The sequence below is a fragment of the Nelumbo nucifera genome, chromosome 1 (assembly GCF_055504915.1).
Source record: "Nelumbo nucifera cultivar China Antique chromosome 1, China Antique-T2T, whole genome shotgun sequence".
NCBI lineage: Eukaryota > Viridiplantae > Streptophyta > Magnoliopsida > Proteales > Nelumbonaceae > Nelumbo > Nelumbo nucifera.
The window spans coordinates 127,872,398-127,944,486 of NC_142649.1; the positions used below are offsets into that span (position 1 = coordinate 127,872,398).

At 40.9% G+C, this 72,089-nt stretch overlaps 2 protein-coding genes and 1 pseudogene across 2 annotated transcripts; 2 read left to right on the forward strand and 1 right to left on the reverse strand.

Moving 5' to 3' along the window:
• Window positions 1-10,461: 10,461 nt before the first annotated feature.
• LOC148803808 (ethylene-responsive transcription factor ERF069-like) lies at window positions 10,462-12,576 on the reverse strand (annotated as a pseudogene).
• A 2,729-nt stretch (window positions 12,577-15,305) lies between these two features.
• LOC104613078 (uncharacterized) lies at window positions 15,306-15,941 on the forward strand. The gene is made up of 3 exons (XM_010280770.2): window positions 15,306-15,463; window positions 15,599-15,667; window positions 15,774-15,941. The coding sequence occupies exons 1-3, from the start codon at window positions 15,404-15,406 to the stop codon at window positions 15,846-15,848; spliced, it is 204 nt and encodes a 67-aa protein (XP_010279072.1). The 5' UTR covers window positions 15,306-15,403; the 3' UTR covers window positions 15,849-15,941.
• A 25,799-nt stretch (window positions 15,942-41,740) lies between these two features.
• Window positions 41,741-42,429, forward strand: LOC104613077 (stress-induced protein KIN2-like). The gene is made up of 3 exons (XM_010280769.2): window positions 41,741-41,899; window positions 42,091-42,159; window positions 42,265-42,429. The coding sequence occupies exons 1-3, from the start codon at window positions 41,840-41,842 to the stop codon at window positions 42,337-42,339; spliced, it is 204 nt and encodes a 67-aa protein (XP_010279071.1). The 5' UTR covers window positions 41,741-41,839; the 3' UTR covers window positions 42,340-42,429.
• Window positions 42,430-72,089: the final 29,660 nt, after the last annotated feature.

Sequence of the window (72,089 nt, forward strand, 5' to 3'; positions counted from 1 at the left end):
GACTTAAGTCCAAATTGGCGGGCTAGAAAAAGCACACTCTATTCCATGCTGGTAGGTCTGTTCTCATTAAGTTTTCTCTCCAAGCTATTCCTTTGTACATCATGCAGACTTACCTCCTTCCTATGCAGACGTGCACTGAGCTTAATAACATTTGCTGTAATTTCTGGTCGTCTGAATCTGAATTGAACGGTTTGCATCTTAGAAAGTGGTCCTTGTTTTGTCAGCCTAAAGCTTATGGTGGGTTGGGTTTTCGTGACATGGAGGTGACTAATAGAGCCCATATCATTAAGCTGGGTTGGAGGTTACTCAAGTTCCCTTCATCCCTATGGGTGAAGGCTCTTCGTGTAAAATACTTCAGAAATTCCAACTTCTGGAAGTCAAAACCAAAACTGGGAGACTCATATATTTGGCAAGGTATCCTTGCTTGCAAATCTCACCTTCGCAAAGGCTATCGCTAGATTATTGGCATTGGGTGGAGTATTGATGCTATATCAGACCCTTGGTTGTCACATGATGTGGATCTTTCTCTTTCAGCATCATAGAAATAACTCATTGAAAGTGGCGGAACTCATCAACCAACACTCAATGACTTGGAACAATGGATTGGTGAATCAATTATTTTCACCTCAATCAGCTCAAGAAATTCTTTCATTAGATCTCCCACTACACAGTAATGTTATGGAGGACCACCTTGTTTGGACCCTTACTCCTCACGGGCAATTCACCACCTCATCTTCCCATCGGCTCCTGTATTCGGAACTCCCTATTTCTTCAAAGGCGACTTCCTTGTTTGGGGATTGCGATTGGTCCATGTTTTGGAAACTCAAGTGGACTTGTCCCAAAATTATGATTTTTCTTTGGAGGGCTTTAAATGATGCTCTTCCCACAAAGAATAGACTCAATGTGTGGAAGTACAATCTTGAGTCTTGTTGCCCTCTTTGTATGAATGAGGAGGAATCTATTGACTATTTATTCCTCAAGTGCCCTATTGCAAAATTGGTCTAGTTTGGATCCAAACTAGGTGTCCGAACTGAGCTCTTTCAGTATCTACCAGAATTGCTATGTTTTTGGATCTCCCCAGGGACTCCCTCTATTTCCTCCCCACATCCTCCTTACCTATTGGTCTTCTCCATCATTTGGTACCTTTGGCTGGCTCGAAATGCGATTAATTTTCGAGGGGAAGTTTAGTCTCCTGATCTGATAATTGGTAAGGCCCGAGACTTTATTGCTCGATCTTTGGTTGGTGTTCTTCCTAATTATCAAGATCCGCCCATTGCTTTAGTTCTACCTCCCCCTAGTAGATGGTGTAAGCCACCTGCTGAACTGGTTAAGATTAACTTCGATGGTGCCACTTCTCTAGTTCGAGTAGATGCTGGTTGTATCATTAAGGATCAACATGGAACCTTGATCTATGCTCGAGTTGTACCTCTTTGTACGTGCTCTGCCTTCGAATCTGATACCCGTGTTGTACCTGAAAGTCTTTAGTTTGCATTATCTTGTGGTATTTCCATGGCAATTTTTGAAGGTGACTATGCTACTTTGATTAAATTCTTATTGGAAGATTCTAGTTATCCTCCATGGAGTGTATTTACACTCTTTCACAACTGCAAGAATATTCTAAATCATCATCCTGATTTTTCAGTAGTGTTTTCGTCGAGATCAACAAACAAGGCGGCTCATTCCTTAGCTCATTTTGGATTGACTTGTAACTCTTCTTGTACTTGGTCATCTGTTCTAGTGTTCTTGAAGAAAATTGTAAAAGAAGAGTCTATTGAGATATCTAATGAAAGCTAGGCTATTGGGCCATTTCCTCAAAAAAAAAAAAAAACCACCTTAGCTTTCCCTACCATCGTCCTAATGTTCAATCTATCAAATCTGATCATCAAGTCAAATACTTTTTTTTTGAAGTGCATCAAGTCAAATACTAAAAAATTAATTGATTAGATGGTTTACATTTCCATCATACAAGTCTACTAAATGAATTTGTGTTTCACAAGGGTCAATTCATATGGTTCATGGTAATATGCTCAAATGTAGTAGCTATGATAAAACATAATGGCTAGAAGGTTAGATGTGGCTAAAGCAAAACTTGTTGATGTTAATGCTAAGCTTTCCATGTATAAATTCTAAGCCAATGTTCCCTGTGTTGTAAAGGCATAGACCATAATTTGAACTACTACTTTAAGTTCATTTCGTTCCTTCTTATTAAATTTCATATTTAGGGTTTGATTATGATACCAGAAAAAATTGTGACCAATCAACTGGTATCATAAAAGATGTAACCAAAATCCTGTGTTGTAAAGGCATAGAGCCACTTTTTAATTTTGTTTGCTTTTAGTTATGAGGGTATAATTGTGTAAACATAATTTGAACTACTACTTCCCCTACCTATAATCCTATCATTGAGTCATGTATTTGAGGTGTTAACCCACATTCTCATTTATTAAACCTATATTAAAGTATTTTCATTTCTCACCAATTTAGAAATGAAAATACCTTCTTGTTTAGATGGTAGGTCAATGGTTTGACCTTTTAGGGCAAATGAGCCAGCATATGGCATCATATATTTAAATGATAGTAATAAAAATTAAAAAAGATAGAAAGACAAAAAAAAGTTAAAAATGCAAAAATTGTGTAGAAAACATTTGGGTATATCTATATTGAATATTGATAATATAAATAAAAATAAGGTGATAAATAAGAGTTCTTTTTAATAATGATAGAAATGGAATACAAAATTAAAACTAACTTGAAAACAAATTTGTGTTTCCATCTAGGTGCTTGGTCAATAGTTCGTGTATTTGGATAAAATGGGTCAACCAATGATGTCATAATTAATAATAAAAGTTAACAAATATATAAAAAATAAAAATAATAAGAAAAATGTTGGCACTTCTCTTATGTTGTACATTTATGACACTATGCAAAGGTAAATATGATCCATAAGAGTTATTTTTATTAATTATGTAAATGGAATAGAAAGTTTAAAGCCACTCAAAAATTGATAAAAACCAAAATTATAGAATATACAAAATGTTTGTAAAAACAAATTGTACATAAATCTCTAATATCATATATTATCATATTTGTAAAAAAATAAGTATGATAAATAAGAAATATTTTTATTGATGATGGAAATAAAGCAAATGGAATATAAAATTTAAATCCACGAACACACCATGCCTCAATTATTTATCTTTGTTCATAGGTTCTGATATGTACATTCTTATTATTATTATTATTAGTAGTAGTAGTAGTAGTAGTAGTATTTTCACATGCAACGCATGTACACATTTACTAGTAAGCTTAAAAGGGTGTTTGATCTTATTGATTCCAACTTTATGTCTTGGAACATGGATACTCTTAGGGAGCATTTTAACCCTCTTGCAATTCAAAAAATTGTTGACATTAAGCTAGCTCATATAAATTGGGATTAAGGGTGTCGGGAGACTAGTTTTGGATTGGACCCCATCCAGTCCAAAATCAAATTGGACAGATTGGACAGACCAACAAGACATATTGGATTTGACCAATCCGGTCCAAAATATTTATTAGATTGGATCAGATTTGGTCCGTCTGTAATAAATTTACATTGGATTGGGTTGGATTAAGCCAAAATGGTCCAAAATATTCATTGGATTGGATTAAACTTGGTCCATTTATAATGGACTCAATTGGACTAGATTGGATTAGACCAAATCCACTCCACTTGACACCCCCTTACTTGGGATGATAAACATGTTTGAGGCCTAGATCCAAAGGATGTTTTTATTGTAAAATATACCTATCATGTGGCCCTTACATCTAACAACCAACTAATATACAATAACTAGGGGTGTTCATTATACAACAACTAGGGGTGTTTATTTAAAAGAAAACAAATAAAACAATTGATAATATGAAAACTATTTGAAAAAAAAAGACCCCTCCTAAGTATTAGAAACCTTGCGGAATCAGGGTACATCTGTGAGAGCCGAGTCAAGGTAAATCTACGAAAACTGAATCAGGGTAAATTTGCAAAAACTGGATCAAAGTAAATCTGTGACAACTGGATCAGGGTAAATCTACAAAAACTGGGTCAAAGTAGATTTGCGAAAACTAGATCAAAGTAAATCTGCGAAACTGGATCAAAGTAAATCTACAAAAACTAGATCAAAGTAAATCTGTGAAAACTAGATCAAAGTAAACCTGTGAAAACTATATCAAAGTAAATCAACGAAAACTGGATCAAAGTAAATCTACGAAAACTAGATCGGAGTAAATCTGCGAAAACTAGATAAGAGTAAATCTATGAAAAGTGGATCAAGGTAAATCTATGAAAACTGGATCAAGGTAAATCTGTGAAAACTGGATCAAAATAAATCTACAAAAACTAGATCAAAGTAAATATGCAAAAACTGGACTAGAGTAAATTTGCGAAAACTAGACTAGAGTAAATCTGTGAAAACTATATCAGAGTAAATATATGAAAAACTGGATTAGGGTAAATCTACGAAAACTGGATCAAATTAAATCTGCGAAAACTGGATCAAATTAAATCTGCGAAAACTGGATCAAAGTAAATATGCGAAAACTAGGTTAAGGTAAATCTGCGAAAATTGGATCAAAGTAAATCTGCAAAAAATTGGATCAAAGTAAATATGCAAAAATTGGATCAAAGTAAATGTACGAAAAACTGGATCATGGTAAATCTGCAAAAACTGGATCAAGGTAAATCTGCAAAAACTGGATCAACATAAAACTGCAAAAATTGAATCAAAAAATCTGCGAAAACTGGATTAGGGTAAATCTGCAAAAAACTAGATTAAGGTAAATTTATCACTAAGAAAATCATTTTAGAGACAAGCAAATCAACCATTAAGACAAAGGTTCAAAATTCTTGCAAAGCACAATCACAAAACACCAAAAAATATTCTTTAGTTTTTTTTAGAACATTTTGAAAGATTTTAATAACTACTTTTTACATAACATAATGTGAAATAATTGTTAAAGAGTTTTAGACATTATTTATCCTTCATTCTATCATTCTTTCTTTTCTCTTTTTTTTTTCTTTTCTAGTTTGTTTTTTTTTTTCCTTTCTCTTTTGTCTAAATTTTTATTATCATTTATATCATCTCAATTTACTCAATTAAAATACTAGTGCAGGTCAAAGAAAGGAGACTTACAAACATGATTTTTGACGCGGGTCAAAGCCTAGAGGCTAATATAACCAACGAGATTTTCTGACATGGGTCAAAGCATAGAGGTTGTCATGACCAATGAAAGATAGACATAGGTCAATGCATAGAGACTGACATGACCAGCGGAATACATAAGCAAGCAAAAGGATATGATGTGATGGTAAAGCCAAGATATAAGCTGGGTATGCACTGAAAAGGTCAAAACATCTCCTCAAATTGTGGTACATGGAAGTATTCAATTATTAGGCAATGTACAAGGACATGAAATATTGGAATGGTAAGATGGAAAATTTTCAAAACTAAAGGGCAAAAGTGCCTTCAACCTCAACTCATATGAAATTGATTAGGCCTAAATAGGTTACTTCTAGTTCGCATCAGATGAGAGTGTGTAACCTCTCTTTAGGATCGCCACTTAAAACTCATTGAGTTAAAAAACATGTGCAATGGAATTGTAAATTGTTGATCAAGGGATTCACTATAAGAAAAGCCTTTATCATAAGGGGTCTGCCCTAGTTTTTTTTCTTTCTTTTCTTCTTTTCTTTTTCTTTTTGTTAACAAAAATGGTGGCTATAAAGTTGATACTTTAATGGAGCAAGTGACAACTTTGATCCTACATCGCCGGGTAAATAGGTTTGTCTAGTGCTGATTTACCAATTTTTCAAAGATCGAGGAGGTCTTGCTCATTAGGACGAAACATGGCATGGGACAGATGTTACAAATGATGGGTTAAAAGGCTCAAATAACAATTAATATAGGCATCCGATGCTTAAATCACCACCTTAGGGATTTAATTCAGGGTCAACTCTCACCATCATATTTTCGTCTTCTCTCTCTTTTTTTTTCTTATCCATTTTTTTTATTTATTTTTTATCAAGGCTCTCTTCATAGCCATATGGATGGAGGTTGCTCTTCATATTCTTCATCAACATGAATCGTACCTTCTTATTAATTAATGAGGACTTTATTTTGGAACAAAATGTAAATGGGTAGGGAAAATTAGAACTAACATGCAGGTGTCATCATGAAAGATCCCATAGTGATAAAATCATCTTAGCTGCCCTAGTTTCTTTTAACTATTTCTTGATTCTTCATTTGACAATTCACTTTTGCATTGATCTTCCTTAATAACTACCCCACTTTACTTGAGTAGTTCATTCTCAGCAAAGCTACCAACTATTCATTCATTTTTCCTTGTTTTTTTTTTTGTTTTTGCTCTTGCTCGATTGCTCTAATTGCATTCTGTTTGTTTTAAAACCCACTCATTAAAAAGTATTTATTGTGAAGAAAATGTTGACAAAAAGGCTGGGCCAACTAGGGGATTTTACTACATATTATTAGGATTGAGAACACAAGGTCAAACAAGCAGCCAAGGATGGCCTCTGATGTGGACGTTTTTATTGGGAAGACATATCGCAACCGACAACAACAGTAAAGGGAGCAAGATTTGCTGATTCTCATCTTATCTAATTCTAGCTAGATACAGTTCTTATCTTATCAGTTCAGTAGGATAGATTAAGGGAGTCTTATCTTATCTTATCAGTTCAGTCTTATCTTATCTTATTAGTTCAGTAGGATAGATTAAGGGAGTCTTATCTTATCTTATTAGTTCAGTAGGATAGATTAGTAGGGAGTCTTCCTAATTAGCAAGGACTCTTCCTAAAAGTAGGACTCTTATCTCTTGTAATCTCCTATTTAAGGAGCTGATTTTATTCAATAAAGGCATCGAAAATTTCAGTCAAGAAAGAGAGCAAGGAGAGTTAGGTGATCTCTTGGACAAATCACCATTAAGGCACCAAGATAGGTTCATCAAGAGCAGGGAGGAACAAGGGAAAACAGGAGGTTTTCCCCGTGGAGCGACCCGTGACAAGATCCTATTCCCGAGCCCATAATAGCCTCCCTTCATTTCATTATTGACTACACGTCACTTATTGAAGTACCATATGTTGAGCATAGTATGTCGAGCAAAGCCCCCTTGGGCATTCTTCTTCTTCTTCTTCTCTCTCTCTCTCTCTCCCCCCTTTTTTTTGTTTCTTTTTTGTTCTTTCGCTTTTTTTCATTATTTTTTAGCCCCTTGATGACCCATGAAGTGCATCCTATGGATTTGATTAGTTTGCCGAAAAAAGGTCTAATGTATAAGCTCGACTGGTTAATTAGCAACTTTTGTGAATTCAAGGGATCGTTGAGGAAAGAGAAACAACCAAGGGTGGCCTACAGTCCTTTCTTTGATTAATCGACAAAGCACTAGGTGAGGATGGTACCTTTGTTCTTTGCCAGCTCAGGCATTACTCAAGGGGAATGTACTATGCTTTGGCAGCTACAATTCTACTCCAGTTTGGACAAGGAGGATGGCTTTATTATAGGTTGGCAAGTCAACAAGACGTTCAACTATAGAGATCTTAATCAACAACTAACTTTCCTCAGGCATGCTTTTGGGACTTTAAGAGGAGGCAGTCTCTGCCTTCTTCTGCAAATAGACAACCCTGAATGGACTAATCACTTTCTTATAAGTAAGCATCTCAAACAAGGGAAGGAGAAATTGGGGGAAACAATATTTTATTTATGAAAGTGACCAGACCCATGAGATGGGCTACTCTACGTACCCCTTTGAAAGGGATCAGGCTAGACGTAGTTCAAAATAAGAGGTTGAGCCAACACCCAAGGCTCTACTGAGAAAAGGTAGTAAAGTTTACTAGCTAAGAGGTGTTAATAAGATCATTTGGGAAGGACTCTTGCACCATGGCACGAGTCACTGCACAATGGGCTACTAGTTTAGGGTTCCCAATGATATATTGAGAAAAGAATAGCTTAGTTAAAGCATTCATACATCATCCCACCTCTTTTTTTCTCTTTTTTTTATCCTTTTTTCTTCTTTTCCTTTTTTTTGGTTTTTAGATTTTCCCATTTTTTACTTTAGATATTCCCCCTTTTTATTTTGGATTTTTCTTGATTTTGTATTTTTCCTTTTTTATTTTATATATCCCCATTTTTATTTTATATATTCCCATTTTTTGCATTTACTATTTTTTTTTGTATTTTGTATTTTTTCCTTTTTTGTTGCTTTTGGATATTTCTATCCTTTTTTATTGATTTTGGAATTTTCCTTTTATTTGATTTTCTATTTTTGTATTTTTTCCTTTTTTGTTTGTATTTTGGATTTCCCCCATTTTTTGTATTTTGACTTTTCTTCCGTTTTTATTGGATTTTGGGTTCTCTTTTTTTTTATTTCCTATTTTGGATTTTTCTTTTCTTTTTTTCTGATTTTTAAATTTTCCATTCTTTATCCTTTGGATTTTCTTCAACTCTTTTTTTTTTTTATTTCAGATTTTCCCATTTTTTCCCATTTCTGGATTTTCCCATTTTTATAATTTTCTGTAGTTTTCATCTCTTTTTTTTTGTTTTTTTTTTCAACTTTTATCTTTTCTCCTTTTTTGTATTTTGGATTTTTTTTTTGTATTACCTCTTCTTTGATTTTTTTTCACTCCTAATAGGGCCCTCTAAGATTGATCATGCAAATGTATCACACACAAGTTGGCTGACCCTAGAGTCTAGGTTAGCACATAGGTGATGTGCATGGACTCGGGGTGTGACATCTAAATCATATTTGAAAGGCCACCAGTCTTTAAACCTCCATCCATAGAGGCTTCTCAGATTGGTGGCTGGTTGAGAGCTTTCCACCGGCCTCATTGATTGGGTGCCTTGTCCCAATGGCCCAAGTGTACCGCACTCTCTCCTAATAGGAGAGTGGGTTCTAAAAATATAAGGATGATATGCAAATGCTCATGCATCAACATATAAATGAAACATGCCATTTCTCATAGCAATGATCAATAATCTAACAACAGAGCATAAATGATAATGATAATCTAACTCCATATAAACTAAGCAATTATGATAGTCAATTCTCTCCTAATAGGAGAGTGGGTTCTAAAAATATAAGGATGATATGCAAATGTTCATGCATCAACATATAAATGAAACATGCCATTTCTCATAGCAATGATCAGTAATCTAAGAACAGAGCATAAATGATAGCAATATGATAGTCAATGTAAAGCACATGCTAATCAAAACAAACACTTAAAAGACTAGAAGGTTCATCACAGCAAGAACCTATTTATTCGAAAGCGGTAACTCTATTCAAGCATTTCTCTTCTCTCCCTCCTTTTCTTTATTTTGTTTCATTATTATTTTTTGTTTGTTATGAGAACCCAACAACCTTACTAATTGACAAACCTGCCCACTTTAAATGTCACCCAAACATACTTACCGGCAGCAACCACTAATCTATTAACTTCACAAAGACAGACCTTTAAAAGGATTTGCAGTAAATGGAGGTGAATCTAGTAGGACTAGCCTTACCATCCCATCTCCCTAGGCCTGACCCACACCTTTGAGAAAGCAAGTTTATATGCCAATGTGTCACATGGTGTCGGTTGATGATCACCAAAACAGCGGAGTGGGCCCGACACATCCAATGTTCAGCAAGCCATAACCTTAAGAGACCCAACTAAAATCAGCAACAACACCCCCACACAAAACAATTCGATTGGGCATGGGTTGTCTACTTGTTTTCCACAGGTCGCCCTAATCCAAAATGGGATAAAAAGACTGGACAACCATTGGTATTAATTAAATTTCAGATTGAAACATTTAAACATAAGCTTGCATCTGAAATTTGCTCTCAAAACAAACAACCTGAGCTGTAGTGACACTCAGAAACCATGGAGTAAATTGAAGTTTTGCTGATAAGGTTGACCTCGACCTAGTACTCAGGGCACCTCAAGGGAGATGGAGGTCCTAAGAGGAAGCCAGCTATAGTAATTTGTAGCAGCAGGGGGATGGAAAAAAGTCTGCTATGATTTTAGTGGAACAGAGAACAGGGATGAAAGAGTGTTGCCGTAGCTTGGCTCCAACTATGCATATCGACAGCTGCCAGCTATTGCAACTTTCACTGGGACGGGTGGGTGCAGAGCTCTACCTCGGACTGATGTAAAGGCCGCCCACCCAAGGATCTAAAGCCAGAAATAGGTCTGCAAAAGCCTACCCTGAAATGGGTTTAGTGAGGTTTGTAACACCCTAGAATTAGAACTCTAAAGCCCAAGTCAAACTTCTTCAGATTCTGATCCTATGTCCTGAGATTAGAAGAATCCTGGACTCCCCCACCTTTCACCAATCTGAACATGAAGTCTCAACATGACTGCTATTTCTTTGGCCTTTCCTGCTTTCATCATTTTGTTATTAACTTACCTGGTGAAAGTCAAATTATGATCTTCCACTATTTTCCAAGGTGTATGGTTCAAGCAGTAGCTACACATTTATTGAAAGAAGAAAAAAAAAGAAAGGGTAAAATTACAAAGACCCCCGTACTATGGGGTCTGTGAGAATAAAGACCCCATGTACTTTGTTTTGGACAAAGACCCCCCTTTACTATGACCATGAGACAAAGACCTCTTCCCTTAGCCTTCCTTTGAAATCGGCAGTTGCAATATTTTTTAGTCTCCATACTACTCTTGGAATAACTATTCGGAAAAAAACACTATTCATCTTCCCCGATCTCAGATACACGAACAACAACGGCGGTAGCTGTTGTATGGCAGCGGATTTCCAAAGTCTTCTCTCTTCTTCCGTTCCCCTTTCTTCTTCTCGATTTCCTTTGGAGAGAGAGAGAAGAAGATGTCACAGTAGCAGAGGTAGCAATAGAAGGAATCGTAGCCAGAACTGGTTGGTACTTGTATCTCCTGCTTAGCTTTTGGCGGAGTAGTGAAGTTCGTCATTGCATCTGGTCCCCTCAACTGAATCGCTGCATTGTCATAAACCTTGGCTGCTTCCTCGGCAGTGTCGTAAGTTCCTAGCCACAAGCGTACACCTCGTGCGGGGTCTCGAATCTCAGCAGCCCATTTTCCCCATGGTCGTTGCCGTACTCTGCGGAACTTCTTGCCGTTTGATGAAGAGAGATTTAAGGGGCGCCGGTTAGACTGAATACTGATTTACTTCTCCAACCACCATTCGCATTATCGTTATCTGTAGAGCAAGATTCAATACTGATATCGTTGACGTACCTCTTCACTATGTGACGGCCAAACAACTCATCTTCGTCGCTAGACGAGTCCGTCGCGTCGGCATCGATAAAAGAAATTCGAACAACTTTTGGCTTGTCAGTAGCATTCGCTTCCGACGAATTATTTCTATGCCTCATCGATGATGGCTTCGGGAACTTTTTAGTTTAGCTGACGGTGCTCTGTATATTTGACCAGAGAGAAGAAGTTATGCTCCATTGATAGCGACTTTGGATCTCTCTACTCTACTTGCATTGAAAACAAAAGTTAGGTGGGGGAACGCAGAACGGGGTGTGGCCGTGTGGGAGGAGAAAGCAAGAAATAGGCTCGAAAAGACGGATTCTTTTGAGACTAGACACGAGGAGAATAAAGAGAAACGTTAAGACGAGAAATAAAGATCGACCGATGAAATAATCTAATAAAAGGAAAGTTTAAACCTTGAGAAGAAGCGGATTAATCAAAGATAAATCTTTAACTTCACCTTGAATGTGTGCATCCTGAATTCATCTGTCCCATAGATCCCATTCTTAATATCGGGAAGCGAGGGATCAAATGGATATTCCTTTTTCTCACTAGGATCTTTCAAGGCCTGTGGCATCAACAACTGCTCTGATTGTTCCTCCGTTTGGTTCATAGTTAGATCGGGAGAAATCCATCCTTCTCCTGTGCAACTGCCGCCCTTCAACATCATCTCTATTGTTTTCTTCCTCGAATTGCACGACTTCAAAACTGGAGGAACCAAGTCCCCAGGTCGATTACCATTAGCATCAACAAGGTTAACGTCAGCCGAAGCATCAAGCAAAAGCTTGACAATCCCATTAGAGGAAGCAGATCCTCCTGCAGCAGCAAAGTGGAGGGCGGTTGCTCCGTCCGACCCATAGGCCCTGTTGACATCAAGAAGAAGAAAGGGGAGGAGAGAAAGGGGAAGGGGAAGAAGAGAGATCAGGGGGAGAGAGAGGGAGGACTTGGTGGATTTCAACAGAAGGCTGAAGAGGATCTTTGTCGCAAAACAAAGTACAGGGGGTCTTTAAAAAAGCATTGGTTCAGCCCCAAAGAAAGAAACACCTTGCTTGTCTCATGGAAGAGGGTGTTAATTACTCTAAGCTTAAATATCCATGATGACATGCAAATTCAACTAGACCTTAAATACGGTGGAGATGACAGGCGAGAAGAGAGAGATACTCAGACATTCACAGAGAATAGAGAGACAAGACACTAGGGGAGAGCCGGAGAGGCCGTCGGTTGAAGGACGACTGGTGCTAGAGGAAAGCAAAGAGAACTGCAGCACCTGCTGCCGAATTGGCCACTTAGGATTGGGGGTTTTTTGGGCTAAAGGTTGAGATTTTTAGGTTTGGGGGTATTTCGGAAGGATCAGAAATGCTTGATTGGGGATTTGGGGTGAAATGGGTTTCAGGCGGCAGACTGAACAAAAATCGAGTGCTAACAATTATAGATATAAAATATAGTTATACTATATGAATATAGATTATATAGACTAGTGTAATGACACGTGCTATGCACATGTCCAAGTAAACCCTAAACCTTAAACCTTATAAGTCTCAAATCCTAAACCCTAAACTCTAAAGCAAAAACCATAAACCCTAAGCCCTATAAACCTAAAACCATAAAGCCTAGGCCCTATAAAGCTAAAGCCTTAAAACCTAGACCTTAAATGCTAAGTGCTATACCCTAAATCCAAAACCCTAAACCCTAATGCAAAATGTTTAAATCCTGAACCCCAAAAACTAAAACACCAAACCCTAAACCTACAATGTTAAAACCCTAAATCCTAAAGGTATAAAACACTAAATCCTAAACCCCAAACCTTAAAGTCCTAAAACCCTAAACACTAAAATGCCAAGACCCTAAACTCTAAAACCCATAAACCCTACACCCTAAACCTTAAAAACCATAAACCCCGCACCATAATCCCTAAAACCATAAACCCTAAACCCTATAACCCTAAATCTTCTCCCTTGTTTTTGATATATAGGAATAGTGTATATCATAGTCTCTTCTTTTGATATCTAATAGTGTTTGAACCTTCTCTTTGCCATCTCCTTTGGCCATCGATCAGTCAAGTGTCAATCTACATATGTATGAAGGAAAATTAGGATTAGCTACAAGGCTTCATCACCTAAGAGAAAGCAATTTAAGCAATAGCTCTCACAATTTGTGCATCAAAGCTGAAGTATATTGGAAGCACTCCGGTGCTAATAATCAACAAGTAAGAGCATAAATAATAAGTAGGTGAAACAAAAAGGCTAAAGTGTATTCTTGGAAGCAGAAATACAATCATTGACGGAAATGGGGAGAGTGAAATGCCATTTCCCATTCTTGAAATACAGTGACAAACTTGATCTGGAGCCTAATTGTAGCTAAAGATGCATCAAATACTCCATACAAACAACAAATAACAAAAATATAATCTCATACATTAGAACTAAGAAAGAATAAAACCTCAAATCCTTAAATTATCATTTCCAAACATGCAAACCCTCTTATTTAATTATGAATTAAAATACTACCTAAGAAAAAGAAATAAGCATCCAACAATCACTAGTACTTATTCACACAGCAACGAAGATACAGATTAGTAAATTTTCAATATCCCATCCATCAAGCAACACATATTTTCAAATTGTGGAGCAGTTCAATGATTATATCAATTGATTGTATATAGAGTCATTTCAACTAAGAGCTAGTATAAGAGTCGAAGATTTAACAGCAAAGAAATAAAGACATATAAACATGAACACCTTAGGAGAACCAGAAAATAATGGAACATATCAAGAGAGAATTGTATGTCCACAACGAGGTAGATAGCCTACCTCTAATGTAGTCTTCAAGATATGGTGTATGCTACAAGAAAGAGCTCCGAGTGAGGTCAGTGTATCAATAAGGAAGGAAGAAAGAAAACTTTGTCTAGTAGTAGCGAATTTCAATAAAAGCCCTCAGGGAGGTAGAACAACGGCAGGGATTGAGGTTGGTTGACACACTTCAATTCCTCTATGGATATGATAGATCATCCATAGATCTATAATATAATTAATCCTTGTGATTAAATCATAAAATATAATTAATTATTAATGATTTTTAATTCTAAAAGTATAAAAATTAAAAAAATATTGAAAAAGAAATTGCAATTGATCTATGGATATGATAGATAATTCATGGATCTAAATATAATAAGTCTTTCTAGGAAGATAAAAAATACATTTTCAGTTTTTTGTTTTTTATATTTTTCGCAAATCTCTTTATAAAATTTTCATAAATGTACTCATAATACTTAAAAGTGATTTTGAACATATTTAATTTAGATCAACATAAATTTAAATATTTTCAATCTTTCATGGAAAAAAAATCACAAGATATTATGCAAAATTAAAAAAATGTACCTATTTTTGTAATAATTTTCAAATCTACTCACGTGTATTTTTGCATATCTAGCACTTTATAAATGAGATTTAGAGTTTTAGAGTCATTTGGGGGTGAAAGAAGGTTTGTTTCAAGGGAAAGAAGCTTTCTTTCCCCGTTTACTTTTTCTCATTTTTTGTCCATATCTTTTTCGTAGTGTATTGGTCGATACGCTTGATACACCTCCGGTACGACTTGATATGGGTCTGATACGGTGGGAAAAGATGATACCATAGATTTTCCACCATATCTTGTATTATAATTTGAAAGAAATGATACGGTACACCACGTATCAGGTGTATCTTGTCGAAAATTTGAAACCTTAAGTAATTCTATTGTTATTCTCCAAATAACAAAACTAATGAGGACAATATTGAAAAAATCAGGGTGTTTTGACGATAAGATAATTTACCATTCTCATTTTTATATATGGTTATCAGATAGATTATAGAAAATCAAAGGGGAGTTTTAGAAAATAAACCATAGTTATTTAATATTTGATTTTTGACCACATATTTGAATTGAACGAGTTTTTAGGCACAAACAAAGCTTCTACATGTATTTCAAGATAGAAATGAACAACTTAATTAATGTTCCAACAACATGACACATGTCTTCCAAGGGCTTCATGACAAAGACTATAAATTCCCTCACTATTACTTCGTTTCTTCATCATTCATCACAAGCCCCTTTTGAGTTATATCTGTGTTGTGACTTGTGAGTTCCCAGAGAGGCCAAAAGAGAGAAAAGATGGCTGACAATTCTCAAAAAGCGAACTTCCATGCTGGTGAAGCCAAGGGCCAAGCTCAGGTGAGCAATATCCTCCTATATATAGGTTCATTATATACTCTAATTCATCATGTGTATCGATATATGCATGCATGCATAGAACATAATGTGGCCATGGGTTTTCATTCTTGATTAGATTTAAGTTTTTCCTTGCAGGCCAAGGCAGATCAATTGATGGACAAGGCAAGCAATGCCTATGAATCAGCCAAGGAATCATGCCAAGAGGTTCATTTCATTTCCCAAGCAAAGAAATTCTTGTTCTAGTAATGCTAACAATGCAAACAATCTTTTTTGCCAATATAAATTTTAATTGGTTTTTTATTATGTGTAGGCTGGTCAGCAAATGCAGGCCAAGGCACAAGGGGCTACTGATGCTGTCAAGGATGCCACTGGGATGAACAAGTGAAAAGATCTTGCTTCATGGATGTTGTTATGGCTTTTGAGTTCTTGTATTTATATTACATTATATAATAAAATGTAGCTATCCACGTCAGCTTAATCTCCCTCTCTCTCCCCTTCTCACAAAGAGTTCTTTATGGTTTTTTAATTTAAAAAGTTAAAAAAATAATAGACTGGGCTATTTATACTCACCTACAACCAATTTAGTTTCCTAATAATGAATGTAATTACTCCCCTACAGAACATAGTTATCTTTTAACACTACTAGCCCATGCATCACATGACCCCAATAGACTAAAGGGCCTCTCCACTTCACTGTGGTAGCGTTTTCTTTTAGATGAAAGTATCCAAAATGTGGTTACTTCCACTCTCAAAATATCTATATTTATACTATATATAAAAGTGTCGATGCAAAGTGAAAGATTTTTTGAAATAAAATTATCCTCAATTTCTTTGTTTGAAAAAGGATATAAAAATTATTTTATTACATTACAACTTTAATGGATAATAAAATGCCCATAGTTGAAAATGAAACGTCGATTATTACTTTTCACCTCTTTTAATCCCCTCTCATTAAGTCTTATATTTAAGGTATTAACTCCCATTTTCTCTTATGAAATTCTATATTTAAGTTATTTTTTTACTAATAAATGCTAATAATTATATCTATGTCAATATTTTTAACAATATAAAAGCATATATTTTAAAATTGACTAAAAAACAAAACCATTCTTTATCTAAGTGGTGGCTAAGCAATTCAACCATCTGAATCAAATTGATCAACCTATGAAATCATAGTTAGGTAATAAAAAAAATTAAATAGAAATAAATATAGAAAATTACAAAAATGTAGAAAAATTAGGCATGTTTATAATACTTTTTGTTAATCAAATTAAAAAAGTGTACTAAACAAGAATTATTTTTATCGATAATGAAATTGAAATACATAATTTAGAACCGACCAAAAGTGAAATTATTTTACTGTTTGGCAAAGATCAATAATTCAATTTTTGGGTCAAATGTGTTAACATTTAGTGTTATGAATAAATAATAAAAATTAATAAAACATAAAAATAAGAAAAATACATAAATTTTTCAAAAACACATCCAGGCACATGTATAATATTACATAGGGAAAATTCCCGAGTAGTAAGTGCCCTGTACTTTGGGCCTAGTGCCACTTTGGTCCCTAAACTTTAAAATGCGACAATTCAATACCTGAACTTTCAAAGCATGACAATCCAATACCTACCGTTAACTTATTGTTAACCGTCGTTAAGTGGCATTTGAAAAAAACACAAATGCCTTTCAAGTGTCATATAACTTTCTTTATCAACCATCCAAACATTGACAAAAAATTAATAGTCCCAAATCCTTGCCTCTTCTGTTCAAGAAAATTGGGATCACCAGAATGCCCACTCAAATGTGACCCCAACTTTCTTGAATAGAAGAGGCAAGGATTTGAGACTGTTAATTTTCTGTCAACGTTTAGATGGTTGATAAACAAAATTAAATGACACTTGAAGGGCATCTGTGTCTTTTTCAAATGCCACTTAACAGCTGGTTAACAGCTAGTTAACAATAGGTACTAGATTGTCACGTTTTGAAAGTTCAGGTACTGAATTGTCGCATTTTAAAGTTCAGGGACCAAAATGGCACTAGACCCAAAGTACATGGTACTAATTGTGAATTTTCCCTATTGCATAATTATCATATTAAATAAAAAGCAAGTGTGACATATCATAATTATTTTTACACACTGAAATACAAAAAAATTATAGAAAAATTGAACATATCTATAATTCTATATTTACACTACTATTAAAAATATGAATAAGATTGTAGAACTTTCTTTTGACTAAAATACTCATTTTCTAATTTAATCCTTATTTAATTGTGAGGTTTAAATTATAAATTGAACTTCTATTTTTCAGTTTTCACCTCATTCATTTCCATCTATTTAAATCTTACATTTCTTTGATAAATGAACAAAAAAAAAAAAAGATAAACCAAAAAGACAACATTACAAAAAGAAGAATCTAGCCAAGCAAATAGGCTTGTCAGTGATATTTCAAACTTCACAACTTGATTTGATTATCACATATTTGGTTGAGGTCTTTATGTAATCAGATTTGGAGTTTTCAATTTGCATCTGGTTAATAATAAAAAAACAAAAAACTATAAAAATAAAAAATAAAAAATACATACTTATAGAAATTTTTGGATACATTATTACTATAATCATCATCACCTAGAATTTTCACATGCATGCTTTCTAGTAAAATATAAGTAAGAGTTATGACCTCCACTTTTAAAAATATTGCTTACTTTAAATGATGCTAGATCCATATATACTAAAGCAAACAACCTCTATAATTTAATTTTCTAGTACAAATAAAAGATCCATCATAAAGATTTTCACTTCATTAATTGACTCATGGGTCACATTCTTTTAGGCAAAGTGGGCCATTAATTACAAATTAACTCGGAATTAATATCGTAAGGGTCCGTTTGGTTCATAGTTGGAATTGGAATCAAAATCCATGAATGGTCTAATCCTTTCACCTATTTGGTTCAAACAAGAATCAGAATGGATTGGAATTAGTTAGAATGGATTCTCATTTCCAAGGGAGGGGGAGAGAATAACCATTCCCTCAAATGGGGGAATGCCATTCCTCTAGGAATGGGAATGGAATTCCAATTCTTCCCAATCAAACAACTGGAACCTGAATAGACCAAATGGACCCTAAATTTAGTTTTTCTTAGAAAGTTCAATATTCGATGTTTTCTTTTCTTTTTTGTTTTTTGAAAAGTTCAATATTCAATAAATATGAAATGGCCATTAAATAGTCATCCATTAATTCATGGGGGTCTCTTGGAAAGTTCAATATTCAATAAAGTATCAAGTTCACTTGACATGGTTTCGCCTCAAAATAAAAAATTATCCTGATTTGTCGAATTTGATGATTCATTGGTTGAGTACTTGAAACTCCAATATTGTGTTTGTACATGCACATGTGCAACTTATAAAGTGGAAAATTGATGGAAGGGAAACAACTCTTGGATCAAGAACGTTTGGCATTAATCTCTTAATTAACAAAACATCTATCTTTCGAACCGAGTCATGTATTCTCCCTCCTTGAATTCAATATCTAGTTTCCTGATGGCACTTTAGTTGGAAAAAATATTATTTTTGTTATGTAACCTTAATGTTCTATAAATCTAGCCATTATTCGAATTAATTAAAGATATCATCTAAAATTTTAAAGTAAATTTACTTGAATTATTCATTATAAAGGTTAAGAAAACAATTAATTCAAGAAATCATGGGTACCTAATGGCCAACATTGTTCCTAAAGGCAAATAGCCTGTGAACATTTCAAAGCTAACTCAAAAGTGAAGTTGTTCTTATATTTGGTACTAGGTCAAATCCTTTTAAGTTAAGTTAATTCTTGATGTTATAATTAAATAATAAAAAAATAGAAAAAAGATAAAAACACAAAAAAGTTACAAAATTAATAAATTTTGTAAAATCATTTTGGGTACATCTCTAATATTAAATATTCATTATATTAAACAAAAATAAGTGTAATAAATGAGAATTATTTTTATACACAAAAATATAAAAATATTGTTGGAAATTTGAAAACATAGCATTACTATCATCATCATCTAAAATTGTCACATGCAAAGGACATGCACACTTACTAGTTAAGCAAAATGTATCTTTAACAAGCAATTATAGACTTCTAGTTCTTAGTATACATGTTTAGGCTAATCTTCTAAACTATCAGCTCTGACTATTCTAGGAAGGGAAAACCATACTTCACACAGAGCAGATATACTAGTTAATTAGTAGGGGTGCAAATGGATCCAATTCTAATTGAATTAGGCAATTCTAATTGGGTAAATTACAAGGACCCCCTGTACTATAGGGTCAGTGAAAAAGACCCCTTGAACTTTGGCCATTAGACAAAGAACCCTCCCTTGGCATTCCATCAATTAACTTCGAAAAAGATTCTTATTTAACTATTTAAAGTTTTTTAAATGTTCAAACTACCATTTTCTAATTTATTTTATTAGATTTTTTTTTCCTCAACCAATAGGACTGGTAGGTACTTTTGGTGAGTAAGCAAATAGGCACCAGTCTAGGTGGAGGTAGTGTTTGTCCAGTGAAGAGGGCAGCAGCAGGCCATTGATCTCTCCATTAGTAGTTGGCTGACCCTCTTTGTGTGGGGGTGATTAGAAGAAATTAAAATAAAATAAGAATTGGGGTGACGTTCCTGTAGTAGGAATCGGGGCCATAGTTGGACGAGACTTAAGTCGTACGTCTCACAGGTCCCTTTCCCTATAACCCAATCTAGCACCAATGGGCACTCCGCGTATATATCGCACTTTGCTCTAAAATTCCCTTTCTAGTTTTTTAAATTTTGATTTTTTTTATTTTTTAATTCAACGTAATTAACTCACGTTCATCCATTGACATTGCAGAGGTGTCGTTCAATCAATCACGACTCTACGACGATTACAAGTAGTCGTGATATAGGGAAAAACCACGACTACTCTTTTCCTATCTCTGTTTTTTCAAAACTTTCCAATTTCAACTCAATCACAGTAGCTTCATTTTACCCTCTGTATTTTCCAATATAACGTCAATCAGTTAAAACGTTTTTCCCTTCAATTCAAGTTTAACATTACAAAATAGGAGCAGAACAACGACTAACAGTCATGGACATTTAGAGCTTGACTTATAGCTTCATTGTGGAGATTCAGGGTCTGATTTGAAGCTTAACTCACAACTTGATCATGGAGATTCAAAAAACAGGGACGGAGCACCGGTTTCTTCGAGGCATCTCTTCATCCCCATTACAAAATCCAAGGTATGTTTTCCGACTACCCCAAACCATTAAAGACAGGGGATCATTTTTACCGAAGACCATTAATGACCACTGACCATGAAAGTCTAAATGGATCGATTTTGCTAAAAGTATTGGTTGCCGGCGTTGTTCCGACGACTGACATCCGCTCTTTTCCACTGTAAAAACCCATTAATTGTAAATTGGCCCCTGTTTTGCATTGTGGTCACTAAGTAGGCGTTTGGCATCATGCTGCGTTTCAGGGCCGATTCATTTCTGCTGATGTGTCACGTGCACCACATCAGCATAAAAACGGAATTGGCAAAAAAATCGTATTTAGCAATGGTGTTTCTCAAAAATAAAAAAATAAAAACGTTTATGTAATAATTACCCTTAGAATTCGAGAAAGGAGGGATTTCTTGAAATACCACTAGGGTGATCCTGAATCGCCCTGGTGACGTGGCACATTGAAATTTAAAAAAGTTGACTATATACACACTAGCAGAGATCCATGCGATGCATGGGAAAATTTGAAAGATTTAATAATTTTATTTTTTATTTAATGTTGATTTATAAAAAATAATTATTGTTAATTGAATATGAACAAATATTTTCTAATAAATTTAGTTTTATTAATAATATGTAGTAATTTTAATAATTTTTATTCTTTTTAAATAAAATTTTGTTTAATTTTAAATAAATAAAAATAATTATAAAAGTTAACATTTTTATTAATTCCACTAATAATTAACAATTATATAGGATTGACAACGGGGTGGTTCAGGGCAGGACACCCTATCCCTTTCCCCACCCCATAGTCAACACACTCTACCCCATCCCCGCTCCGTCCCCAGTGTCACACAAGTTCAAGGCAAAGTAACCACTCCTCAATGTCGGGCGAGTTCAGGGGCAAGGCACTCAACTCCTTATCAATGATGGATAATCCTCGAATTTTCTTGCCCTGTCCCTAGTATTGGGCGGGTTCAAGTAGAGGTGTAAATTGGGTCATGTTGGGTCGCACGACACAACCCACATGTGGCCCGCACAAAGTGCAAGTCGTGCCATACTGGTCCACGAGGCATCCCGATCTGTGCCTCCCTCCTCTAGGATAATTTGGGGGGTCGGTTCGGCAGGGCCCATGGCTCGAACATGCATGGGCCCGTGTCGTGCAGAAGGTCGGGCTGGTTCATGGGTCAGGCCTTGGGCCAGACCATGCCGCACACCAAGCCAAGCTCAAGGCAAGGCACCCACTCCCCATCCAAGGTTTTTAAAATTGGACCGCATAGGGAGCTGCTCTGGGGTCGAACGGTCTGATTGTTCGGTCCGAATGGATGCCTGCTCTGACAAAGAAAAAAAATTAGAAAAACAAAAAAAAGGCCAAAAACTGTTGTTCAAGTTGACGGTTTGGCCGCCCAAGTCAGCGATTCGCTAACCAAATAAACGGTTTTTAGACAAAAAGCGGTTTTGAGGTGAAATGGTGTCTGGTTCCCAATTTTTCTAGTCTAGCCATCTGGTTTGATCCAGTTTTGAAAACACTGTCCCCATCAACCCAATATTCAAATTGATGATAGAAATGATCAAAAGGATATTGAGTATCAACCACATGGTAAATTTCTAAAAGTACACTAAATTGTCTTTATACTAATTTATCTTATAATTTCTAATATAAACTAACCAATAATTTCCTTTTTCCAATATTATACTAATTTATCTTAATAATTTGTGTAATTATTTGTTCAAATTATAATTTTCCATTTCCCATAGTCATTTATCTTTAATAATTTTCAATAATTTGCAATGAAAATTACATAATTTTTGTAATGGTTTTCCAAAATCTATCAAATGTAATAAATTTTCCTAAAATTTCTGAAATATTCTAATAATATTGTTATTTAGTTATTGAAATAACATTGTTATTTAAATTCTTAAAATATTAATTATTTATTGAATCTAATAATCCATAAAATTATAACTGTACTATTATTACATAATGATGTAGCGCAATCCGGTCACTCCTAGCTGGCGCTCGCGTGGCTCCTGAGAGGTACTTGAGACGAGAGGAAAGAGGAAGAACTCCTAGGGGGTTTCTCGATGGGAACGCTCTGATGCTTAAGTTAGTATTGTGTGCAAGAAGCAAAAGGAAAACGAAGGCTAAGAGTGCAAGTTGCGCAGATGATTCGAAGATACCTTGTTCCTTAAGAATAAGCCCCTTATAACTGAATTCCGTTGCTTCAGGCCCTCTGACTTCTGACAGGGCAGGTATAACCGTCGCTGTCAATCTGCCACAGCCGTTACAGGCAAGGCTGAGGTGGCACGCACGGGGCCGTCGTTGCAGGGTACGTGTCTGTCAGGTGCGGGACACCTTTCTAAAGGTGGCAGGCGCGGCGTGAGGGACATGCCTGCTGTCCACAGATTTGTCGGGTACGACGGTCAAGTAGGAAGCCCTCCTGTGGTATACCGAACTACCCTCCCGCGAATTACCCTGAGTCAGGCTGTCCTTTGAGTGACGGGCCACCTGTTGCCGGTTATGCCGAGCTAGCTGACCCGAGGTGTCTGTGCCTCGGGGTGTCCGGAGAAGGATCGTTGCGTTCTTGCCTGGGAGTGGCCCGAGGTCCATTGGGAGGAGCTCGGGTCTTAAAAGGGGTCAGGGCGCCCCGAACTCGGGACCCCCCGAAGTGCCTTAACCCCGGGGAGGAGGTGCGGGTAAGGCGGCTTCCGGCGAGTAGCCGAGCTGAACTCGGTGGGACTTTCCCTCTGAGTTGTGCTCACGCTCGTTGCGCTGTCATGCTGAGTCACTGTTTGAGCAAGGTCACGCCCACGTGTACCCGTGCTGCGAGGTCGGGCCAAATCACCCTCCATCAATTGCCCCCCATTCCCTGCGCTGGTGGCGGTGACCCAGCGCGGGGAGGTCATGACGCACCGGGTGGATTTGGCGTTGGTATTCATGCCGCTTTGTCACGCGCTCCGTCCAGCTGGACCGGTCTAGCACCCGGTTTAATCAGAAAAGACTCGAGTTGTGTCTAGGTTACGCGCGGATCTCACGCGATTTGGACTTTGCGGACGTCAAAAACGCGCTCAACCGTTTTCGCCTCGAGGAACCCGCAACCTTGGCTATAAATAGGGGGACCCTTGGTCATTTTCTTTGCCACCAAGCTCTCGTCATTATCGTTTGAGCTCGCGTCGGAGGTCTCTTAGCTCGGGTCTTCCAGTTCGTCCTGTTCTCCCAGTCCGGTCGCGTTTCCTTTGGTGAGTCTCCCCGAGCTTCCTTCCCCTTTTCAATTTGTTTCTTCCTTTTAGTTCGCTATGTTGTCTAGTGTAGACAGTGTTATCGACGAGCCCGAGGTAGGTACCTCGGCTCGGGGTGTCTCCTCTGCTGCCCAGCCATCCGAAGTATGGGTGGCTTCGGGTCATCTGGCGTCCACCTCCCATTGAGGTTGGGAACCAGATCAGTTCGGGCCTTCCATAATGACTTCGGAGAGTTTTTAGGACCTCATACAGAGGTTCCTTCTCCCTAAGGAATACTCATATAGCCTTCCCATCGGCAACTTCCCATGGGAGCACGGTCCCAACGAGATCGTGATCTTCAGGGAACAACTGATAGCCGGGCTCCAACTTCCTCTTCACCCTCTGATCGTTGAGGTGTTGGTACACTTCAACATCACCCTGGACCAACTCCACCCAAACTCCATATGGAATGTGGTGGGGTCCATCTCTCTTTGCTTTGGTCTTTCCCTTTCTATAGATTTAGATGTTCTCAGTACAATTTTAGCTATAAAGAAGAGCGCTTCTGGTGCTCTCCCCGGGCATAAGCAGTCCTATTACCTGTCCCCCCGCCCGGGTTTCAAACTCATGCACAAGCTCCCGAGCAAAGTCCCAGCTTGGAAGCGGGACTACTTCGTAGTTCGGAGCAGTATGGGGTGGCCCTTCCCCACCGATTGGAGGATAGCCGTTCAAGACCCTGGTGTCATCCTAGACGGGAAGACCAAGAAGGTGCTCCAGTCACTGGCTCAGCTCGGGTTGAATTATAAAGACTTCACTTCTGAGGAGAAGCTCATCCAGGCGAGCTTGAGCCCGGGTAGGTTTTCCCCCACTTCGGCTTTCCATTTATATGTTTGCTTCGGGTTGCGGATGTCGTGTTTCATCGTAGGTCCCATGGAGGCGGAGAGAATAGACAACATAATCTCTTCCGCTAGATGAAGAGAAAGAAACGCGTAGCCAAGAAGGCACACGTTGAGTCCCCGGAAGCTTCAGCCGAGCCCCAACTTCCGCAGACTTATGCCTCGGGACCCAAGGTGGTAGCCGCGCCCGTCATCAACTTGGAAGAAGGGGCCGTGCCTAAGGGGCCCGAGGTGATGGTGGAACCTGCCGTTAAGCCCACTGAGCCTGCTGCCAAGCCCACCAAACCTGCTGGTGAAAGCGTTGCCGAGGCCAACGCTGCTGCTGCCGGGGCTCATAATGCCGAAGTTGCCGCTGAGGCCTCTGAGAGTTCCACTCGTGATGTGGAGATGGCAGCTTCCAGCTCGGAGGGTCAGGGGAGCCAAACCGTCCTGAACCCCCAGTGTAGTCTGAAGAAGAGCAAGCTGGCTGCATACTCGAGGGAGGTCAGCGATTGGGCCGAACTCACTCCTGGTCAGCTCGGCACCCGAGCTGCCACTCATACTATGGTGGTGAGTCTTTCTTCTTCTTTCTTCTTCGTCTTCTCTCTCTTTTTTTCTTTTTTCGACCAGTTTCCCTTTTGCAGGTGAACACCGCCATTCGGGCCTTGACCCTTCAATCAGATCAGCACCTGAGGTGGGCCTTGGAGGTTGAGAAGTCGTGTCGTGCCGCCCATACTGAGTTGAGGGCAGCTCGTTGTCAGGTTCACTGCCTGGAGAGTGACGCCTCGGCTCAAAAGAGCTTCATCAAGGTGTTAATGGCAGAGAAGGGGGAGCTGGCCCGAGACAAAGACAAGTTGAGGGCCGAGGTGAACGGCCTCAAGGTCGGTCAGGAGGCCTTAGGGCTCAAGGTGAGCAGCCTCAAGGCTGAGCGGGATGCCTTGAAGCTCGAGGTGCAAGGCCTCAAGGAGGCGAAGGGGAAGCTGGAGCATGAAGTGGGGTACCTCCAGGAGGACATAATGGAGAAGACTGCAATCTTCGAGGGTGCTCTCGAGGAGACCAAGACTCAGGCCGTCATTGACTATGTCAACTCTTCAAGATTCGACGACGTGATGATGGAGGCCTACCATAAGGGCTTCAAGCTCAGTCGGTGGCTGATCAGGCACCTCTACCCTGAGCTGGACACGAGCGCCATCACTACTTCACGGATTACTGACGACATCGTGCGTCAGTCAAAAGATGACCCCAATTCCGAAGATGAGGGCGCCGAAGATGAAGCAGAGGATGCTGGTCCAGATACTGTCCCCGAGGGGGTCCCTGATAGAGGCGACGAGTCTCGAAGTAGTTTGCTATTTATATTTGTAATTTAATCTTTTTCCTTTTTCTTTCTTGTAATCAAGGCGTTCTTATAGATAGTATTGTCTTAGGTTGACAATATTCCATGCCCGAGGTACTTGTTTCCCTTCAAAGGTCTCGAGCTCGTATGTTCCTTCCCCGAGCACTTGTTTCACTCGGTAAGGGCCTTTCCAGTTGGACCCGAGCTTGCCAGCGCCGGGCTCAGGCACCATAACTTTACGAAGGACTAGGTCGCCAACGCGGAGATTCCGCTTCTTGACCCTGGCGTTATAGTACCGAGCTACTCTCTACTGGTAGGCTGCTGTCCTGATGTACGCGAGGTCCCTTACTTCGTCGAGTAGATCAAGGTTGGTACGTAACTCATCTTCTTTTGTCTGATCACTGTATGCCTCTAATCGTAGCGTAGGCACTTCGATCTCTGCGGGAATCACTGCTTTGGTGCCGTAGGTGAGATTGAAGGGTGTTTCTCCCGTGGTCCGGTATGCCCATAGAACACTGGGTAGTTCATTGCCCACAATCCTTTAGCCCGGTCCAACCGTGCCTTTAATTCGCGGAGGATGGCTCTGTTTGTGACTTCTGCCTGACCGTTTGCTTGAGGGTGTGCGACTGAAGTAAAGTTCTGTCAGATTCCCATGTCTCGGCACCAGTCTTGAAATTTGATGTCCTCGAACTGCTTGCCGTTGTCGGAAATCAATACCTGAGGTAATCCGAAGCGGCACACGATGTTCTTCCAAAAGAAGTTTTGAACATTTCGGGCTGTGATCGTCACGAGGGGTTCGACTTCTACCCACTTAGTAAAATAGTCCACTGCTACTACTAAGAACTTCCTTCCACCCATTGCTGGCGGGAATGGCTCGAGTGGATCGATGCCCCACTGCGCAAAGGGCCACGGGCTGGTGAGATACTTAAGGTCAGCAGCGGGTTGGTGGTGAATATTGGCATATCTCTAGCATTTGTCACATTTTTTGACGAGCTCAATAGCGTCTGCCTTTATTGTTGGCCAATAATACCCTTGTCGAAGTGCCTTTTGGGCAAGGGCCTTGCCCCCCAAGTGCCTGCCGCACAGACCCTCATGGGTGTCGTGGAGTACGAGCTCGGCTTTGGTAGGTCGCAAGCAACGCAGGTAGGGGAGCGTGTAAGATCTCCGGTATAGTCATTCATCTATCATGACATATTTGGCTACCTGGCGCTGCACCCTTCTAGCTGCATTGCGATATGCAGGGAGGGTTCCGTGTAGCAAGAAGCTCGCGAGCGGGTCAATCCAGCTCGGCTCTGCTTGAACGACGGGAGCGACCTCCTCTGCCCCCCTGAGAATGCTAGGCCGAGACAGGCCCTCTATGTACACGGTTCTCATGGTGATGTCGCTGGTGCTGGCTAACCTGGACAGGGCGTCGGCCTCAGCGTTCTCCGACCTAGGGATTTGTTTGATGAAGTGTGAATGGAAGTTGAGCAGGGCCTCTCTGACTTTGGCTAAGTAGGTGACCATGGTCGGCTCGCGAGCTTCGTACTCGCTAGTGACCTGGTTGACCATGAGTTGAGAGTCGCTGTAGATAACGATGTGTTTGGCTTTTACTTCTCTGGCTAAGGCTAGTCCAACTATCAACGCCTCGTACTCTGCTTCATTGTTAGACACCGCGAACTCGAAGCGTAGCGCGTATTCCAGTTTCGTGCCGCTTGGGCCGTGCAGAACTATTCCGGCACCGCTGCCCTGTTGGTTCGAGGAACCATCTACATGAAGGATCTATGGCTCCTCATCCCAGCTCGCGCTTGGCCTAGCTAGGAGAGATGCCACACTAGCTACTACCTCACGGGGCTCGGACTGAACCGGCCTGGGAGCTTCGAGTTCACCTGAACCGGGGACCTCGTGCTCAACCGGCCTAAGAGCTTCGGAGCTAAACGTGCACTCGGCGATGAAATCTGCTAAGGCTTGGGCCTTAATGGCAGTTCGCGGCTTGTACTGGAGGTCGTACTCGCTGAGCTCAACGGCCCACTTCGTCAACCGACCAGAGACCTCGGGCTTAAGTAAGACTTGCCTCAGAGGTTTGTCGGTGAGGATGATAACAGTATGGGATTGGAAGTACGGTCAGAGCTTCCGAGCTGCGATTATCAGTGCGTATGCTAGCTTTTCCATCTCCGGGTATCTCATCTCTGCTCCCTGCAATACCTTGCTGACATAATAGATGGGTCGTTGGACCCGATCTACTTCCTTTATTAGTATCGAACTGACCACTTCGTCGCTCGCCGAGAGGTACAGTTCTAAAACATTGCCCTTCTCGGGCCGGGTTAAGATCGGCACGCTAGCGAGTTATTTCTTGAGCTCGTCGAACGCGAGCTGGCAGTCTTGGGTCCATTCGAATCCTTTGCTCTTAATTGCCTTAAAGCACGGCAGACATCGGTCCGCCGATTTTGACATGAAGCGGCCCAAGGCGGCTATGCGGCCATTCAACCTCTGAACCTCCTTCGACTTCCGGGGTGGTCTCATATCTAAAATGGCCTTAATCTTATCTGGGTTGGCTTCGATGTTGTGCCGGTTAACGATGTATCCTATGAACTTGCCCGAGGTCACACCAAACATACACTTGTTTGGGTTCAGTCTCATGTTAAACTTATGCAGAATTTCAAAAACAGAATGCAAATCTTGTATTAATTCATGTGAGAATTGAGTTTTGACGACCATGTCGTCTACATAGCATTCTACTTTTCTGCCGATTAATGGCGCAAACAACTTATTTACAAGCCTTTGAAAGGTTGCCCCTGCGTTTTTCAACCGAAGGGCATAACCTTGTAACAGTATAGGCCGAATTCTGTGATGAAGGCAGTCTTTTCTTCGTCCGCCGGGTCCATCTTGATCTGGTTATAGCCCGAATAGGCATCCAAGAAAGATAGCAACTCGTGCCCTGAGGTCGCGTCCACCAAGCGGTCAATTCTGGGGAGCGGGAAGCAGTCTTTTGGGCAAGCTCGGTTCAGGTCGGTGTAGTCGACGCACATGCGCCACTTGCCGTTGGCCTTCTTTACCAGGACGGGATTGGCTACCCAGCTCGGGTAGTGGACTTCTCTTATGAAGTCAGTTGCGAGGAGCTTTTCGACCTCCTCGTTGACCGCTTTCCACCGCTACGGGGCTAGGTTGCGTTTCTTCTGTTTAATGGGCCTAACTACAAGATCAGTATTCAGCTTGTGAGTTATGAGTTTGGGGTCTATACCGGGCATCTCTACCGCGGACTATGCAAAAATATCTAAATTTTGAAGTAAGAAGCTTACCAGTTTGGATTGTAAAGGTTCCTGGACGGAAGCGCCGATTTGAAGCGTCCAAGTTGGGTCTGCCGCTGAGGTCGGGACTGCGACAGTTTCTTCTGTGGGCGTGGCTCGTTCTTTGCCTTGCTCCGTAGGTCGCTCCAATTTGAGGTCGTTGACTACCTTGGTCTTTCCCTTCAGGGTGGCGACATAACACTTGCGGGACTTGAGCTAGTCGCCCCGCGCTACCCCCACACCGAAGTCTGTTGAAAACTTCATAGCCAAATGGTAAGTGGAGACCACCGCCCGTAGGACATGGGTGATCGGTCGACCTATTATGGCATTATAGGGGGAGGGGGTCGCGACCACCAGGAAGTCGTGCTTGAACTTGACCACGCAAGGCCATGTGCTGACTTCCACACGTACTGTTATTTTCCCAAGGGGTCGGACTTCTTCTCCGCTGAAGCCTACCAAAGGAGTGTCTGTAGGTCTCGGGTCGCCTCTCTGCAACTGAAGCTGGTCAAACACGGCTTTGAAGAGGATGTCGGCTGAGCTGCCTGAGTCGATGAGTATGCGCCTAACCTCGAAGTCGTTGATTCTTAGCTTTATTACGAGCGCATCATCGTGGGGGTAATGGATCCCTCGCGCATCATCTTCTGTGAAGAAAATTGGCTCTTCTGTCCTCGGTCGCTTTGGGGGGTTCCGCTTGTTAGACGGTTTTGTATTCCCTTAGCTTCAATCAGAATGATGTACTTTATGAGTTTATTGTAAATGAATAAAAGTACATATTTGATTCATGTTCCCTTGGTATGTTTCTGTGTAATACCCTTAAACTGGACACTTAATGAGACTCGTGTTAGTTTAGAATGTTCACAGCCAGTGGGTCGGTCTGGGGAGACCTATCCTGATAAGGCTGACACTGTTGTGCCACCAAGTTGGTTGGGGTGGCCTGTTTCAGATGCCAGGGTGAGACCCTAGGTGCATACAGTGTATGATTAATTGAATCTTTGAACTGGACCAGATTTCCAGTATTGCCCTGGACCTTGGAGATTGATGGGCAAAGCTAGAAAATTACACCCGACCCCTAGACTCGATTATGATACTGCACTAGGTGTCGGATTGGGTTGTCTTTGATGTACCAATCAGTGAGACCCTTAGCAGGGGTCAAAACCTGGGTATGTTGGGACAGTCTGAGAATTCATCTGAGTGGGTGATCATAGTGACAGGATCAGCCCCTTTGTCGGACAAAGGTAATGATCGGGGATGCACTCTCACTGATGGAAACCAAGACTGCCGGCAACCGATTTCAATCGTTGAGATTTGTTTTGCAAAGCATATTTTATATGAGATATAAATGTATATATTATGGTTTCTAACAGGTTTGCAAAAAGGTTTTAATTCCCGGGATCCATAGAAGTAGAGAGTGCAACACTGTTCCTTGCAGCCGAGGGAGAGGTCCTCTCTTGTCGGGCAGTGTATGATCATTATGGGCTGAGAGGTTAAGTGTAAGACCATTGAGGATAATACCTGATGGGCTAATCTTGCATCTGCCCACAGTCCCTGGGTGTTACAAGGTGGCTTGGCCCAAGGACCACTTAGGGTAAGTGTTGGGCCCATAGAGCCCATTTGATGGGTTTCAGGGGGTGCACTGTCCATAATAGTGTATTCGGCCATGCCTTATAACAAAGGCTGGGCCAAACCCATGTGGCTGATATGTAGATCAATGTTTGGGTCCCACGCCATACAAGGAAGCCCAACTGGGCAGCAGTTAGGAAGGTTGAGTGAGCGCATAAGCTTAATGGGCCTAAAGCCCATTTCGAACTGGACTTATTTAATAAGTTAAATATGGGCGAATTCTGAGATGGGTCAGCAGATAGGATAGGGTCTTAACCCTATCCACTCAGAGAGTCCAGATCTGAATATGATTCAGATCTAGAAACCTCCTAATGAGATTAGGAGAAGGCTGATCTAATCTACAGATAAGATAAGGGTTTATCCTTATCACCTAAAGAGAGGACTGATCCAAATATGATTTGGATAAGCAGCTTCCAATTGGATTAGGAGCTGATCTTTTGGGTTTACAAAAGAACGAGGGGGCAGCAGCCTTTAGGAGAATCGAATAATCAGATCCTCTTTAGAGCTGAAACTAGAGAAGAAAGATTTCTGCAATCCCTGCAAAGTTCTTTTCTTGCCGCCTCCTTCCTACAGCCGCCAGACATCTTGTTCGATTTCCAGTTGTAGGAGAAGTCAAGATTCGATCTTGACATCAGTTCTTTGAGAAAGAATTAATAGGAAGCTGTGCTCACGTGCCATCCTGCTGTTTCTTGGGAAGGATAGAATTCTTGGAGAAGAATATTGCTGATTCTGCTCCATCCTACACTGCGCCATCTCCAGTGGGAGCAATCTTTGGATCCTTCCTTGGGCGTGAACACCTTCGTTGGGGGATACTATTTCTCCGTATCAGGTATAATCCTCTCCTACTCATTTTGGTTCTGATCTGGTTCAGTTTATGGTTCAAGAATGATCCTTGAAAATATGATTTTCTAAATGGGGAATGCGATTCCCAGTTGAAGGGAGAGAAATTTTTTTGAAATTCGCCCACCTTATTCCGCAAGATTTGGGCATCCATACGATGGATCTCTCATCCCTTCACTGCTCCTCCCGGGTGGCCTCACGAACCGACGTCCGAGCTGTGTTGAAGTGCAACCCGCAACGATCAAACCTCCCACTATCATGTGGATGGTCCCCCGAACTGGCCTCTCCTCCAGAGGCTACCTCTACGGTTGTTCGGCCGGCCTGCTGCTGGACTCGGGAGCATCCTTACCGTGCTCCCCTTGTCGACCTGTTTTATTACTATTATTATTGTTCTATACAAAGTTTTCTTAGATACCCGCGACGGATGAGCTCTTCTATCTCGTCGCGGAGGTTTTTACCACTCTCGGTACTGTGATCGTGATCTTTGTGAAAACTGCAATACAAATTTTTATTTCTTTCATTGGGATTCCCCCTCAGATGGGGTGGCCACTTTATGTACGAGGCGTCATTGATCTTCATCAGGATTTCAACCCGCTTCGCGTTCAGTGGGTGTAATCAGCTCGGTCCGCTACAGGAGATCAGAAAAACTGACCCGACTTTGCCCCCTGAACTATGTCCTTTTTCTTTCGGCTGTCCCCTTGGCTGGAAAGCTCTCCTTCCCTCTTCCTTTTTTCGGGCGCGCCCTCGCCCTTTTGGTTGATCTCCTCTTCGGTGGCTATGAACCTGTCCGCAAGCTTCAGGAACTCAGTTATGGTTGCTGGTTGGTTGACGACCATGTGCCATTTGAACTCTTTGTGTGTCACGCCCTTCTTAGTTGCTGCAAGGCATATGGTGGGGTCCAGGCGCGGTATCTGCATACAGGCATCGTTGAACCGCTTGATATAGCTTTGGATGGATTCTCCCTCTCTCGGCACTATGCTGAGGAGACTTTCTTCAGTTCGCGGACACCGCTTGCTAGTAACGAAGTGGGACGTGAAGGTTTATGTGAACTGCGTCCAACTTCTTATCGACCCAGGTGCCAAATTCCGGTACCACGTGCGGGCTGCTCCTCTAAAAGTAGTGGAGAAGGCTACACACATGCACGACTCACTGGCTCTTGCCAGGTGCATCTGTGACTGAAAGGCATCTACATGATCATTCGGGTCAAATGACCTGTCATACTTGTCAAGAGGGGGGAGCTTGAAGTCTTTGGGCATTGGGACTGCCAGGAGTTCGGAAGACAGGGGGGATGGAACCGAGAGGAGGGGAGCTTTGACTTCAGCCAAGCTTACCTCTTCTTTGCCCATGAGCTCGGGCAAATCGCGGGTGACAGATCGGCAAGCTCAGCGGCGGTGTCTCTGCTTCTTGGTGGGCTCGATGTTCGTGCTGCTCACCTCTACGCTGTCCATAATGGTTTGCGTAGGGAGTAGCTCGGTCTGCTGGTGATGGTTGCGGACAGAGGAGTCTTGCTTGGAGTCTGTTGCTAGGATCTCGAACCGGTTTTCAAGGACCAGGGTTTCAAACTTCGACTGCCGAGGTGATGTAGACCTGGTGAGCTGGGGTCCTCCCGACCTGTCCGCCCGCGGCGAGACCGGGGTAGCCGGTCTCTCTCGTCTGCCGTGGGGGGAGGCCTGGTTTTTTGGGAGGTTTTGGGGGGCCTCTCCTTGGCCAATGGGGTGCTCGTCCTGGCGGCGAGACTTAGCTTGCTACGAGGCTGGGTGCCGAGGCGGGAACTGCGGCTGAAGTTGAGGTTGAGGCAGTTGGGGGAACTGCTGCTAATACTGATACTGGGAGACCTGGTGCAATATGTGTTGTTGATAGAGCAGAAGTTGCTGGAACTATTGCATTTGGGCCTGCATGGCCCGCATGCACTGCATCAAGTCCTCCAGTTGGTTTGGGCTGGCCGCTGGGGGCACGACCGAAGGTTCGGTGAACGTCGCTCCGACTATAGCAGGGAGTGGGGCGATGACAGGTGCCACTGTGAGAGGTACATTCAAGCTAGGGATTCCGTCCGCTGAGAGGGGGATGGTGAACTGTTCGATACATACAGTAGGAAGCTGGGGTTGTTCCCTGGAGTCATCCATTTCCCATAGATGACGCCAAATGATGTAGTGCAATCTGGTCACTCCTAGCTGGCGCTCGCATGGCTCCTGAGAGGTACCTGAGACGAGAGGAAAGAGGAAGAACTCCCGGGGGGTTTCCCGACGGGAACGCTTCGATGCTTAAGTTAGTATTGTGTGCAAGAAGCAAAAGGAAAATGAAGGCTAAGAGTGTAGGTTGCGCAGATGATTCAAAGATACCTTGTTCCTTGAGAATAAGCCCCTTATAACTGAATTCCGTTGCTTCAGGCCCTCTGACTTCTGACATGGCAGGTATAACCGCCACTGTCAGTCTGCCACAGCCGTTACAGGCAAGGCTGAGGTGGCATGTGCGGGGCCGCCGTTGCAGGGTACGTGTCAGGCGCGACGCGAGGGACATGCCTGCTGTCCACAGATTTGTCGGGTACAGCGGTCGAACAGGAAGCCCTCCTGTGGTATACCGAACTACCCTTCCGTGAATTACCCTGAGTCAGGCTGTCCTTTGAGTGACGGGCCGCCTGTATCCGGTTATGCTGAGCTAGCAGACCTGAGGTGTCTGTGCCTCGGTGTAACAAGGTTCTCTTCGTCGCACCATCAAGTGCCATCCACTGTGCCTTCAGCCGCAACTCCAACGTCCAAGTGTGTGCCATGGGTGGGCTAAACATGTACTTTTGTATGGGGGGCTGCCAATGGCAATATTGTAATATTGTAGTATGCTTTTTCATCTTTTTGACGTTTCTTATTGTCACTCCCCCAAAAGCTTAACGTACTCTTTGAGGGGAGGTAGGTAGTCGAGTGAGCTCATAAGCGTGTAAAGGTTAAGCACGAGATCCCCTCGACACTGTACTGTGTGCTTGTGCTTACCACCGATTTATGCAATACAAGTAGCCTTTTGCTAATTCGTGTGCCTTCTTGTTGCCTTTGTGTGTGTGTTTGCTTTGTTTTGTAGGCTTACTCGCCCATTTCGAGTGCCGCACGGGGCCCCAGCGATTATCCCCGTGACAGTTGGTATCAGAGCGGGTTGCTCCTCAACGCTCGTGACCCTTGCATAGCAACACTAGTGGTGGCACAATGAAGCACAACAAGGAACTCACCGACGAGATTAGGCATGGCCTTGCCCATGCGAGGGAGACTGATGAGTCTCTAGGCGTTGAAGCCACTACAGAGAAGACCCCAGGGGGTCGCACATCCAAGACAAGCAAGCTTGACAAGTCAGTTGACGCGCTTGCTGCCTTCGACACACGCATCCTTCGCTGTGAAGTGACTGTTGGGGAGATGCGTGACCGAGTAGAAGAAATCCACTTGAATGTGGAAACAATTGAGAGCTCCGTGGTGGAGCTAGAAGCCCGTTTAAATGGCATTATGAACGAGGTCCAAGACGTCCTGAATAGAACCCTCAAGGAAGTCCTTGGAACAAAATCCCGACAAGAAGGGAGCTCATCTCGATCCGACATCCAAGACCAGGTGGATGAGATGAGAGCTGAATGGGTGGCCATGAAAGTGGCCATGGCCTCTCCCTCCGACCTCCAGACTCAATTGGATGATCTTAGAGGAGACATGACGCTCCTCAAGAGACTAGTGGCCAGCACTCCAAGCCCCTCCACAACACTGGCTCCTGCTCGTGTGAAGATTCGGGAGCCTACACCTTATGCCGGCTCCCGAGATGCTAGGGAACTTGACAACTTCTTGTGGCAAATGGAACAATATTTCCATGCCGCTGGCATTGATGATGACCTAACGCAAATTCGTACGGTGATTATGTATTTGACTGACATTGCTATGCTATGGTGGCGCAGGCGATGCCAAGACATTGAACGGGGTACGTGCACCATCGAGACATGGGCTGATTTCAAACAAGAACTAAAGCGGCAATTCTACCCAGAGAACGTAGAGTACCTGGCACGGAAGAAGTTGAAATCACTCAAACATGAGGACTCACTCCACGATTATGTTAAAGAGTTTTCAGCCCTTTCCTTGGAGATCACGGACATGTCCGATAAGGATCTACTGTTCAACCTCATGGACGGACTGAAGCCATGGGCCGAACTAGAACTCCAACGCCGCAACGTACAGGACCTCGCCACGGCAATGGCAGTGGCGGAGCAACTCAATGAGACTAGCTTGTCAGATGAAGAAACCCCTAAGCCAGAAAACCCGCGTTCCCCTAAATCGAGTGGGGGAGCAAGTCCTTCACGCCCTCCGTACGACAACTCCAGCTTCAACAAGCCAGCAAGACAAGACTATGGGAAGAAGCCACAAGGAGAGCAAGGCCCTCAGCACCGTTACAAGCCCAAAACCGCTGGGTCCCCAATTTCTTGCTTCCTTTGTGGGGGAAATCACTTGGTTCGCAACTGCCCAACCAAGAAGAAGATCAATGCCCTTGTCGCCAAGCTCAGTGATGACGAGCAAAGTGACGAGGAAAAGTCGGTACGGGCGCCTAGAGTGGGCGCCCTTCAACTCTTTAACGCCATGGTGAAGAAAGGGCCCAATCATGAAAGGCCGAAGAAAGCCCAAAGGGGGCTGAAGTATGTAGACATCCTCCTCGGCGGGAAGCAGACTCAAGCCCTTGTTGATACAGGGGCCTCCCACAACTTCATCTCAGTTGCCGAGGCCAAGCGACTCAAGCTGAACACTATGAAAGAGACAGGGTGGATCAAGGCCGTGAACTCCGGGGCAAAGGCGATTGAAGGCATGGCTCGTGGGGTTGACCTCCAAGTTGGGCCGTGGACAAGCAAGATTAATCTTTCAGTGGTACCCCTGGATGACTTCCGAGTTGTCTTGGGAATGGACTTCATGAGACAAGCAGAAGCAGCACTCCTACCTCACATCAACTCTTTATGCATCTTGGACGAGCGCTCCCCTTGCATGGTACCAGTTACGACTTCTACTAAGGTTCATGGGAAGCAAGTTTCTGCACTACAACTTTTTCACGAAGAAGCCTTGTTCAACACCAACCTGTAGGAAGCAGAGAAGTTCCCCACTCCACTGGCGGAAGAAGCCGCCCCTCAAGCCAACAACTACAACAGCAGCAGGAAGCAGCAGGCCATCCAGCCGTCTACACCTCTCCAGCAACAGGGTTCGTGCATGTCAACAACCACCAAGCAAAGCAGAAGACCCAAGGACGTGACAAACTTTGCCCACACCTACTGCCACAACCATCGGGGAGAGCGAGTGCCACCTGAGCCATTTAGGGGCCACATTCACATTATCCCTCAAGATAAATCCCATAGTAGCCTTGCGAGTCACCCTTGGGGAAGAATGCATGGGAACCAACACCCAAACAATCCAAAATACCATTTTGACCTAGCCTTGGCCACCAACCTTCCTACCACCATTAGGAACAAGTCAAAATCCTACCTTGAAGCAGCCAAGCAGGGACTTAACTTAGGGGCTAGCCATAGGTTTTCCCCACCATCGAGAACATCCACTAGCAATCTACCCAACCTACTATCTGGGCCTTGGAAGAAACCCGGTTCGTGGAGCAGTCGAAGAACCTTCTTTCACCAACAAGAAGTTGAAGCCTCAAGCAGAAGTTGGAAGAAACCCGGTTCGGGGAGCAGTCGAAGAACCTTCTTTCACCAACAACAAGTTGAAGCCTCAAGCAGAAGCTAGTCTTCGAGGACGAAGACTGAATTGAGTGGGGGAGACTGTAACAAGGTTCTCTTCGTCGCACCATCAAGTGCCATCCACTGTGCCTTCAGCCGCAACTCCAACGTCCAAGTGTGTGCCATGGGTGGGCTAAACATGTACTTTTGTATGGGGGGCTGCCAATGGCAATATTGTAATATTGTAGTATGCTTTTTCATCTTTTTGACGTTTCTTATTGTCACTCCCCCAAAAGCTTAACGTACTCTTTGAGGGGAGGTAGGTAGTCGAGTGAGCTCATAAGCGTGTAAAGGTTAAGCACGAGATCCCCACGACACTGTACTGTGTGCTTGTGCTTACCACCGATTTATGCAATACAAGTAGCCTTTTGCTAATTCGTGTGCCTTCTTGTTGCCTTTGTGTGTGTGTTTGCTTTGTTTCGTAGGCTTACTCGCCCATTTCAAGTGCCGCACGGGGCCCCAGCGATTATCCCCGTGACATCGGGGTGTCCAAAGAAGGATCGGTGCGTTCTTGCCAGGGAGTGGCCCGAGGTCCATTGGGAGGAGCTCGAGTCTTAAAAGGGGTCAGGGCGCCCCGAACTTGGGACCCCCCGAAGTGCCTTAACCCCGGGGAGGAGGTGCGGGTAAGGCAGCTTCCGGCGAGTAGCCGAGCTGAACTTAGTGGGACTTTCCCTTCGAGTTGTGCTTACGCTCGAGTAAGGTCACGCCCACGTGTACCCGTGCTGCGATGTCGGTTCAAATCATCCTCCATCACATAATTCATTATTAATTTTGCAAAATATTAAATTATTATTAATATGAATATTATGAATTCTATTATAATTATTTTTTTACTTTTAAGATTTGTTTTAAATTTATTACATAATTTTGTTATTTTAACTATTTAAAATTTTGTCATGTTAAATATTTTGTTATTTAAATATTTAAAAGTTTTCATTATTTGAATTTTATTTATGATATAAATTACAAAGATCCCCCCTATACTATGGGGTCTATGACAAAGACCCCCCTGTACTCTGTTTTGCGACAAAGACCCCCTTGTACTATGACCGTGAGACAAAGACCCCCTTCTGTTATTTTTTCGTTAAAATTTACCGTTATAATATTTATTAATCCCCATACTACCCTTGTAAGTAAAACACTTTTCATCTTCCCCAACCTCAGGATATAGGAATAGTAGCGGCGGTATTTCTTCACATCTCTCTCTCCCTCTCTCTTCTTTCCCTTCCCCTTTCTCTCCTCCCCTTTGTTCAGATTCTCCTTGGTCTTCTCTCTCCATCACCTAAGCTAAGCTGAGAAAAGATAGAAAAGGAGTCAACTTCTCTCGGCCAGGTTAGCAACAGCACCCTAGCCGTAATCCCTTCCACCACCGAGTTCCACCCGTAGTGAGTCAGGAACTTGCCCACCGCTCCATGGTTCGGTATTGGGACTTGTGGGGCCCATCCCCTTATGATCAAACCTCTCCCTGCCACCCGATCTTTGATCTCCTTAATGATAACCTCGTGATTGTCCGCTTCTTGTCCCGACATCGTCATCTTAACAGTCCAAATAAATCTGACTCCACTTCATTCCAGCCCGACACCCAAGGCCTCAACTGTCGTTTCGACAGCATTACTTGACTACCAAAACAAACGTAAAGCACAGACTCGTCCGGGCAACGATCGAGCTACTTCAGCACATCAGCAGGTGACACCGAACTGGGTTCACCTCGTTCATCAGTTCTAGCACCAGCACCAACCGCCTCCATCATAGTCCAAGGGCCCACACCACTCTTTGCTTCATCTTCTTCTTCTTCTCGTTGTCGATTCCAAATCCGCTCGATGGCGGGTTCTGCGACCTCTGAATTGAAGAAAATTCAGATTCAGGGAGACGATATTACATTTGATGCTTATGTAGTGGGCAAAGAAGGTGCTCCTGTCATAGTGGTGTTGCAAGAGTGGTGGGGGTTGATTATGAGGTCAAGAACCATGCTTTGAAAATTTGCAGATGAATCCTAGTTTTAAAGCACTCATCCCAGATTTGTATCATGGAAAGGTTGGTTTAGATGTTGCAGAAGCACAACATTTAATGGATGTTCTTGATTGGCAAGGTGTTGTTAAGGATATTCGTGCTTCAGTTAGTTGGCTCAAGGCAAATGGTTCACAGAAGGTAGGTGTGACAGGATTTTGCATGGGCGGTGTTCTCTCAATTGCAAGTTAAGTTTTGATTCCTGAAGTTGATGTTGTCGTTGCTTTCTACGGAGTTCCTTTCTAAGGGGAAGGGGAAGAAGAGAGAATGCGGGAGAGAGAGAGGGAGAGAGAGAAAATGTAAAGGAATACCGCCCTGCTGTTCCTGTATAGTGAGATCAGGGAAGATGAATAGTGTTTTTCTTAAAGGGTAGTATAGGAATTAAAAAATATGCGGCTTTCAACGGAAAGCTAACGGAAGGGGGTCTTTTTCTCACAGTTATAGTACAAAGGGGTGTTTGTCGCAAACAAAGTATAGGGGGGTCTTTGTCAGAGACCCCATAGTACAAGAGGGGTCTTTTTAATTCACCCTTTTTTTTAAGTTAGACCCGATATGGAATCGTTTTGGCCATTGGTTTTTGGGTCAAATAAATTGATCATCTGATTCAAACAAATGGTTTGTTCTGATTTAAACAAAATCAAAAATCAAAAGTCAAAATCAAAAGCAGCCAAAAACTATTGTCCAGATCGACGGTTCAATTGCCCAGGTTAGCGAGTCATTGATTAAGTTAACGGTTTTCGTCCTAAAAATGGCATTAGGGTGAAATAGAACCAGTTGCCTGACTGGTTCCTGGGTCAACCGGTCCAATCATCTGGTCCGGTTCAGTTTTTTAAACCATTGTTGAGTGTGAAAAATTCCTTCCTTCTCCATGATTAAAAAAGGCTAAAGTTCTTTTGTAGATTTTTATGCCTACACTCTATGGTGACAAGCTTTTCTAACAATTGAAATGCTAAAGATAGAAGACAACTTCAGTGCAAGAAACATCAAGTACTGATTATTATTATTATCTACCTATGAGATTCAAAGAAAAAGATGCCCAAGTAAATCCCCATACTAGACGAGTCTTCCGCAAGAGAATGTTCTCCACCTTGTGGGATTCAAAAGTATAGGGGCATGCAGATAACATCATCACAAACAACTAAAACCTAGTTGTTACTTGCTCAATCAAAATCATATGTTGACAATCGATACTTTTAATTAAGAGTATCAACGGACATTTTGGATTGGACCCCATTCATATCAAAATCAACTTGGAGAGAGGGCCAATAAGACATTGAATTGGACCAGTCTAGATTTAATTGTCCAAAGTATTTATTGGATTGGATTGGACCGGGTCCATCTGTAATGAATTTATATTGGATTGGGCTGAATCAAGCCAATATCTGATCGATTGTCAAAAAATAAGAATAAAGATGTCAATTGTCCAGGTTTGGATTAGAATTAATCTAAATTGAAACAAATTTGGATAGATTGGATGGTCCAGACATTGACTTGGATCAGTCCAAAAATAATCCAAAATATTCATTGGATTGGATTGGACCTGGTCCATTTGTAATGGACTCACATTAGACTGGATTGGATTGGACCAAATCTAGTCCAATTGACACCCCTACTTTAATCACAAGAAACCCTAGTTAGAAATGCCACTGAAGAGAGAGAGAGAGAGAGCTGCTAGAGAGAGAAAACTGTCCGAAAGAAAGAATTACTGGAGGGAGAGGGAAAGGGAGCTAGAGAGATTATTAGTTGGTTAATAACTTCCCAATTCAAAAGATTCACCATAAATAAATCAATTTCCGAAAAAAGATTGGAATGGTTTGGTGTAGTAATTCATATAATGAAGAAAAAATTTGGAAAATAAACATTTTTGTTAAGAGTGATTGTATTGATATTTTGGACATTTTAATGCCTATTATTAGAAAGTTTTACCAAAGGGGATCTACTTGAGGTTTCAACAATTTACCCTAAAAAAATATGGGTGTAAAAAGCTATGGACATGTCAAAAGTCAAAATTTTGAACCATACATATTGGATTGAGCAAGTTTTCAGGCACAAATAAAGCACCTATTTGTACTTGAAGACGAAAACGTGTGATAATCTAAATAATGTCCACCTATCAACATGGCACATATCTTCCAAGGGCTTCATGACAAAGACTATAAATACCCTCACCATTGCTAGGTTTCTTCGTCATTCATCACGAATCTGTTTTTCCTAATACCTGTGTTGTGAATTTCCAGAGAGGCTAAAGGAAGAAAAGATGGCTGATAATTCTGAGAAAGCAAGCTTCCAGGCTGGCGAAGCCAAGGGCCAAGCTCAGGTGAGCATTATCCTCCTATGTACAGGATCATTATATACTCTAGTTAATTCTTGCGTATCAATATATGCATGCATGCGGAACATAATGTGGCCATGGGTTTTGATTCTTGATTAGATTTAAGTTTGATGCGGTGGCTGAATGTGTGATGATGATTGATTACATGGGTACTGATGATAGTTTTCTCCTTGTAGGCTAAGGCAGATCAAATGATGGACAAGGCAAGCAATGCCTATGAATCAGCCAAGGATTCATGCCAAGAGGTTCATTTCATTTCCTAAGCAAAAGAAATTCTTGTTCTAGCAATGCTAATAATGAAAACAATCTTTTTTGCCAATATAAATTTTAATTGGTTTTTGATTTTGTAGGCTGGTCATCAAGTGCAAGCCAAGGCACAAGGGGCCACGGATGCTATCAAGGATGCCACCGGGATGAACAAGTGAAAAGTTCTTGGTTATTCATGAAAGCTGTTTTGGCTTTTGAGGACTTGTATTTATATTACATTATATAATAAAATGTAGTAATCTACGCCAGCTTATTTTCTCTTTCTCTCAATGCATCGCACTCGCATAGCCTCCATAGCTGACTAGAGGGCCACACTCCCCTTCATTGTGGTTGCCTCTTCTTTTTAGATGAAAGTATCCAAAATGTATAAGATACTTTGTTATTACTAATTAATTACAAACTGTGTAAGAGGAGAAGTCCAAACATCACTAATTAATCTCCTGTTGAAACTGTGTTCAGAGTTTCCTTGGTGAAACCATCTCATATCACCGCTTGCCCAGAGTCTTTTGCAACGCTTCACTCAAGCTTTGAAATCTTTTCATTCATTATATAGGTAAAGTCCCACCAACAACACGACACACTCAAATTTTGAATTGAACGAGTTTTCAGTCACAAACAAAGCTTCTGTGTGTATTTCAAGTCGGAAATGTCTAACAAACTAATTAATTAATGTCGCAACAACATGGCATATGTCTCTCAAGGGCTTCATCATAAAGACTAAATTCCCTTGCCATTATTTCATTTTTTCATCATTCATCACAAGCCTGTCTTGAATAATATCTGTGTTGTAAGTTCTCTATAGAGAGGCAAAAAGGGAAAAAAGATGGCTGCAAACAACTCTCAAAAAGTGAGCTTCCATGCTGGTGAATCTAAGGGCCAAGCTCAGGTGAGCAATATCCTCCTATATAGGTTCATTATATACTCCAATTCATCATGTGTATAGATATATGCATGCATGCATGGGACATAATGTGGCCATGGGTTTCCATTCTTGATCAAATTTAAGTTTTCTCCTTGTAGACCAAAGCAGATCAGATGACAGACAAGGCAAGCAATGCCTATGAATCAACCAAGGAGTCATGCCAAGAAGTTCATTTCATTTCCCAAGCAAAAGAAATTCTTTTGTTCTAGCAATACTAAATACTAATAATGCAAACAATTCTTTTGCTAGTATAAATTTTAATTGTTTTTTATTGTGTAGGCTGGTCAACAAATGCAGGCTAAGGCACAAGGGGCCGCTGATGCTGTCAAGGATGCCATCGGGATGAACAAATGAAAAGTTTTTGCTTCATAGATGTTTTTTTTGGCTTTTGATTTCTTGTATTTTTATTACATTATATAATAAAATGCAGTTATCTACGTAACCTTTCTCTCTCTCTCTCTCTATCTATCTATCTATCTATCTATCTATCTATCTATCTATCTATCTATTTCTCTCTCCCCAAGGACCAAAAATAGAAACCCAACCTATGTAAAATTTCAGATTGAATCTGTTTGGGCTTGGGCTAGGTTGACCCAAATTGCACCCTTATCCAATAGGGGAGGTATTAGTCCAATTTGAAAAGAGAAAAGATATTTCAATTTTTAGGAGAAACATCAACGGAGGTTTACGTCTTGTACCCTTCTCTATTCTTGAATTGAATATTTGGTTTCCTGATTGGCACCAAAGTTGGAAAGGTCATATTTGTGTATTTAATGGCTACTTTAGTGATCATATTTGTGTACTCAATTCATCTCTAAATGTAAGTGTTGAAAATGTATATTCAATTATTACTCTCCATCTCATTTAACCCCCTCTTATTAAGTCTTATACTTATGGTATTAAATCTTATTTTCTCTTATTAAATTCTATATTTTAAATTATTTTTCACTAATAAATGCTACTAATTAGATCTATGTTAATATTTTTAGCAATATAAACCCATATATTTTAAAACTGACTAAAAAACAAAACCATTCTGTATCCAATTAGTGGCTAAGCAATTCAACCATCCAAATCAATTTGATCAACCTATGAAGTCATAGTTAGGTAATAAAATTTTTAAAATAGAAATTTACAAAAGAAGATAGAAAAAATAGACACATTTACTATATTTTTATTAATCAAATTAAAAAAAATTAGTGTAATAAACAAGAATTATTTTTATTGATAATGAAAATGAAATACATAATTTATAATTAACCAAAAATAAAATGTAAAAATTATAATAAATAGTTCAACTTTCAGGTTAAATGTGCTAACCTTTAATGTAATAAATAAATAATAAAAACTAATAAACTATAAAAATACAAAAATGTAAAAAATACATAAATTTTGCAAAAAAAAAGCATTTAGGTACATGTATAATATCATGTACTTATCATATTAAACAAAAAGTAAGTATGACATATCAGAATTATTTTTACACACAAAAAATACAAAAAAAATTGAAAACATCTATAATTCTATATTTACACTACTATTAAAAATATGAATAAGATTGTAGAATTTTCTTTTAAATAAAACCAAGGTTTTAAAAACCAACCTGAATATAGAACAACTTTGGCTTCTGGATTTTGGATCAACGGCTCAACTGTCCAATTTGAGAAAACCAATTCGGTAAGATATAAAATATAATGTAACTTTTTGTTTTGACTGCTAGATTATTATGATTAGGTTGAAGTCTACTGCATATATACATTATTATGAGAGGGAAGTATGGGATTTTGAGAGGGAGGCGGTTGGTTAAAGCTGAGAAGTGAAAAAAGAAAGAGGAAGAAGAAGAAGAAGAAGTAGAAGAGAAGGAAGTGTTGCTGAAGGTGGTTGTCACCATGTTCATCGGTTGTTGCAAAACCGTTTTGCCCTAAGGAAAAAAACCATTGGCAACGGTTATCTCCATGTTCATCATCACCACCACTATAGCACCGCTTGCCATCTTCTTACATCTTTCTCATTTCTCTAAATATCTCTCAAATCCCGGATTGCTTGCTTCATTGGTGTATCTCAACTTTTAATATAAGATCGAAGTTTAATCTCTCATCTCTTGTATTGATTTTTCGATTTCTTCATTGGAGTTGTAACTTTTTCCTGTTACAACATAAAAAGAATCACAAAAATAAGAAAACTCAAAATCAAAATGGAAAAATTAAAAACCCTAACTAATTTTGGTCATTGGGAATAATCTAACAAGATTATGACATATAAAAGTTTCTTTTCTCAATTTTTTATTTTCTAATTTCTATTTTAAAATAATAAAAAATTTAGAATAAGTTTGAAAGCAACTCAAGAATCGTTAATCGGGTTAAACATTTTAACGGTTAAACTGTCCAAGTCAGCGGTTCTCTTACATAGGTTGGATTTCTATTTTTGGTCCTTGGGCATTTATATATATATATATATAGAGAGAGAGAGAGAGAGTAAGGTTACATGGATAACTGCATTTTATTATATAATGTAATGTAAATACAAGAAATCAAAAGCCAAATAAACATCTATGAAGCAAAAACTTTTCACTTATTCATCCCAGTGGCATCCTTGACAACATCAACGACCCCTTGTGCCTTAGCCTGCATTTGTTGACCAGCCTACACAATAAAAAACCAATTAAAATTTATACTAGCAAAATGTTGAGTGGGGCCACTGATTTGTGTTTAGTTTATTTTCCTTTAAATTAAGAAGTTGTTGGGCCTTGGGCCCATTAGTTTTTATTTTTAAAAGGGTTGTAACCATTTTAGTTTGAGTTGCCACCCTACTAAGGGCATCTTTGTAATATCTCATATTTAAGTTAAATATAAATAGAATGAGGGGCTGGCGGCTAGGGTTATGATACACAATCCTAGTTGACCTTCTTCTCCTTCCTTCCCTTTCTCTTTCTATTGCTGAAATCTACAACTTTCTCCTCTTCCTTTCACAAGAAGCTTGACCGAATCATCAGATAATGGTTTCTACTCAAAAGGATTGTTTGCATTATTAGTATTGCTAGAACAAAAGAATTTCTTTTGCTTGGGAAATGAAATGAACCTCTTGGCATGACTCCTTGGTTGATTCATAGGCATTTTGCCTTGTCCGTCATTTGTTGGTGGGACTTTACCAATATAATGAATAAAAGGATATCAAAGCTTGAGTGAAGCGTCACAAAAGACTCTTGGAAAGCGATGATATGTGATGGTTTCACCGAGGAAACTCTGAAGATGGTTTCAACAAAAGATTAATTAGTGATGTTTATGCTTTTCCTCTTACATAGTTTGTTATTAGTTAGTAATAACAAACTCAGTTTGTAACTTTGTATCATTAAATATAAGTTCATTCTGTTCCACTAAATCAAATAGCTAAGTTCGCCAAAAAAACCAAATAATTGAGGGGCCAATTAGCAAGTCTTTTTGGGAAGATCTTTTGATAGCTCTAACAGTCAAAAGACGCATTGAGCTTTTGCATTAAGATTTGAGCAGCCTAAAGCCCGTTTGTTTATGGCGTGTCTTTCCATGCGAAGACGAATAGAAAAAACGCAAAAACTCAATTTGGAGCTTCCAAAAAATTGCCCGATTTAAGATTCATCTTGCGTCTTTCCAATATGTCGGCTTTTGGTGGATGAATCTGCTGCAAATCAAATGAGAAAAGACCGAATCACAATCTATCAAACTTATAAATAGATGACAGACCACACGAAAAGATGCATCAAATGGGGCTTGAGTCTTTTACAATAAAAAAAGATAAACATTAAATGGCTTCACTTTATTGAATTTGTTGACTTTTTTATGTATAAAATAATTTATATGTTAACAAAGTATCTTATACGTTTTGGATACTTTCATCTAAAAAGAAGAGGCAACCACAATGAAGGGGAGTGTGGCCCTCTAGTCAGCTATGGAGGCTATGCGAGTGCGATGCTTTGAGAGAAAGAGAAAATAAGCTGGCGTAGATTACTACATTTTATTATATAATGTAATATAAATACAAGTCCTCAAAAGCCAAAACAGCTTTCATGAATAACCAATAACTTTTCACTTGTTCATCCCAGTGGCATCCTTGATAACATCAGCGGCCCCTTGTGCCTTGGCTTGCATTTGCTGACCAGCCTACACAATTAAAAACCATTTAAAATTTATATTGGAAAAAAGATTATTTTCATTATTAGCATTGCTAGAAAAAGAATTTCTTTTGCTTAGGAAATGAAATGAACCTCTTGGCATGAATTCTTGGCTGATTCATAGGCATTGCTAGCCTTGTCCATCATTTGATCGGCCATAGCCTACAAGTAGAAAACTATCATCAGTACCCATGCAATCAATCATCATCACACATTCAGCCACCGCATCAAACTTAAATCTAATCAAGAATCAAAACCCATGGCCACATTATGTTCCGCATGCATGCATATATTGATACACATGAATTAACTAGAGTATATAATGATCCTGTACATAGGAGGATATTGCTCACCTGAGCTTGGCCCTTGGCTTCGCCAGCATGGAAGCTTGCTTTCTCAGAATTATCAGCCATCTTTTCTTCCTTTGGCCTCTCTGGAAATTCACAACACAGGTATTAGGAAAAACGGATTCGTGATGAATGACGAAGAAACCTAGCAATGGTGAGGGTATTTATAGTCTTTGTCATGAAGCCCTTAGAAGATATGTGCCATGTTGATAGGTGGACATTATTTAGATTATCACACATTTTCGTCTTCAAGTACAAATAGGTGCTTTATTTGTGCCTGAAAACTTGCTCAATCCAATATGTATGGTTCAAAATTTTGACTTTTGACATGTCCATAGCTTTTTACACCCATATTTTTTAGGGTAAATTGTTGAAACCTCAAGTAGATCCCCTTTGGTAAAACTTTCTAATAATAGGCATTAAAATGTCCAAAATATCAATACAATCACTCTTAACAAAATTGTTTATTTTCCAAATTTTTTCTTCATCATATGAATTACTACACCAAACCCTTCCAATCTTTTATCTGAAATTGATTTATTTATGGTGAATCTTTTGAATTGGGAAATTATTAACCAATTAATAATCTCTCTAGCTCTCTTTCCCTCTCCCTCCAGTAGTTCTTTCTTTCGGACAGTTTTCTCTCTCTAGCAGCTCTCTCTCTCCCTCTCTCTCTCTCTTCAGTGGCATTTCTAACTAGGGTTTCTTGTGATTAAAGTAGGGGTGTCAATTGGACTGGATTTGGTCCAATCCAATCTAGTCTAATGTGAGTCCATTACAAATGGACCAGGTCCAATCCAATCCAATGAATATTTTGGATTATTTTTGGACTGGTCCAAGTCAATGTCTGAATCGTCCAATCTATCCAAATTTGTTTCAATTCAGATTAATTCTAACCCAAACCTGTTCCATTGACACTTTTATTCTTATTTTTTGACAATGGATCAGATATTGGCTTGATTCAGCCAAATCCAATATAAATTCATTACAGATGGACCCGGTTCAATCCAATCCAATAAATACTTTGGACCATTAAGTCTGGACTGGTCCAATTCAATGTCTTATTGGCCCGTTCAATCTGTCCAAGTTGATTTTGACATGAATGGGGTTCAATCCAAAATGTCCGTGGACACTCCTAATTAAAAGTATCGATTGTCAACATATGATTTTGATTGAGCAAGTAACAACTAGGTTTTAGTTGTTTGTGATGTTGTTATCTACATGCCCCTATACTTTTGAATCCCACAAGGTGGAGAACATTCTCTTGCTGAAGACTCGTCTAGTATGGGGATTTACTTGGGCATCTTTTTCTTTGAATTTCATAGGTAGATAATAATAATAATCAGTACTTGATGTTTCTTGCACTGAAGTTGTGTCTTCTATCTTCAGCATTTCAATTGTTAGAAAAGCTTGTCACCGTAGACTGTAGGCATAAAAAATCTACCAAAGAACTTCTAGCCTTTCTTAATCATGGAGAAGGAAGGAATTTTTCACACTCAACAATGGTTTAAAAAACCAAACCAGACCAGATGATTGGACCGGTTGACCCAGGAACCAGTTAGGCAACTGGTTCTATTTCACCCTAAAGCCATTTTTAGGACGAAAACCGTTAACTTGATCAATGACTCGCTAACCCGGGCAATTGAATCGTCGATTTGGACAATAGTTTTTGGCTGCTTTTGATTTGGATTTTTGATTTTTGATTTTGTTTAAATCAGAACAAACCATTTGTTCGAATCAGATGATCAATTTATTTGACCCAAAAACCAATGGCCAAAACGATTTCATATCGGGTCTAACTTGAAAAAAGGGTGAATTACAAAGACCCCTCTTGTACTATGGGGTCTGTGACAAAGACCCCCCTATACTTTGTTTTGCGACAAACACCCCTTTGTACTATAACTGTGAGACAAAGACCCCCTTCCGTTAGCTTTCCGTTAAAATCCGCCGTAACAATATTTTTTAATTCCTATACTACTCTTTAAGAAAAACTTTATTCATCTTCCCTGATCTCACGATACAGGAACAGTAGGGCAGTATTCCTTTACATTTTCTCTCTCTCCTGCGATCTCTCTTCTTCCCCTTCCCCTTAGAAAGGAACTCCGTAGAAAGCAACAACAACATCAACTTCAGGAATCAAAACTGAACTTGCAATTGAGAGAACACCACCCATGCAAAATCCTGTCACACCTACCTTCTGTGAACCATTTGCCTTGAGCCAACTAACTGAAGCACGAATATCCTTAACAACACCTTGCCAATCAAGAACATCCATTAAATGTTGTGCTTCTGCAACATCTAAACCAATATTTCCATGATACAAATCTGGGATGAGTGCTTTAAAACCAGGATTCATCTGCAAATTTTCAAAGCATGGTTCTTGACCTCATAATCAACCCCCACCACTCTTGCAACACCACTATGATAGGAGCACCTTCTTTGCCCGCTACATAAGCATCAAATGTAATATCGTCTCCCTTAATCTGAATTTTCTTCAATTCAGAGGTCGCAGAACCCGCCATTGAGTGAATTTGGAATCGATAACGAGAAGAAGAAGAAGATGAAGCAAAGAGTGGTGTGGGCCCTCGGACTATGATGGAGGCGGTTGGTGCTGGTGCTAGATCTGATGAACGAGGTGAGCCCAGTTCGGTGTCACCTGCTGATGTGCTGAAGTAGCTCAATCGTTGCCCGGACAAGTCTGTGCTTTACGTTTGTTTTGGTAGTCAGGTAATGCTGTTGAAACGACAGCTGAGGCCTTGGGTGTCGGGCTGGAATGAAGTGGAGTCAGATTTATTTGGACTGTTAAGATGACGATGTAGGGACAGGAAGCGGACAATCACGAGGTTATCATTAAGGAGATCAAAGATCGGGTTGCGGGGAGAGGTTTGATCATAAGGGGATGGGCCCCACAAGTCCCAATACCGAACCATGGAGCGGTGGGCAGGTTCCTGACTCACTACGGGTGGAACTCGGTGGTGGAAGGGATTACGGCTAGGGTGCTGTTGCTAACCTGGCCGAGAGAAGTTGACCAGTTTGTGAATGTCGAGTTGCTAACGATTGAGAAGTTTAAGTTGTAAATCCTTTTCTTGTCTTCCTTTTCTAACTTTTCTCAGTTTAGCTCAGGCGATGGAGAGAGAAGACCAAGGAGAATCTGAAGAAAGGGGAGGAGAGAAAGGGGAAGGGAAAGAAGAGAGAGGGAGAGAGAGATGTGAAGAAATACCGCCGCTACTATTCCTGTATCTTGAGGTTGGGGAAGATGAACAGTGTTTTACTTACAAGGGTAGTATGGGAATTAAAAAATTTTATAACGGCAAATTTTAACGGAAGAATAATAGAAGGGGGTCTTTATCTCACAGATTCATGATGAATGATGAATAAACCTAATAATGGTGAGGGTATTTATAGTCTTTGTCATGAAGCCCTTAGAAGATATGTGCCATGTTGATAGGTGGACATTATTTAGATTATCACACGTTTTCGTCTTCATGTACAAATAGGTGCTTTATTTGTGCCTGAAAACTTGCTTAATCCAATATATATATGGTTCAAAATTTTGACTTTCACATGTCCATAGCTTTTTACACACATATTTTTTTAGGGTAAATTGTTGAAACCTCAAGTAGATCCTCTTTGACAAAATTTTCTAATAATAGGCATCAAAATGTCCAAAATATCAATACAATCTCTTTTAACGATAATGTTTATTTTCTAAAATTTTTCTTCATATGAATTATTACACCAACCCCTCCCAATCTCTTTTCTGAAATTGATTTATTCATGGTGAATCTTTTGAATTGGAAAATTATTAACCAATTAATAATCTCTCTAGCTCTCTTTCCCTCTCCCTCCAGTAGTTCTTTCTTTCGGGCAGTTTTTTCTCTCTGACAGCTCTCTCTCTCTCTCCGTTTCTCTCTTCAGTGGCATTTCTAACTAGGGTTTCTTGTGATTAAAGTAGGGGTGTCAATTGGATTGGATTTGGTCCAATCCAATCCAGTCTAATGTGAGTCCATTACAAATGGACCAGGTCCAATCCAATCCAATGAATATTTTGGATTGGTCCAAGTCAATATCTGGACTATCCAATCTATTCAAATTTGTTTCAATTTAGATTAGTTCTAACCCAAACCTGGTCCATTGACACCTTTTTTCTTATTTTCTGACAATGGATCAGATATTGGCTTGATTCAACCCAATCCAATATAAATTCATTATAGATGGACCAAGTCCAATCCAATCCAATAAATACTTTGGAACCATTAATTCAGGACTGGTCCAATTCAATGTCTTATTGGTCCGTTCAATCTGTCCAATTGATTTTGATTTGAATGGGGTCCAATCCAAAATCGGTCCATTGACACCGCTAATTAAAAGTATCGATTGTCAACATTTGATTTTGATTGAGCAAGTAACAACTAGGTTTTAGTTGTTTGTGATGATGTTATCTGCATGCCCCTACACTTTTGAATCCCACAAGGTGGAGAACATTCTTTTGCTGAAGACTACTCTAGTATGGGGATTTACTTGGGTATCTTTTTCTTTGAATCTCATAGGTATATAAGAATAATAACCAATACTTGATGTTTCTTGCACCGAAGTTGCGTCTTCCATCTTCATCATTTCAATTGTTAGAAAAGCTTGTCTCCGTTGCTGAAGACTGTTCTAGTATGGGGATTTATTTGGGTATCTTTTTCTTTGAATCTCATAGGTATATAAGAATAATAATCAGTACTTGATGTTTCTTGCACCGAAGTTGCGTCTTCTATCTTCATCATTTCAATTGTTAGAAAAGCTTGTCTCCGTAGAGTGTAGGCATAAAAAACCTACAAATGAACTTCTACTCTTTCTTAATCATGGAGAAAGAAAGAATTTTTCACACTCAACCATGGTTTAGAAAACTGAACTTGACCAGATGATTTGACCGGTTGACCCAAGAACCAGTCAAGCAACCGGTTCTATTTCACCCTAAAGCCATTTTTAGGACAAAAACCGTTGACTTGATCAATGACCCGCTGACCCGGGCGATTGAACCATCGATCTAGACAATAGTTTTTGGCTGTTTTTTTATTTTTATTTTTTATTTTTTATTTTTTATTTTGTTTAAAGCAGAATGAACCATTTGTTCAAATCAGATGGTCAATTTATTTGACTCGAAAATCAATGACCAAAATGATTCCCTAGCTGGTCCGACTTTAAAAAGAAAACTTACGCTCAACATAAGAGTTGTTTATGTAAGTATGTCGAAGTGATAAAAGAATTTGGTGGACATGCTGGACTATTGAGAGATGTGGGGCCCCAATAATTGGGGTGGGCCATGATTTTGAGTGTGAGACCGCAATAACTATTAATACAAGTTAAATTTAACTGTGATGTTATCGATCCAACTACCGACTTGCATCTGGGATTGTTAGGGCCTGTTTGTTTCCTCTTAACTCTTATCTCTTTAGAGGAATCTTTTAACTTTAAGAGAAAAATGGTTGTTCGTTTTCTCTTATCTCTTATTTCTTAAAGTGCAATCATACAATTTTTTTTTTCAATGATGCCTCCAAAAAGGCAAACAAAAACTCTCATATATGGGGTCGAAATGGATATTTGATAATTTTTAGAATTCAAAATTCAGAGTAACATCTCTGCATTCAGAGTTCAGAGGAAAGAAAAGTTCACTAATACCAATATATCTCTTAATGTAATTATTACACTTTCAGATGTCAGATTTCAGAACAAATGAACAGGCCCTTAATCTGTTTCTCACAATATGAAGCTATTCTTTTCTCTGAATCCATTAATTGTAGAGTATTTTCTTTTGGATTTATAGGCTTGGGATTATAGAGTTTTTTTATAGGGCTATAGGATTTTTAAGACATTTATTAAATAAAAGCAATCCCCATGATGTGAGCATGAGAAAATTGGATATCGGTTCGTGTGTTTTCTGATTTTGAAGATAGTTCATTAGAGAAGGGAAATTAATTCAGGTTTTATGACATCTCTGATTTTATAAAATTTGAAGCTGTGTCTATTTTGATACAAGTCTTTGTAAAAACAAGAACTGAAAGATTGATTTAATTCAGGTTTAGTAATGGAGTTATTTGAAGATACATTTATTAAATACTGAATCCATGTGTAATCAATATTTTGTGAATTTGCGAGTTCACTCAATGGTAGATTTCGGTGCTTCTAACAAGTCACGCTCCGAAGAAACAATTAATGGTAGATTTTTCCAAAAAAACATAGAAAAAAGAGATCCATGGATGGAATCATATAAAAAAGATATAATATGGGAAAAACAATTGACCAATAAATTGGAATCATAAATCATAAAAGTAATAGCAAATCAGGTGCTATTTATCAAAATTCATGGGTGGGTTTTATTTGGTCAAAACTATTTCCATACCATACCTTTGCCACATCATTGATTCTCCCATAATCATCTCATGTGCTCATTTTTGTGTCCTAGATTGAAATGTCTTTTCTACATGGAAGTGGGTCAACATTAGTTTTGCATTTCTATTGTTTAATGGCAGATTTGAATTCTATGGATTTATAAACCCCATGGAAAGCCCTAACTAGTAAGGGTGTCAACAGTATTCGAAAATTCAAATTTGAATTCGAGATTCTATATAATTGAATTAAATTCAGATAACTCAAATATCATAATTGGTTGAATTTTAATATTTTATTCATACTATTTAAGTAATCAAATCAAATTTGGATATGATTTGATTTGACTCAATAAATACCTGAATTAAATTCAGATATCTCCCTTGCACTTTTTTTGTGACAAAGAACTTTTACATTGTGGCAAATACCCCTTTAGTCATTAAGTCAAATGACCGAAAGTGTTAAGTTACCAAAATATCCCACTAAACATTCTCTATTTTATTTTTCTTGCCGTTCTCTCTTAAAACCTAATTGACCCAAAAATACCTTTAATCGTTGTCAAAAAAGGAAAATATCTGACCTTCTCAGATTTCTCATTGTTAGCACAAGTGATCAAGATGGACTAGGATAGTCGACTCTATCTTTGTTGTTTGAGTCTGGATAAGGAGCATCCCTCAAACTCAAACTCTTCATGTAATCTCTATAAATGCAATATGGGTTCGGTTGGGATGATATCACCAAACAAGACAATTCAATTTCAATCATTATTTGTATTTCTTGTTTTAACTTGTTATCAGAGTCCTATGGCGACCGATCCAAAGAGAAGAAACATAGATTTACCTCCGGCGACAATGCTATGATATCAAGCGAGAGTTATTCTATTTCCTCGATCTAGAATGTTACACACTATCTCCTATCAAATTGAGCAATAATAATTATCTCATATGGTAAACCCAGTTCTTGCTCATTCTTCGACACCATCACTTTATTGATCTAGTAGAAGGGAAGAAGAAAGCTCCTCCAAAGGAGATCCAAAATCCAAACGGAACGAGCACCATTCCCAATCCCAAATACGAGAAGTGGATGGACATCGACCAACTATTACTTAGTTGGTTGATCTTCTCTCTCACCGAGGGCATCATGGAGCAAGTTATAGGCTTATCCACTTCCACAGTGGTTTGGGGGATGCTAGCACGGAGCTACTCTACTCATTCTCGATCTAGATCAACTTCAACTTTGGAGACAACTTCCTCAAGAAGGGATCACTGACCATCTCAGCCTATGTCCTATGAGCAAAAGCCATTGTTGACAGTCTGTCAACAGTATCTGAACTGATATCTAAATCCTGTCTTATTTTATTTATTTTAGCTAGCCTTATTAGTGAATATGAATCTATTACTGTTATTACCAATTACCTAATACCGATAGTCTCGACATTGAAGATATTCTTGGTGCGTTACTCAATCACGAAAGTTGGCTTAAGGAGAAATCTTGTTATTCGAATGGTAATTCTATCACTACAGAAAATGACTTTTAGCAGCAGTTTAAATGCCCCCAAAATTGCCTCTAAAAGTTGAACCGACTGCCGCTACAAACACTTTTAATAACAGCCATGACTGCCGCTAAAAGTTGAACCGATTGCCACTACAAATACTTTCAACGACAGCTACGACTGTTGCTAAAAGTTGAGCCTAGTGCCATTATAAGTTTGGCACATGACCTTTTAGCGGCAGTTAAGGGCATCTTTAGCGGCAGCCGCGACTATCGCTAAAGATGAGTAAACCTTGATGTTCTCATTCAGATCCACATATGAGATGGAACCACATTCTTTAAAATTAGGAGAAGCTAGAGTTTGGGTAATTTAAACCTTTATTTTGATATAAAATGAAACCATTTATTAGAAAGTACAAACAAATAAAAAACATTATATATATTTGGATGATACAAATACAAATAATGATTATTCTTTGGCTTCAAAGTTCTCTTTCCTTATAAGGATATTGATTGTATCAGTAAACATGAAGTAAAACCCATTTACAAAATTGTAATATGGTCATATATTTTTGTGATGCATATACAACAATTTGTACATCATACATCAAAAACATATGGGCAACCATATGAAAAGAATCCTTTCAACATTCCGAATCACCATAGTGTGCATGCTAATTCCATCCTCAAAGGTGGGTCTGTTTCACTTCCTTCATTAACCAGTTACGATTAAAAAGAATATCAGAAATCCATCACAAGACCTCCAAGGAAACATTTAACCCTTCTTCCTGCACAAATAGGAAAAAATTAAAATTCAAAAGTTAATAAGATGTAAAGCTACCCATGAAATGCGGTTAGCAAGGAGCTAGACATGACATGCAGTTTATATATGATGAATGGTTCTAATAGTATTAGGCAAGTGTACTGATTTTGCACAAGTATTTATGAAGTTGGATTCAAGATGTGATGCCATGTTTCCATGGGTAGATCATACTACATGAACCAACAAAATCTGTAATATTATATATAAAGTGCATGGGAAAAAGGTTTTCTAATTGGGTAGGGACTATGGAGCTTCCTTTCGTAACTTACTCCAATTATTCAACTGACCACATGTTTAATCCTCCATTCCAAGTCAACTTATACCCCAACTTGAAATGGTGTTTTTCCCTTTATTTATAGGGCAAATTTCAACCCAAAATACATGGCTACAGACTACATGTCCAAAATAAGCATTTTTAATAGTCAATTTTTGTAATAAAAAATAAAACTTTGAATGGTTAGTATTAGTTGAGAAAACACCAATGCAAGGTAGGATATAGGGCGGACATGAACTGAAAAATTGAACATGTGACAATCCATACTCCAAAGGGCCCCATACCTTGTGGATGGTTTTGATTAGGAGAAGTTGCCATCTTCTTACAAACAAGAAAGCTTTTGTTATCTCCCTGCACGTTGATAGATCATTCAAACAATATAAAATAACTTACAAGAAACCCTTTCCTCTGAGGAGGAATATCAGGGTGTATGCCAATGACTCAAGGTCATCCCTTCTACTCCCTGTCCTACCCAAATGAGCATGCACACTTGCATAACGTACTGTGCTCCTGAGAATAAAGTAGAACAGAATACTTATTAGATACAGATGGAAGCATCGGATCAAAGAACTGGCGGTCAGTACTCATCAGTCATCAGAACGGAACAAAGGTACTCCTCTCCCCAACCCTGTTATTCGGGTGGAATGAGATGTCTCAACATTGATGAGAATTCGATAAGAACTATCCCTCATTTCCACTATATTTTCTGCATGTCAAACCAAATACACCAAGTTGTAAGCCCACCCTATTTTTTACTGTATTTTCCCTCATCATGTCAACATTGTATCCTAGCACCTACACGATTAAGCCATTGGTTGGTTGTTGATCTATTTGGGAAAATAGTTCAACCTCTGAGTCATGTTTAAAAATATTGGGGAAAATGACAAAACCATGCCCCCTTTGCAGTTTTACTGCTCCTGGTTTTCCAAATACAGATTGCAACCTCATTGGTGCATTGGTTCTGAAGAAACCAAATTGATAGATTGGAGTGGACTTTTATTTGCATCTCCATACTTTTACACCAATAAAAATGAAATTGCATTGTAAGTAAACAAATTAAGGGTCCGTTTGGTTTATAGTTGGAATTGGAATCGGAATCGGAATCGAAATTCTTCGGAATCGAAATTGGAATGGTCCATTCCCAATCTGTTTGGTTTAGACAAAAATGGGAATGGAGAATTAAAATCAGTAGGAATGGGATTCCATTCCCAAGGGAGGGGTAGGGAATGGCCATTCCCTCAAATGGGGGAATGGCATTCCAGCAGGAATGAGAATGGAATTCCGATTCCACCCAACCAAACAGTTAGAATCAGAATAGTCCATTCTGATTCCGATTCCGATTCCAGACCCCTATTCCTGAAAACCAAACGGACCCTAAGCCTTCTAAAGTTCATTTAAGTTAAACTTTAATTATTCCAGTCCAGACTCCTAGCACCTACATGATTACCGGCTTCTACAAGCCAATGTACAGGACCAAGTTGATAATCAACCAAATTGATCATCTAGCGGCTTGCATTACATGCAGATGATGCCCTAATATTACACATCAAATGATATGGATTGCTCTTTTAGGCAAGCCCAAACAATCAGTGTAGTGGTTTGGGGCAACACCTCTGACTTAAATGATTGACCCATTTATAAAGAAGTTGGTTTTCTAGTCGCAGTTCTATTTCAAGATTAGAGATGAGATATTAGCTGTATTGTTGTTGCCTCTTTAGTGGAAATTTTACCATTTGAGACCTGTTTGCAAGAACTAGACCCATTGTTAGATTAAATAATTAGGAATAAGACTTACTAAAAATAGATGGGAAGATAAAATTATTCGGTTCCTCAACTTGGTTGGTAAATGATGAGGAGTAATTTGGCATGACCTAGTAAATAAAAGTCACGTGGATGCAATCTGCATGTAGGATGACAACTCAGCAAGGGGAGTCTAGTCAGCGGTATGTGGAGCTCGGCATAAAGTCACTTCAGCAGCAGGTCACCTCGGTGTAATACCACCTCGGTGGCTAATCGAGTTTGGGGCCCAGGAACCGAAGTGACACGTAATAAATCCTAGTAGCTTCCCTGCAGACTTCTGATATTACAAGATCATACCGCATAATGGCAAGCCTTATCTTCTCCCCGTCCGAATCGGGTGGCGATAATGAAGTTCATTGGCTGATACGCCCCGACTAAAGCGGAAATGGATCTCGTCCATTCAAGCCACAAATCTCAGAACTGTTCCGAGAAACCCGCAATAACTCAGCTATATAAAGGCATCAATCCCTCCATGGTCCAGGTACGCACGATTACTTGCATCCAAGCTCTCTAGCACTTAGACTCCAGCTCGCAATCACAACACAATACTGACTTAAGCATCGGAGCGACCTCGCTAGGTTAACCACCCCGGGTGCTCTAATCCTCTGTCTTGCAGCTTGGTCTAGCTTGCTACACGACTAAGGTCCAGATCATCCTCCAGCTAGGAGCTTCTAGATCGCGCACCATCAATTGGCGCTGTCTATGGGAAAACGATCGAAAGGTCATCCCAATTTCTTTACAGTTTCAAACTCAGTCTCAACCTCAATGGCATCTTCCAACCCCAATAGTAAGGGTAACATGAACATCATTGGGGGCCAAGAGCAGCAGATAGTCGCTCCCCAAGGACCCTTAGTGACAATCGGCCAGTTCACCATTCCTCTGACCATATCTGGAATCCCATCACTGATTGCACCTCACGCTGCCCAACAGGTGAGTGTTCTGCTCCCCCAGGTGAGAACCACATTCTCGGATCCTTCCGTGATTCCCCCTGGAATTGGACACTCCCAGTTTAGCGACCTCGTCCAAAGTGTTCGAATGATGTAGATTCAGATGCAGCAGATTCATTAGTTCCAACAATATTACTTTTATCAGCAGTATCAGCAGTAGTTCCCACCACTACAACCAAACCAGCCGACGAACAACCAGTGCCAGTCCCCACCTCGCAGGAAGAGAACTTCGCAAGTACTATCCCCCAATTTGGGGTGCACCCCGCCCCGGGGTGTTGTAGGTGACTAACGTACTCCCCCTGCCTCTCGAAGAGAAAGCTCGAGGAATAGACCTGAACCTAACCAGCCCGAGAGGCACAACCAGCAAATTTCCCATGTGGAACACCGATTTGAGGTCCGAGGTGCAGGCTCCAGGAGAGACCCATCGGTTCCTCATAGAAGCCAACATTGAACACATGATGAAGAGGCGGCAAAAAGAATCTCTGAACCAGCTCGCCCTACTATATGAAGTAAGATGGAAGTGCCTAACAACACGGAGGCCAGCAGTACAAATGTCGCTCCACCGAAAAAGCAGCAACGGCGACGTCGAAAGACTCGCCGTTCATCAGCAAGAAATGATCCAGCAGCAAAGCCTAACCATCCGATTGACCAAGGTCGGGAAAGAGAGGAGGTGAGCTCGATGGCCATAGGAATAACGCTTGCTCTTTTGAGTCGGCCTTCTCCCCTGACACCCGAGCTCCTAGCAGCCCCCATGCCGAAAGATTCAAGGTCCCACCACTAGATAAGTACGATGGGTCCTTTGATCCCAATGATCATGTGGGCATGTTCCAGTCCCAAATGCACGTCGTCGGGGCCGATGAGGCTTGTATGTGCGTAGCTTTCTCTACCACATTCAAAGGAGTAGCTCGGACCTGGTACAGAAACCTGGCACTAGGTTCCATCAAAAGTTGGGCGCAATTCGTAGACATGTTCATGGCCCACTTCATCACTAGTAAGAAGTGCCCGAAGTCACAGGAGAGCCTTTTGAATGTGGTGCAGAGGGAGGGAGAGTCAATTCGCAGCTATATCAAACGCTTCAACGAGACATGCCTACAGATACCGGACCTTGACCTAGTAGTATGTCTCACCACAGCATGCAAAGGCATCACCCATAAAGAGTTCAAATGGCACGTTGTAGCCAACAAACCAAAAAATATCACTGAGTTCCTCCAGTTGGCATACCAGTTTATCAGCACTAAAGAGGAAATAAACCAGAAAACTAACAACCAGCCATGAGAAAAAAGGAAGAGGGAGGAAGAGGGGATGAGCAACAAGAAAAGAAAGAAAAGTAAGTCCCCCAAGTGAAGAAGAAAATCCCCGAGCTAGAGAAGCAAATCCCCCTTGCGAAGCTACAGGTTGAATCGGCGTTCCAGGACCCCTCCAGTGGAGAGGACGAACTACACCCCTTTGAACACGAAGCGAGGAGAGATCCTAATGGCAATAAAGGATTCCCCTATTGTCAGATGGCCACCCAGACTTCGTGGAGACCCAACGACCAGGAACCAGAACGTCTTTTGTCACTTTCATCGGGACCATGGTCACAGCACAAAAAACTATAGAAACCTTCGCGACGAAATTGAAGAGCTAATCTATCGTGGATACTTGAAAAAGTACATTCTACACGAAGAAAAGTAACATGGGAACCGACAAGGAGACTAGAAAAAAGACGCCCCAGAGAGTAGCAGATAGAACGAACAACCACCTCGCCCGCTACCAGAAGAGAGACCGATCCGTGGAGTGATTAATATGATCACTGGAGGATCTATTGTAGCGGGGTGCACAGTGGTGGTTGGGAGAACATCATTCCGAGAGCTAAAGAACGAAGCAGAGAACCCACCCAAACGACCTCAAATTGTAGAACCGATCTACTTTATTGAGGACGATGCCCACGGGATCTAGTATTCTCATGACGACGCCCTAGTCGTGAAGATGGTTATCAATGATTTTGAAGTAAGGCGGATCTTGGTGGACCCGATGCTCGTAAAGAAAGCCAATGGCAAGTGGTGCATGTGCGTTGACTACACCGACCTGAACAGAGCCTGCCCAAAGTATTGCTTCCCCCTACCCAGAATTGACCGCCTGGTAGATGCGACCTCAAGTCACGAGTTGCTGAGTTTCATGGACGCCTACTCTGGCTATAATCAGATTAGGATGGACACGGCTGACCAAGACAAAACTGCCTTTTGTAACCGAACTAGGGCTATACTGCTATAAAGTTATGCGCTTTGGTTTGAAAAACACTAGAGCAACCTTCTAGTGACTTGTAAATAAAATTTTTGAGCCTTTGATTGGAAATAAAGTGGGTGTTATGTTGACGAGATGGTTGTAAAGACCCAGTTCTCTGAATCTTTAATTAATGATTTAGACGTTGTTTTCCAAATTTTAAGAAAATATAATATGAAATTAAATCCGAATAAATGTGTCTTTGGAATCACTTCGGGAAAATTTTTAGGCTATATAGTCAATCGGCGTGGTATCGAAGCCAACCCAGAAAAGATAAAGGCAATTATGGACATGAGTCCACCTCGGAAAATAAAAGAAGTCTAGGGGTTGATTGGCTGGGTAGTAGCCTTAAGCCTGTTCATGTCTAAGTCAGCAGGTCGATGCCTCCCCTTTTTTAAAGCCATTAAAAGGAATGAGACTTTCGCATGGACTGAAGAATGCCAGCTCACGTTTGACGAGCTCAAAAGGTATCTAAGTACCGCCCCAATTTTAACCCGACTTGTGGAAGGTGATCTCTTGAAGCTGTACCTCTCCGCGAGTGACGAGGTAGTCAGCTCGGTACAAATTAGGGAGGTAGACCGGGTTCAACGGCCCGTCTACTATGTAAGTAAGGTACTGCACGATGCAGAGACCAGATACCCCAACATCGAGAAGTTGGCGTATGCGCTAGTGGTAGCAGTTAAAAAATTATGCCCCTACTTCCAAGCTCATACCATTGTTGTCCTTATGGATAGACCTTTGAGGCACATCCTACTTAAACCCAAGGTGTCCAGGAGGTTGATGAAATGGTCCATCGAGCTCAGCGAATACGACCTCCGGTTCAAGCCACGACCAGTGATAAAAGCCCAAGTCTTGGCAGACTTCGTAGTAGAATGCACATTCAGCACACCAGCCCCTAAACTGATTGAACCCGTTCGCACGTCGGAGGCATCAACCAATGCGGCACCGGTCCCAATCGTAGTAGTACCGACCTAGGACGAGGAGCCCTGGATCCTCCATGTCGATGGCTCGTCTAACCAGTGAGGAAGTGGAGCGGGACTGATACTGTATAGCCCGAGCGAGGTGAAGCTAGAGTATGCTCTCCGGTTTGGATTCAAGGCATTGAACAACGAGGCGGAGTATCAGACGCTAATTTCTGGGCTCAACTTAGCAAAGGAGATGGGAACGAAGCACCTCATCGTCTGTAGTGACTCTCAACTGGTAGTTAACCAAGTCAATGGTGAATACCAAGCTCGTGACTCGACCATGGCAGCCTACTTAACCAGAGTCAGAATGATCCTACCGATCTTTCGTTTCTGCTTCATCAGGCAAATCCCGAGGTCCGAGAATGTCGAGGTTGACGCCCTATCACAACTAGCAAGTATGAGCGACAACACTATGCGGACTGTGTACATAGAGGACCTACCTCGGCTCAACATTCTCAGTGGGGCAGAAGAGGCCGCTCCCGTGTTGCAAGTAGAACCGAGTTGGATTGACCCGCTCATTGATTATCTACTCCATAAGACCCTACCTGTAGAACGCAATGCAACTCGGAGGGTAGAGTGACAATCGGCCAAGTATGTCCTCATAGACGGACAACTGTATAGGAGATTGTCCACGCTCCCCTACCTACGTTGCACACGACCCACAGAAGCTGAACTTGTACTTCGCGATATCCATGAAGGTTTATGCGGAGGACACCTGGGGGGTAGGGCCCTTGCCCAAAAGGCATTAAGGCATGGCTACTATTGGCCTACAATGAAAGCAGACGCACTCGAACTCGTCAAGAAATGCGACACATGTTAGAGGCATGCCAACGTCCTCCATCAACCTACTATCGATTTAAAGTATCTTACTAGCTCGTGGCCCTTCGCGCGGTCCATTTCTGTCGGCAACCGGACAGAGGAAGTTCTTAGTCATGGCGGTAGACTACTTCACGAAGTGGGTGGAAGCTGAACCACTAGTAAGCATTACAGCCCGAAACGTGCAAAATTTCTTTTGGAAAAACATCGTATGCCATTTCGAACTCCCCAAAATCTTGATTTCGGATAACGGGAAGCAATTTGAAGATATTAAATTCTAGAACTGGTGCACTAAGATGGGGATTTAGCAGAACTTCACTTCGGTAGCACATCCACAAGCAAACGGGCAGGCCGAAGTAACGAACAGAGCCATCCTTCGCGGGCAAAAAGCTCGTCTTGCACGAGCTAAAGGGTTGTGGGTGGATGAGCTACCCAGCGTTCTTTGGGGCTACCGGACTACCATCAAGACAACGACGGGTGAGACCCCCTTTAACCTCACATATGGTACAAAAGCGGTGATCCCAGTAGAAATCGAAGTGCCCACGCTGCGACTTGAGGCTTATGATGAGGAAGCAGATAATGACGAATTTCGTACCAACCTGGACCTTGTAGAGGAGGTACGAGACCTGGCCTACATCCAGACTACGGCATACCAGCAAAAAGTAGCTCGGTACTATAACGCCCGAGTCAAGAAGCAACAATTTTGTGTCATCGATCTAATCCTACGGAGAGTTATGGTACCTGAGCCTGGCGTGGGTAAGCTCGGACCGAACTGGGAGGGTCTGTACCGTATAAGACGGGTGTATGGGGAAGGCACGTATGAGCTTGAGACTTTAGAAGGGAAGCTAGTACCTCGAGCATGGAACATTGACAACTTAAGAAGATACTATGTATGAATCCACAACTCCAAGTATAAGTCATTCATGAAATCACCAAACTGGTCAAATAGATGACGAGCTGGGGAGAGGACCATAACTCACTCCCAGAAACCTAAGGGCTATGGTGCCGAGCTAATAACAAACCTCGACACGATAAAAGTCCTAGTCGCCTCTTCGGCATAGACAGCTTAAAACCCAGTCGCTTTGGCATGGGCAAAGCAAAGTGACCCAGGAACAGACAGGTCGGGTATGTACCCTATAGTGTCTGTTCGCCCTGGCATACAATGGCGATTAGATTATTCCTACTAGTGTCGAGCTCACCAGCTCGGGAGTAATCTATACTTAGAAAAAAGTTCACTCCTATTTGGTTTAGCTCGCCAACTCGGGAGTAATCTACACTTAGAAAAATTTGCACACAAAGATTGCAAAACATTTGTATTTCATTGATAAAGAACTTTAAGTACAAAAAAAAAAAACTGAGAGAAAGATTACAATTAATCGAGCTCGGAGGCTCGGAACATTGAGCATTACAAGTAGGTCGTCATCCTTAGTGGAGACTTCTGTAGGGGGATTTGTCTCCATATGGTCCTCGGCAGCACTGGTCTCCTCTCCCTCGTCATCAAGTAGGTCGTCATCACTCTCCACTTCGAAGTTCGGATCCTTGGCAGCTTCAATGGCCATCTCCTTGGTGATCTTCGATGTGGTGATGGCACTAAGATCGAGGTGGGAAAATTCACATCGGGTCAACCACCTGTTGAGCTAGAACCCCTTGCGGTAGCCCGCTGCCCCTACCTCGACCAACCTTTCCCGAAGCTCCACCGAGGACTTGTACTCCTCAATTGCCTTAACCTTGGCCTCCTCCATCGCATGAAGCAGGAGCTCGGTTCATTCCTTCACATGGGCCTCGAGGTTCTCGATCTCCCTCTTCAATGCCGTTTAACGCTCTTCGAGCTCCTTCTTCTCTAACATCATAAGAGTTAGCAGCCCCTTCTTAGCTCATGCGTCATTCTCCAGTTGGTTGATTTCATTGCGAGCTAAGTTCAATTCGGCGTGGACATTTCGGGAAGACTCCTAGGCTTCGAGAGCTCGCTTTAGGTTCATCTCAGACTGGTAAGCCAAGGCATGGATGGAGGAGTTCACCTACCAAGGGAAGAAAACGAATATCAGTATACGGAAAATCCAAGTACAAGACAATTTGAAAGACAAGTTCAAGAACATACCACCATACAATGTGTAGCCACTCGGGCCTCGAGCTGAGCAACTGACAAGTCAGTCCAACGAGCGATCTCCTTAGTGAACACCGCGTCCTTTCTCTTGAGAAGACCGAACTTCAGAGTCAAAATGCTCCGAACTGGAGCATCGCTGCCTGAAGAAGTGGCGATTGCTAGGACGGACTCTAAAGACGTAGCCTACTCGGGCATGCGGGGTGGGGTGGCCTTGCCCGAGTCCTCCTTGACCAAATTGATTACGGGAGGTTGCTTGGCAACTGGTGGGTGCTCGGGCTCAGGAACGACAACCTCAGTTGTGGTTGCTTCAGTCTTGACATGAGCCTTTTTGGAGGATCTCTTCTTCTTCTTCCCCTTCTTCATGCTCCCGAAGAGCTCATCGGCAGAGATGTCGTCCATGGAAGCTGTGATAAAAAATGAGCTAAGTCAGATATAGTACCGAAGTAAAACGAATAGAAAAAGTACAACAAATAGCGACCTACCAGGAGGACTTAGGCCGGCTTGCACGAGCTTCTCCTCGGTCACGAAATTTTCAAACTTCAGGCTGAGATCCGCCCAAGATCGGACCTCCTCCCTTGTCTTCAGGTCTAGTCTAACGCCGAGGTCTTGGATGGCTGCCCTCCAGTGAGTCGGGAAGGGCCACCCCTTAGTGTTGCGGATCACAAAGTAACGCCTCTTCCAGGCTGAGACCTTATTAGGGAGCTCATGCAACAGTTTGTACTCGGGACGAGGAGACAAGAAGTAAGTTCGTTTGTGCTCGGGTAGAATGCAGGATGAGTTTTTCTTAATGGAAAGGATCGAAGAGAAGACGTCGAGGTCAAGGGGATGGTTGTAATCATGGAAAAGAGAAATGGTCCCTACGATATTACGGATAGAGTTCGGGTGTAGCTGGTCTATGGTAATATTAAAGAATTTAACGATCCCGATTATAAGAGGGTGAAGTGGAAGACGCAGACCGACTACGAGCTGCTCCTCGAAGATCACAATCTCGTTGTGATCATGATCCCATGGAAAGTTGCCTAAGGTGATGCTATATACAAGGTTGTTAGGGAGTCTGTATCAAGCTACTAAGGCTAGGAGCATGTCCGCCATCATTATCGACGGGCCGAAGTTGTCTGGCAGCCGACCTCGATGTGAGGTGGAAGTTGATTTACCATAAGCCTCTCATTCTCGCCGAGGTGAGTCCACCTCGGGTGGACTGAGGACCACATCCTATCCTGAAGTGACCACCTTGATAGGACGAGGATCCACGATCTGAGCCGAGGTACCCACCTTGGCCCCAGCGGACTCGCCGCTTCCATCTAGAAGACTATCTAAGCTAAGGCTATACATATTAAAGGAAAGGACAACGGAATCAAAGGGAAAAAGCAAAGGAAGGTGCACTCACCAGAAGGAAGACCGAAGAAAAGGAGGCAACCTCAGACCCAGAAAAGGTTGATATCGAACTGAAAGACTTGAGCGCGACCTCAAAGATTGTGGATTTGCGGACTTGTGGTGAAGAATATGGGCCATTTGGCCCCTATTTATAGCCAGTATATCCGGGAATCAACGGTCAAGATCAACATGATCTGACGGCTCCTAGGAAAACCGGTTGCATGCCCCCTGAGGTTGAAATCAATTTAGCGTGTGTTTTGACGTCCGTGGAGTCTATAAACGACTTGACGTCCGCGCATACCAGGTACACGATCTGGGTTACTTCCTGGTTGAACCGAATGGTTGAACAGATCCGACCAGCGACTCCCCCTCCACATCACCTAGATTTCGTGCCAAATCCACCTAAGCTCCTCGTGAACTCCCTGCACCGGGTTAGGACCTCTACCACGAGGAGTGGGGGGCAATTTGGCACGACCTAGTAAATAAAAGTCACATGGACGCAATCTGCATGTAGGATGAAAACTCAGCAATGGGAGCCTAGTCAGCGGTATGCGGAGCTCGGCGTAAAGTCACTTCGGCATAAAGTCACCTCGGCGGCTAATCGAGTTCGGGGGCCCAGGAACCGAAGTGACACGTAATAAATCCCAGTAGCTTCCCAACAGACTTCAGATATTGCGGGATCATACCGTATAACGGCAAGCCTTATCTTCTCCTTGTCCGAATTGGGCAGCGATAATGAAGTTCATTGACTGATACGTTACTCCCCGACTAAAGCAGAAATGGATCTCATCTATTCAGGCCGCAGATCTTGGAACTGTTCTGGGAAACCCGCAATAATTCAGCTATATAAAGGCATCAACCCCTCCATGGTCCAGTTACGCACAATTACTTACATCCAAGCTCTCTAGCACTTAGATTCTAATTCGCAATCACAACACAGTACTGACTTAAGCATCGGAGCAACCTCGGTGGGTTAACCGCCCTGGGTGCTCTAATCCTCTGTCTTGCAGCTTGGTCCAGCTCGCTACACGACTAAGGTCTAAATCATCCTCCAGCTTGGAGCTTCCAGATCGCACACATCAGTAAACTCTCGGTTAAATCAGCCTATTATATTGCAAAACAACTTGGCCAAAGCTCCAATGAGGCTGATCATGGAACTGATTTGGATAAAATTTTCTGGGGTCTTCGACTTAAAATCCCAGTGAAACCTAAGATTAAACACTTATTGTGGAAGTTTGTTATAACCGGATACTGAAAGACAATAGGTGTGAAAATGGGAATGAATCAAATCATGCATTCTCTTCTGCACTATGAGAAAGCAAGATGCATATCAATTGGTTTGAGCCAGAATGAATTCTGATAAAATTGATTCAAATTAGTGTTTTGCATCTTGGTTTGGCAATCTCTCGAATCTGTACTATGTTTTATATATATAGTGAAAACTGAATTCTACTTTGATGATGATGATTCTAAACCTACTGATGTGGTTAAGTTGATTCACAGGTTACAAATATATAGTATGTCAGACCTTGTAGCTGAGATCCATGAGATGTTCTCAAACTGAAGCATATCATCAATCAGCAATGTTATTTCTCTTGATACTGCCTAAAAGCTGAAACAGGAGCAATGAAGATAAATGTGCACGTTGGTTTTTTAGCATATCATCAATCAACCTTCGGACTGCTAATTAGAGACAGTGGGAGCATCTATTGGATTGCAAAAGGTGGTCCTTGCAAGGCTTCTGTTTCCTTAATGTCCATTTTGGAAGCATTGATGGTCATTGACTGAATGAGGGTCTTCAACTTGATCGTGGAAGGTGATAGGTTACATCTCATCAAAAGATTAAACGACCCAAAGAACTCGTGATTTGGTATTTTTTTGATCCAGTATATCTTTTAGTTAATCGGTGTAAGATAGGTTAAATTTTAGTGGGTTCCGAGAAACTTGAATCTGGCTTGAGTTGTACTAGTGGATTTGTCAATGTTTTCTTCTTTGTGGACGATTTCTCTAGTGTTGGTGTTTTGTAGCCAATGCAACTGAACTTGTCATGATCATGGTTGACAGTGCAACTAATTATTTGAGTCGCATGATTTCTCTAGTGTTGGTGTTTTGTAGCCAATGCAACTGAAATTGTAGTACAAAACACCGCTAACCGATTAAATGTTCAAATTTGGTAGCCATTGGCAATGATGTGTAATTCACCTTTAAACAAAAATTATTTTTACAAAACATGCAGTACTTAAAGAGTGGATGAAGTTTTGGCATTAGTGCCATTAACGCTGATCTGAAATTTAATGTCATATGGGTACATTCTGCAAATAATCACATAATTCAATATTTATCATTCAAACTCACCATGATTCACCACTGGATCATCTGCTTCCTTGTATTTGGACCATAAGCGCTAATTTCATCAAACTATTGATCAGCTTAAGGTCGTGTTGGCTTTGAAACAACTTTGTCTTAGTTTCTTAGTTTGATACAAAGGTTTAAAATATTGATACGTCTGATACATCGGTAGGGGCGTATCAGGCATTTCAATACTTGTTTTTTTACTTATTTTTTATTTTTTTCAAAACTGGTTCAGGGGAGACAGTGTAAGACTCCTCTATCCCCTGAACTGGTCAGACCCCCGATACATCCACTGTAGGGACATATCAGAAGAGTCTCGGAATGATATGTATCAATCGATACGGGCCGATACGTAACAATACTTTGAACCTTGGTTTGGTAGTTGTCTCTGTAAGCTCTATACCCAATTCCTATTTCCATCCACAAATTCAACAAGAAACTTAGTTTAGAAGGGGGACTGATTAATAATGAAAAAAATCCAAGATAAGATGACCTGAAAGAAACTTAATTTAGAAGCAAATTAGTAATGAAAATAATCCAAGAAACTTAGTTTACTGTTTCATAAGACAGATTGTGAAAATAATCAAAGAATTGTAAATATGATTAGGAATGAGCAAGAACTTATCAGCATAACTATCTACTTTTGCCTTTTTATTGGGACTGTGCACACCCAATAAACATAGTCTAGTATCTTGTTTTCTTCTCATCTCATTATAAGGCTAGTTTGTACATAGAAAGCATATTTTCTTCTTTTCATCTTTCTATAGTAAGTGAAGCTCAAATAGAAGGTATAGTATGCACATAGGGAACTAAACAAGTGGCAAATTTAGAGTATTTCCTAACTTCAAAAATAGTTTACAGTATTGTATATCTGATGGGTGATTCAGATTGGTCATATGATTCATCAATGTGGTGGGGGAACATGTAGCGGCCTTTCAAACACCATGCACATCAGTTGATCTATATGGTATTGGAAAATAGGATTGACAAGTTCTTTTTTACAAATTCATTTCAGGATGTCTGTAATATACTAATATTGCACATAAGCATAATCAACAATTTCAGGGAAACTGAAATTCGACATAGAAATTATTACACGTGTCAAATATTTATGTAGTTAGTTACACCGGTGTTCTGTATCTATAAATACCCAATTAATGAATTGTTTTGTTTGTCTTGCGCCTTTCATTCAAAGTTTAGATGGTATCAGAGCGGCAAGTCTTTCAGTTCTGGTAACTTCCGCTCTTGCTTTTCCGACAGTCTTGTTTTTCCGGTAAGCCAGTTCAGTTGCTTGTGCTCTCAGATCTAATCAATCGATTGATCTGAGAAACAACTTGTCTTCAACTGAGCATTCCGGTGCTTTTTCTTGATCCGTCTTCTGATCTACAGAAACGACAATACAAAGTTTTCTTTCAGATTGTTCTTGATCTCTGTTTCAGTCCTGCCCCCTGCGTCTTTAGATCGACACTCTGTTTCTCGTTACCAGCAACAATTAGTTATCTGCTCTTGACCAGCTCATCATGTCCACCGAAGGAAATACTGATGTCTTCACCGATCCTTCCTCACCCTACTATCTTCACTCCTCAAACAGCCCTGGAACTGTCTTGGTTTCTTGTTTGATGAATGGTGACAATTATCAGACTTGGAGGAGAGCAATGATCAATGCTCTTTGTGCAAAGAACAAGATGGGTTTCGTTGATGGAACAATCATCAAACCTGATCAATCCAAGATTCCAGAGCTACTTTCATGGAAAAAATGTAATTCCATGGTTATATCATGGATATTCAATGCTCTGGTTCGTGATATGCACGACAGCATATCTTACATTGACAAGGCACAAGAAATTTGGCGAGACCTGGAGGAACATTTTTCTCAAGGCAACGCATCAAGAGTGTTCCATTTGAAGCGTGAAATTGCTTTACTACAACAAGAAGGCCTCTCAGTTGCCATCTACTATACCAAACTGAAGGGCCTCTGGGATGACCTCTCAGTTTACACGACGATCCCGACATGCTCTTGCAGTGGTGCAGCAAAGGATATGGTTGCCGAAAGGGAGAAGGAATGCGCTTATCAATTTTTAATGGGACTGGGTGAGAGGTTTAACATGATCCATTCTAACATCCTGGGAATGGATCCCTTACCAAGTGTGGCCAAGATTTATGCCTTGATCTTTTAAGAAGAGAAGCATCAGCTCGTTGCCAGTCATCGTGCACCAGCTATTGAAGCAGCTGCACTTCATGTAGCCACTAGTCCTTCCAAAGGAAATTCCAAGAATTCTAAAGATTCCAAAGATCGACCCCGATATTGTTGCTCTCACTGTAACAAGACTGATCACACTAAAGATCGATGTTACGAGCTGGTTAGGTATCCACCGTCGTGGGATACAAAGGGAAAATCCGCTGCTAAGTCCTCTATTAATGGTTCAAATCTTGCAACAGGCTTCAAAACACCATCATCTTCACCTTCTCTTGCTGCCGCTACCGACAATTCATCTCCTATAGCTGGATTAACAACCGAGCAGTATCAATAATTGCTTTCCTTACTCAATGTTGACAAACAAACACTTGCTATGGCTAATTTTGCTGGTAAGGCCTCCAACCACCATTGGATTATGAAATCTAATGTTTGGATTCTTGATAGTGGTGCCTCAGATCATATGGCACCCACTGATGCACTTAGTAACTCTTAGACCTTAAGCCTGTCCAATTACCAAATGGAAATTTAATACCTGTCCAATCCACCGGTCATGTACCTCTCACACCAAATGTCCTGCTACGGGATGTTCTCTTTGTTCCTGGTTTTAAATGCAGTCTTCTTTCCATCAACAAACTCACTGCTGCCTTAAATTGTGTTGTGCATTTCTTTCCATCCTTCTGTGTATTGTAGGACCTGACCTCCAAGACCCTGATTA

Excerpts from the sequence above, each read along its gene's own strand:
- LOC104613077 (XM_010280769.2), top strand. The coding sequence starts at position 41,840 with ATGGCTGATAATTCTGAGAAAGCAAGCTTCCAGGCTGGCGAAGCCAAG. Across the intron at positions 41,900-42,090 it reads AAGCCAAGGGCCAAGCTCAG|GCTAAGGCAGATCAAATGAT; the intron begins GTGAGCATTATC and ends TTCTCCTTGTAG. Across the intron at positions 42,160-42,264 it reads CCAAGGATTCATGCCAAGAG|GCTGGTCATCAAGTGCAAGC; the intron begins GTTCATTTCATT and ends TTGATTTTGTAG.
- LOC104613078 (XM_010280770.2), top strand. The coding sequence starts at position 15,404 with ATGGCTGACAATTCTCAAAAAGCGAACTTCCATGCTGGTGAAGCCAAG. Across the intron at positions 15,464-15,598 it reads AAGCCAAGGGCCAAGCTCAG|GCCAAGGCAGATCAATTGAT; the intron begins GTGAGCAATATC and ends TTTTCCTTGCAG. Across the intron at positions 15,668-15,773 it reads CCAAGGAATCATGCCAAGAG|GCTGGTCAGCAAATGCAGGC; the intron begins GTTCATTTCATT and ends TATTATGTGTAG.